General features: G+C 45.3%; 1 protein-coding gene across 1 annotated transcript; it reads right to left on the bottom strand.

Annotated features, from left to right (window-relative positions):
* Positions 1-22,677: 22,677 nt before the first annotated feature.
* LGI2 (leucine rich repeat LGI family member 2) lies at positions 22,678-61,874 on the bottom strand. The gene is made up of 7 exons (XM_064286319.1): positions 61,249-61,874; positions 57,402-57,473; positions 54,711-54,782; positions 45,457-45,528; positions 44,581-44,750; positions 35,750-35,914; positions 22,678-24,277 (listed from the first exon to the last, which is right to left on the bottom strand). Exons 1-7 carry the CDS (start codon positions 61,872-61,874, stop codon positions 23,460-23,462), a joined length of 1,995 nt encoding a protein of 664 aa, XP_064142389.1. The 3' UTR covers positions 22,678-23,459.
* Between the last annotated feature and the right edge of the window lie 5,920 nt (positions 61,875-67,794).

Below are 67,794 nucleotides of genomic sequence, written 5' to 3'. Positions count from 1 at the left end.
AAAGTCTGCCTTGAGCATTGTGCTTTTTTAAGAACTATCTATATGGGATCAAATTGACAACAGCAACTCAAAAGGTTAGACAGGAATCTTAAGGTGCAGTGAGTTTATGTTAATGGGGAAGAATAATTCGGAAGAAGGAGGATGAGAATGGTGGTATAACTTGAAGAATGTAATCAATGGCACCAAATTGTACATGTAGAAATTGTCGAATTGGTGTATGCTCTGCTGTGCATATTCTCAACAACAACAAAAAATAAATTAAATAAATAAATAAACTCCTCTCTTGCTGAGTCAGCCTGAGTCAACATCTGCTGCCTGCAGCCAGGGGCCCTGATGGGCACAGCTGTGACTTGGTTAAGGGCCTGCTCCTCAAGAGTTTCTTATTAAAATCCAATTCCTCAAAGAAAAGACACACAGCCCTTAACTTCTCAGCAGGAAATGACTGGCCTGAGATTGGGCACTTCCTGACGTAGGCCAAGTGTGGTATGATGATGACTGTCTCCATCCATTGCCAACTCTAGAGGCCACCACAGTATGGCCTTACAATGTGCACTGATCACTTTTTGAGCTCAAGTTGCTGATGAGGAAAACAATGCAAAGACAGAACCTATCCAGGAGAAAATAACAAGCAAGGGGTTGCTCAAACCTGTCTTCTGACTCCAGGTACAATATGCTTTTCAATACATCCCTCTGCCATCAGCCCAAGGAGTCCTGGTGGTGCAATGGTTAAGCATTCCACAGCTAACTGAAAGGTTGGCAATTTGAACCCACCCAGCAGCTCCATGGGAGAAAGATCTGGCAATCTGCTTCTGTAAAGACTACAGCCAAGAAAACCCTATGGGGCAGTTCTACTCTGTCACATGGGGTCGCTGTGAGCTGGAATCAACTCGACGGCACACAACAAGCACAAGACTTCAGCCCAGGAAAGTTTACACAGAATTAGACAACCTGGATTCAATCATGGTGCTAATACGTACCTGCTGCGTGACTCTAAGCAAGTCACTTAACCTGTCTGAGCTTTGGTTTCCTCCTCTACAGGGTAGACTTCACAGGCATGGGATCCTTTCAGTCACACGGGGCCCCTTGCTGAGAACGCCCCCTTCCCCACTTGACTCTAATGTTTTACTGCCACCATCTTGAAATTCTTAATAATTTTTGAACAAAAGGCCTGGCATTTTCACTTTGTATTGGGCCCCTGCAAATTAGCCAGTCCTGCTCCTCTATAAAATAGGAACAATATTTACCTCAATTGTTTGTGGTGAGAATTAAACGAGAAAATGTCTCTTATGTGCTTAGTCTTACCCATTGTTGATGAGTCGATTTCAACTCATGTGACCCCATGTGTTACAGAGTAGAACTGAGCTCTATACGGTTTTCTTGGCTATAATCTTTATGGAAGCAGATCACCAGGCCTGTCTTCCGTGGTGTTGCTAGGTGGCTTCGAACCACCAACCTTTCAGTTAGCAGCCAAGCTTGAACTGTTGGCACCACCCAGGGACCTTGTGCTTCGTCTAGGGCCTGGAAATAGTTTGTTTCCAGCAAACAACAGTTGTTTCATGTCAGCACAGGTTAATTTTCTTACAGCATCGTTTCCAGAAGGCTAAGCCGCCAACCCCTTGATAACCTCCATATACTCAGGGCCCGCTGAAGACAAATTTGACACTCACCGCAGCATCAAGCAGTTGGGAGACATTAAGAAGAAACCAAGGACTCCCAGAGGTGGGATTTTGTTTCAGTTCTTTCCAAATAGGAAGGTGCGTAGAACTTCCCCCATGACTTCTACACTACAGATAAGAATTTCCTAAAGGAGTCTAAGATTAGAAATCCAGGCCTTGTGACCGGGCAGAAAGGCCTCAGGCAGGTCAGAGCAGAAGCTCAGAGCCACTTCCCACTTCCAAAGTGCTGGCACCTGTCTGCCACACAGTAGAACTGCCCCATAGGGTTTCCTAGGCTTTAATCTTCACAGAAGCAGATCACCAGGTCATTCTCCCACAGAGCCACTGGGTGGGTTTGAACTGCTGATCTTTAGGTTAGCAGCCAAGCACTTAACTATTATAGACTAGGGCTCCTTACCTCCTGAATACTCCTTAAAATTCTCTCAGTCCCACCTCTTATTTCAGCCACAGTGACCAGTTCCATGGAAGCTTTGACCACCTCTGCACAGGAGGTAACTGAACGAGTTCTCTGGGATCTACCATGGATTTCTGTCTTCCTGCCTTGGGGATTCTCTGATGCCATTGTATGGGGTACCTCTAGCACCTAGCTGTTATGGGTTGAATTGTGCCCCCCATATATATAAAAAAAAAAAAATTATATATATATTTGTTGAAGTCCTACCCCCTGTATCTGGGATGTGACCTTATTTGGGAAAATAGGGTCTATCTCTGAAGATGTTCTCAGTTAAGCCATACCAGAGTAGGGCGGGTTTCAGTTCTAATCCTTTTTGAGTGGTGCTTTATAAAAAGGGAGGAGCCCTGGTGGTGCAGTGGTTAAGAGCTCGGCTACTAACCAAAAGTTCAGCAGTTTGAATCCACCAGCTGCTCCTCGGAAACCGTATGGGGCAGTTCTACTCTGTCTTATAGGGTTGCTATGAGTTGGAATCAACTCTACAGCAACGGGTTTTTATAAGAGGGAAGAACAGGCATGAAGAAAGGGTCATGCACAGGGGAACGCACCATGTGAAGACTGATGTCTATGAGCCTAGGAATGCCAAGAAACGTCCAGCACTATTTTGCTGAAAAAGATAAAGGATTTTCCCTTAGAGGAGAGAGAGAGAGCATAGCCCTGCTGACACCCTCAATTAGGACTCCCAGCCTTTAGAGCTGTGAGACAATAAGTTTCTGTTCTTTAAAGCCACACATTTAGTGGTATTATGTTACAGCAGTCCTAGGACACTAAGACATTTCCCAGCCCAGAAGTGGGGAAGAGTTAGCTGTGAGGCCACCCTTGACCAATGGGGCCAACAGATAAATGCTTCTTTCATGTGCTCAGCAGGCCGCTCTGAAATACATTCCAAAAGGCCACTTAGAATGTCCTAGTAGGATCAAAGAGCAGTCCCCGTAACAGTGACCAACTTGTTTCCCTCCTCCTGTCCCCACTCCTGCTCCCACGGACAACACCCCCAATCATGAACTCCTTGCAACTCAACCTTTCTTTGTCTCAGGCCGCACTTTCTAGGGAAGCAGGTTAAGACAATCCTCTTAACTCTGCTGAAATGAAACACATACATAACATAACCTAAAAAATCCATATAATGCTCCAACTGTCTGGGCCTGGGCCCCGTTTGGTGACTTCCTGGTAAGAACCTTAGAAGGAGAGTCCGAGAACCTAGTTCTAGTAATCAGCTCTGCCATTAACCTTCTCTGTAATTCAAGTCCTTTTCTCTGGGCATCTATGTACTCAAGGATAAAACGTGACATTGAACTATATACTCCCTCAGGACCATTCCAACTCTATTTTTATATGGTTTTCTAATCTGCCGACTTCTCCCAGACACTTGTTTTCTTGACCTGGCCTCAAGCTGTTAGAACTGTAATCCACATTTGAAATAATAAAATATTTACTGAGGACCATATCTGCCAGGCACTGACAAAAGAGGCAAAGTTCACTATTATGAAGTTTATACTTTGGGGGAGCAAGAGGGATCAGATAATAAACGAACAGCTAAGCCTGTAGTATGACAGATGATGACAAAAGCAATGCAGAAAAAGAAAACAGGTAAGGGTAGGAATACAGGGAGTAGAAGGTAGGGGAGGGTGGCTGAATAAATAAAATCCTTATGATTCTCATCCCAGAGAGTTATCCATCTAAGAACCACCATTTTTGAACTGAATATCTTCCATTGGAAATGCCTGGTGTTCCAGTTACTGTTGTTGCATAATGTTTTTTTGGTTGTTGCTGTTAGTTACTGTCAAGTCGGCTCCAACTCACAGTGACCTTATGTACAACAGAATGAAACATAGCTCAGCCCTGCTCCATCCTCATGGTCGTTGGTATGTTTGAGTTCGTTTTTGTGGTTATTGGGTGAATCCATCTTATTGAGGGTTTCCCTCATTTTTGCTGACCCTCTACCAAACATGATGTCCTTTTCTAGGGATTGGTCTTTCTTGATAAGGTGTCCAAAGTAAGCGAGTCAAAGTCTCACCATCCTCACTTCTAAGGAGCAGTCTAGTTGTATTTCTTCTAAGATTAATTTGTTTGTTCTTCTGGCAGTCCACAATATAATCAACATTCCTTGCCAACACCACAATTCTCATGGACCAATTCTTCTGTGTTACTTTTTCATTGTCCAGCTTTCACATGCACATGAGGCGATTGAAAAGACCATGGCTTGGGTCAGGCATGCCTCAGTCATCAAAGTGGCATCTTTGCTTTTTAACACTTGAAAGTGCTTTTTTGCAACAGATTGTCCCAGTGCAATACGTCATTTGATTTCGTGATTGCTGCTTCCATGAACGTTGTTGATCCAAATAGAATGAAATAATTGACCATTTCTTCTTTATTTATCATAATTTTGTTTATTGGTCCATTTGTGAGAATTATAGTTTTCTTCATGTAATCCATATTAAAAGCTATATAGTCTTTGGCCTTCATCAATAAGTGTATTAAGTTGTCCTCATTTCAGCAAGCAACGTTGTGTCATCTGCATATTGCAGGTTGTTACTGAGTCTTCCTTTAACCCTGTTGCTTTGTTATGATCCCAAAACATAGTGGCTTAAAACCATAATTATTCCCCTATCTCTCAGTGTGTCTGTTAGCCAGGAATTCAGGAAGTGCTCAGCTGGGTGGTTTTGGCTTAAAGGCTCTCATGCAATATAGTCAGATTGTGGCTGAAGCTGCAGTATTAGGAAGCTGCAGCAGCTGGGTGGTGCCCAGGCATATATCTCTTCTTTTCACGTAGTCTTAGGGTTTCTCCATGTGGTCTTTCTGTGTGGGCTCATTTGGTCTTCCTCAGAGCACGGCAGCCTCGGGCAATCAAACTGTTTACATGGCTGTGCAGTGCTCAAATGAGTATTTCAGCAAACGAGACAAAAGTTGTCACACCATTTGTGGTGGACACACCTGAGGGAAGCCCCCATGATTCCTGCCCCCTAGTGTCTGTGCCAGTGTATGCTCCCCTTGCCTGGAGGTTGGCAGGATCTCTGACGTGATTCTAACCAATAGAATATGGCAAGGATGATGGCTGTCACGCTCATGGTTATGTTACATTATAAGGCAAAGGTGAAAGAATTGTGCAGAGGTAATTACAGTCCCTAATCAGTTGACTAGGGGCCCTGGTAGTGCAGTAGTTAAGTGCTCAGCTGTGAACCAAATGGTCAGCAGTTCACCACCTGCTCCATGGAAGAAAGATGTCACACTTTGCTTCCTTAAAGATTACAGCCTTGGAAACCCTATGGGACAGTTCTGCTCTGTCCTATAGGGTCGCTATGAGGCAGAATTGACTCGATGGCAATGGGTTTGATTTTGGGTTTGGAATCAGTTGACTCTGAGTTAACGAAAGGTAGATGATCTTGAGTTGGCCTGACCTAATCAGGTGAGTTCGCTAAAAGAAGGCCTAGGCCTCCCTGAAGTGAGAGACTCAGCAGAAGGCACTCTCTCTCCATAGCTGGCTTTGAAGAAATAAGCTGCCATGAATTCTGGAGAAAAAAAAAAACAACCCAAACCAGCTGCCATGAAGTGGATTCCAGCCTCAAGGAAATGCATTCTGACAAAAACCTGAGGGAGCCTAGAAGTACATCCTTCCTGGTTGAGCCTCTAGATGAGAACGCAGCCTGGCTTTGATCCTTGTGAGACCCTGAGCAGAGAATCTAGCTAAGCCATGCCCAGACTTCTGACCCACGGAAATCATGAGATAATAAATGGGTGTTGGGGTAAGCCACTAAATGTGCAGGAATTTGTTATGAAGCAAAGAAAACTAATACATCTTTTTGACCCAGCCTTGGGAGTCACACAGCAGCACTCTGCTGTGTCTTATTGGTTACAAGTGAGTCCCAGCCCACCCGGATTCAAGCATAGGGGCGAGAGATACCTCTATGGTTAAATTTAGAAAATAGAGTTGGTGACACCTACAAAACTGAATTTTAATTTGTGGCTCATATTTGCAACTGCAGCTTGCTTTCTGTATCTGTATCATCTTAATATATGCTACATAAATTGGTCTTCACACTGGATTCTTTTGGGGGCCCATGTGAGCCTCTCTGAAGGATGACTGTCTGTCTCTTTGCCCAAGCCCCCAAACCCCTTGCTTTTGAGTCGATTCCGACTCATAACGACCCTATAGGACAAAGTAGAACTGCCCTATAGAGTTTCCAAGGAATGCCTGGGAGATTTGAACTGCCAACCTTTTGGTTAGCAGCTGTAGCTCTTAACCACTATGCCACCAGGGGTTCCTTTTGAGGAATCCCCAAAGTGCACTCTGCCAGTATTATGGATTGAATTGTGTTCCCCCAAAATATGTGTTGTAAATCCTAACTGCCATTCCAGTGGATGTAATTCCATTTGGGAATACGGTTTTCCTGGTTATGTAAAGAGGCCCTATCAGTGTAGGGTATATTTTCAGCCAACTACTTTTGAGATGCAAAAGAGCTAATCTGGCAGAGAAGACAGACACAGGGGGAGGACCAACACTATCTGAAAACAACAGAGGCCAACCAGGAACTCCGAGGATGGCCAGGTAGAAAAGCTGAGACAAGGATTTTCCCCTAGAGTGGACAGACAGAGATAGAGAGCTTTCCCCTAGAGTTGGCACGCTGAATTTGGACTTCTAGCCTTCTGGAAAAAAAAAAAAAAAAATTCTGAACCGTGAGAAAATAAATTTCTGTTCGTTACAGCCACACACTTGTGGTATTTCTGTTATAGCAGCACTAAGTAACTAAGACAACCAGCTATATTTTAAAACATGCCTTCCAAGTTTGAGAACTATACATCCAGGCATTGTCACAACCATGCCTTAACATTTATTTATTTTTAGAGACTTTCCTTCGCCCCACCTTTGCTGTTTCTGGTTCTATAGGTTGAGTCTGGAACAGCGTGAGCATGGTGAACCTACCGGAAGCGTGTGTCTCAGCACCTTGCTAAGTGGCCCCTGAAATAGTAGCCCTCAGCCACTTCTCAGGGGTGCCTGCACTGAGCAGCCCCATGCCTGGACCTGCACAGTTCCTGGGGCACAATGGGAAAACCAGAGTTCAGAGCCCTGAGCTCAGGCTCGAAAGCCAAAGGTGTTCTTGGCTCTCCATTCACCAGGCCACTAACTTGTGTGCCCCCAGCCAGGAAGGACCTTGGAGGACATTTAGGCCAACTAGCCATCTGGTACTCAGTTCCCTTCTACAACATCCCCACCTAGTGGCCCTGCTTGAGTGCATTTCCAATGGGGATATGAATAATTCCCAGTTGCCCCAGGGAAGGAAAGGGCAGGTTCTCTCTAGAGGAAAGAGGCCATTAATCAGCTTGAGTCTCTAAACTGCCTTCCTTGACCTCTTTAGCAGGACAATAGTCTTGACAGCCAGGCACTGTCAACAGGAAAAGATTTTCTACATTCCTTGAGTTTCATTACTGTATTATAGAGCGGCCGACTAGATCATTTCTACCAGAAGACAGAGGAGAAAGAAGCCATGGTCTGTTGCAGAGTTAAGGAAGTTCATTCCTCTATTTTGGGGGATCGTGGAAGGAAAAGGGGAGAGAGGAATGGGTAAAGTCCTTGGCACAGCTCTGGGCACTGGGCAAGTGACAAGGAAGGGTTAGATATGATTATTATTTTCTGTGTGACCTTGGGCAAGAGACATGTGCTATCTGAACCTCAGCTTCTTCACTTGTAAAAGGAGATGAAAGTACTGAATCCATCCATTGGTTATGAGAATTAAATGCAAAAATTTAAACGCGGCATTTAATACAAACAAAAAACCCATTATCATCAAGTCAGTTCTGATTCACGGAGACCTCCACGTGTTACAGGGTAGAAATGAGTTCCATGGAGTTTTCTTGCCCGTGATCTTTTTTTTTTTTTTTAATTATACTTTAGATGAAGGTTTATAGAGCAAATTAGTTTCTCATTAAACAATTAATACATATATTGTTTTGTGACACCGGTTGCCAACCGCACGACATGTCAACACTCTCCCCTTTTCAACCTTGGGCTCACTATTGCCAGCTTTCCTGTCCCCTCCCGCTTTTTCACCCTTGCCCCTGAGCTGGTATCCCATTTAGACTCATTTTGTTTGGGCTATAATCTTTACAGAAGCAGAATGCCAGGCCTTTCTTCTGTGGCACAGCTGGTTTGGTTTCGAACTGCCAATTTTTTGATTAGTAGACGAACACAAGCAATTTGCCCTACCTAGGGACCTGTAATACAAGCTAAAACAAAAACGGAAATCACTCTTCTTGGCTACACTTTGAGCATGTTGAAGACAGTGTTATAGAGTGGTTAAAGGTGGGGTAGGTTCTACAGTAGGGTTGCCAGATTTAGCAAATAAAAACACAGGATGCTCTGCTAAATTTTAATTTCAGGAAAACAATACACTTTTTTTTTTTTTTAGTATAAGTACGTCCCATGTTATCAGGAGGGACCAATCCCTGGAGAAGGACATCAAGCCTGGTAAAGTAGAAGGCCACTGAAAAAGAGGAAGACCCTCAAAGAGATGAATTGACACAGTGGCTGCAACAATGGGCTCAAGCAAAACAATGATTGTGAGGATGGCGCAGGACCAGGCAGTGTTTCGTTCTGTTGTACACAGGGCACTATGAGTCGAAGCCAACTCATCGGCACCTAACATGCTGTTGTTACAACGTGTCCCACGCAATATTTGAGACATAAACCCACTGCCGTCAAGTCCATTCTGAATCTTAGAGACCCTATAGGGCAGAGTAGAACTGCCCCATAGGGTTCCCAAGGCTGTAAATCTTTATGGGAAAGAGCCCTGGTGGTGCAATGGTTAAGGGCTTGACTGTTAACCAAGAGGTTGGTGATTCGAAGCCATCAGCCCCTCTGAGGGAGTAAAGACCTGGCGATCTGCTCTAGTAAAGATTACAGCCTAGGAAACCCTGTGGGGCAGTTCTACTCTGTCCTATAGGGCCTCTGTGAGTGGGAATCGACTCGTCGGCAGACTACAACAACAATCTTTACAGAAGCAGACCGCCACATCTTTCTCCTGCAGAGCGGCTAATGGGTTCAAACTGCTGACCTTCCAGTTAGCAGCCAAGTGATTAACCACTGTGTCACCAGGGCTCCTATTTGAGGCATACTAAAAACCATCAGTCATTGTCTATCTGAGATTAACATTTAACTGGGCATTCTGTATTTTAGCTGATAACCCTATTCTGGAGGACAACTAGTCATGTCATATCCTAGATCTCATTTGCTGTGTACACTTGATCAAGTCACCTAACTGCTCTGGCCACAGTTTCCTAGCTTTGCTACTTATTCGCTGTGTGATTTGGGGAAGCCTGCAACCTCTTTGTGCCTCTATCTTCTCACCTGTAAAACAGGGGTGTGAAAGGGCCTGCTTCACAGAACAGCCAGGAGAATAAATGAGTTAAGGCACGTAAACGCCCAGCACTCAACAAATGCCAACCATTCATTCACCCAGCATTCGGTCAGCAAACAGTAACTGAGGAACGCCTGTGGGCTCGGCAAGGTGCTGGGTGCTGGGAACAGTGGTGGCAGCCTCAGCTATGAGAGCATTGGAATACCATGACCCCACATCCCTCCTACAACTTCAATGGTTTTAGAACATTTCACTGTCAATTGAACCTCTTTAATTTTCTGACAGCTCAGCGAGCATTTGTTTGAATTTACTTACGGTTCCTATACAAACGTCCACTGTTCCCTTCATCTGGGCTATCCTGGCTATAAATCATTGTGATTCCATGCTTAGAAAAAGCTGGGGCTAGAACCTACTCATTGGAGGGTTTTACTGAATTATTTATTGTGACAGAAAATGCAAATGCCCTGGCAGTAAACATAAGGGGAACAAAGCTACCTCAGCATTATGTGGCAAACGTAAACGCAGATGGAAACTGGGGGAGAGAGTGTCATTTTTAGTAAGTAGAGCAGATACTCCCCGTTGCTGAAAATACGAAATACCGGAAAATTCTCCTGACTTTCTATGCTATGGAAAGACCTTTAAAGTTGACCTGCTTTTTCTTTCAGGACCCCAGAATGGCAGTAGAGTTCACTACAGTTGGTGCTTTTCCATGTGAAAAGCTAATAAAATAGCAAATAAAAAATACAGAAGGGAACGTGAGAGAGAACAGAGCTTTCCTGAACTACGCCAACCCCCTTCCATCCTTCCCACTGCAGCTCGATGCTGCCAAATTTCCCCCTTTCTCGTCTACTTTATGGCAAAAAGATCTTTTCCAACTGGTTAAAAACACTTTCCCCTGGTCCCTGTGGATAACTTGCAAATAGAGTTAGGAACCAGGGCTCCCCGGATTCACTCAGGGTAAAGAAACCTTACTTTGTCCTGATAGTTGATGTTGGCAGAGAAATGGCTTCTCTCCTACCCCTGATGTTTCCTTCCACATGGAGGGGGCCCCAGGAGCACAGTACTCTGGGCACCTCTCTTTGTGCCTCACTCTCCCCACCCCAGATGAGGTGGGACATCTTAATATGATGGGTGAGCTAGAAGGAGCTAAGTGCTGGGCTGCTAACTGAAAAGTTAGTGGTTCAAACCCCTCCAGCAGCTCTGTGGGAGAAAGACCTGGTGACCTGCTTCCATAAAGATTACAGCCTAGAAAACCCTATGGGGCAGCTCTGCTCTGTCACATGGGGTCGCCGTGAGTCAGGATCAACTCAACAGTACTAACAACAATAACAACCCTTTCTTATGTAATTAATTCCTATGACATAAATACATTGACGCACTAATATGATTGGTGAGTTAGGATAAGAAACTGGACATGCCAAAGTCCTCTCCTTCTGGTCTGCCTGCAGAGAAGACACGTTTCCTCTGCTCCCCACCTCCCTACACACACACTGTAAATCTATGACCAAGTATGTACCTCTGTTTCTGAAGTTCAGTGTTTGGAAATCCACTTGGGGTCGCTATGAGTTGGAAGCAACTCAACGGCACCTAACAACGACAATCTTTAAGGAAGCAGAATGCCATGTCTTTTTCCCACAGAGCCACTGGGTGGGTTCGAACCATCCGCTTTTCGATTAGCAGCTGAGCACTTAACTGTTGTGCCACCAGGGCTCCTTTTTCTCAGCAGTAACAGTGTTCTTTTGGCATTCTCTGCATTCCTCGGTGGATGCAATACTCAGATGGAGAACAGGGGCTTCTAACAGGGTTACCTCAGACTTGAGGAGCTGACAGAAGACATCTCTGAGGCACAGTCTTCAAAGCATCTTCAGCTTCTCCAGGGTCAGCCACAGCCCACAGACAGACTAGAAGACCTTATTGTCGCTAAGAAATCTTCTTAAGAGGAGTTAAGGCAATTATATTCCTCTTCCATGTTCAGTTCCTGGTCAAGACCCTGCCCAAATGCTTTCAAGAAAACTTCCTTGTTATTTATTTATTTATTTTTAGGTAAATTGAATGTTTTCCCCCTTTTGATTTCAACCCTGAAGTTTACTCACGGGGTATTTACCAACCTGGGCATAAATTATTTGTGGAAATGGCATCTCTTCTTTAAACAGCCTGTTGTGTGTGTGCGTGTATGTGTGTGTATGTACATGCAAATCGTTTGTGCTTGACTACTAAGCTAAATGCTGGCAGCTCAAACCCACCCAGTGGTGCCGCAGAGGAAAGGCCTGGCAATCTGCTTCCGTAAAGATTACAGCCAAGAAAACTCTATGGAGCAGTTCTACGCTATAACACATGAGGTCACCATGACTTGGAATTGACTTAATGGCAATAGGTTTGGTTTGGTTTCTGGTGTCTGTGTGTGTGTGTGTGTGTGTGTGTGCGCGCGTGTGTGGTGTGGGTATGGTGTGTGTGTGTGTGTGGTGGTATGTATATGCGTCTGTGTGTGCCTGGTGTGTATGTGTGTGTGTGTGTGTGGTGATACATATGTGTGTGTGCGCATGGTATGGTGTATGTGGTGGTGGTACGTGTGTGTGTGTGTGTGGTGTGTGGTGGTATGTATGTGTTGGTTCTAGAAATTCTCAAATTAATGGGTTACTTTGGCGGCAACCTTACTCCCACAGGTCAATAAAAATAGTGGCGTATTATTTATCAATTACTGCATAACAAATTACTGTAAAGCCCAGCAACTTAAAACAATAAATAATTATTATCTTACACTGTTTCTATGGACCAAGAATCCAGGGGTGGCTTAGTGGTTCAGGGTTTCTCATGAGGTTGTAGTCAAGATGTCATCCAGATCTGCAGTCTCCTGAAGGCCTGATGGGGTTAACAGACTCACTTCCAAGACGGCTCACTCTTGTGGCGCTGGTTGTTGGCAGGAGGCCTCAGTTCTTCCCATGTGGGCCTTTCACTTGGCTGCTTAAATGCTTTCCCAACATGGTGGCTGGCCTCCCTCAGAGTGAGCAACCCAAGAAGGAAGCACAACGCCTTTTATGACCCATTCTCAGAAGTCACGCACCAGCACTCCCCCACATAGTGTTCGTCAGAAGCAAGTCACTAAGTGCAGTCACTAAGTGCAGTCACTAAGTGCTGTCACTAAATGCTGTCACTAAACGCTCAAGGGGAGGAAAACCAGGCTCCATTCCTTGAAAGGAGAGCTATCAAAGAAATCGTGGTCATATTTTAAAACCACCATAGGTGACAAAGTGCATAAAGAAACAAAGGAGGAAGAACCTTAAAATCTATTGAATTTACTCTGATTATTAGCTGCCGTTGAGTCAGCCCCTGACTCATGGCAACCCCATGGACAACAGAACAAAATGCTGCCCAGTGCTGTGCCAGCCCCGTGAACAGCTGCAGATTGGACTATCGTGATCCACAGGGTTCTCACTGGCTGGTTTTCAGAAGCAGATCACCAGGCCTTTCTTCCTAGTCCATCTTAATCTGGAAGCTCTGCTGAAACCTACTCAGCATCATAGCAACACTCAAGCCTCCACTGACGGGTTGGGTGGTAGCCGCACATGAGGTGCAATGGCTGGGAATCAAACCTGGATCTCCCACATGGAAGGCGAGAATTCTACCACTGAACCACCAATGCTCCTGACTTGACGTTAGCAGGAATAATGTCATCATCTGGAGCATTTGATCTTCTTTCCCTCTACTGTCTGCCCAGGAAAACTGCTGTGGAGAAAAGAGCCAGGTAATGGATGGAGTGGTGACGTCAGGGAGACTTCCACTGAAGAGTGGAGAATGAGGAACCAGAAGAGGCTTGGGGGTCAGCTGCTGGGGGAGAATGACTGGAGAACAAATCCTTGGGGGGACTGGATTTAAGAAGCAAAGTGTGGAAGGTTATGAACTGGCTTTCCTTTTTCAGGGACACAAGAAAAGATCAACATTACTTGTAATTATAATTTCTTTTGGGGGCTATTTCATTAAGTGGTACACTGTGGTGAGACTGCGTCACACAGGTCATATTACTTGTTCAGGTTACATTCACATTCCTGGAGAATTTTCACTAAAAATGTAAAATGGCAGTAAGGCACTATTTTTAAAGCTTCTTAAATGAATATCTTAAGACTTCTGTATCCTCAATACCTAACCAAAAAAAAAAAAGCCCTTTGCCTTCCAGTTGATTTCAACTCCTAGCAATTCTATAGCACAAAGCAGAACTGTCCCATAGGGTTTCCAAGGCTGCAGCCTTTAAGGAAGCAGACGGGCGTATCTTTCTCCCGCAGAGTGGCTGGTGGGTGTGGACTGCCTGCCTTTCGGTTCGCAGCTGAGCGCTTAGCCACTGCGCCACTGGGCTCCTTCCTCAGTACCTAGCACAGTGCTTTTCATATCATGCACACTCACATATTAGCCAAAAAGAATCAAGTGAAAAAGTTCATTTGGGTTCTCACATGATTTATGAGGGAAGATGCTGTAATCGAAAGAGATAGAGGAACTGTGTAAATTGGAATAAAAGTATTTTGGAGTTGCAAGGTGTCCAGAATCCTTAGATGGGCTGGGGAAAACCAACACAGGAGAACAGGAATGAATCATAGCAGGGGTGAGTGGAGACTTGAGCGTCAGCCCAGGATGAGCATCAAGAGTGCGGCTCTCCGGAGGCTTCCTCCCTACTTTCCTGTTCTCTTCAGCCCACGCTGCACTTGAAAGCAAAGGGAGACAGCAGGACAGCCTGGGCTGGCTCCACCACCTGGAGATGCTGATCAGGGCTCTGTGTCATTCCTGGTGGCGTGTGTACATGTGTGTCTACAGGGAGGCGTGCACAGAGAGCTGGGCACCTTTCTCCCTGGCCTAGCACTTGTTTCTTGGAAGATGAAGGGAACTTAGCTGTACTTTTTCTTTGGGTTCCTAGCAAATTTCCTGGAGTAGACATCTGGAGGTGTGGCCAAGAGAGTGCTTTTCAGGGCTCACATACAGGTTTTAGAAAAGTGCTGGGAATCCTGGGGTAGCATTTACATCACTGGAAACCCTGGCGGCATACCAGTTAAGTGCTATGGCTGCTAACCAAAAGGTTGGCAGTTCGAATCCACCAGGCGCTCCTTGGAAACTCTATGGGGCAGTTCTAGTCTGTCCCATAGGGTTGCTATGAGTCGAAATCAACTCAATGGCAACTTTTTTTTTTTACATTACTGTAGTTTCTGGATGGTGCAAATGTTTAACGCATTCGGCTGCTAACCGAAAGGTTGGTGGTTTGAGTCCACCCAGAGGCTCCTTGGAAGAAAGGCCTACTGATTTACTTCCAAAAAATCAGCCACTGAAAACCATATGGAGCTCAGTTCTACTCTGACACACAAGAGGTCGCCATGAGTCAGAATCAACTCAACAGCAACTGGTTACTGGTTATTTCCCTTACTGTAGGGCTCTCTTTGGAGACCCCAGGTGGTGCAAATGGTTAAACGCTGGACTATTAACCAAAAGGTTGGTGGTTCAAACCCACTCAGAGGCTCCCCAGAAGTAAGGCCTGGCAATCTGCTTCTGCAAGGTCACAAGCTTGAAAGCCCTATAGAGCAGTCCTATTCTGCACACTGGGGTTGCCATGAGTCGACTAGATGGCGACTAACAACCACAGGACTCTCTGACTTTGATGCCTTGATTTACCGTCCGGCTGAAGGCAGGAGCAGCTCAGTCTTAGTGAGAAGTTGCCTGGAGCAGAGGCCAGAAGGTGGGGTTCATTCAAAGCCTTCAGCCTTAGCTCTGTCACTAATTTATTGGAAAAAGTCATTTGTGCCAATTAGACCCTGGTTAGTCAAGGGCTGTCCTGTCTGGGAGGCAGTTACAGAAGCCAACTGCAAGGACAGGTGATCGACGAAAGTGACACATTACTTATGCCTCCAGTTCTTCTTAGACATTTGGTCCTTAATTAGCTCTCAGTAAAATAGGGAAAATTAGTGTACTTGCCTTCCTAATGGGCACATGGTCAGGGCTGGGCAATTTACGCAGAGCCCTTTAGTTCCAAAATGAAATGCATTAAGATATTGCTTAATGAGCTTCTGACTTGCAACTTTGGGAAAATTCAATTCTTTTCTGCACTTCTTCACAAACATAAAACAGGGTTTTAATAGTAATACAATAATAAAGCCAGGACCTTCTCGCCTCTATACTGGTCAAAACGATACTTCCCCTGGTCTGAAGAGACCTTTCCTCTTTCAGAGACACAAGAAAAGAATGTACTATCTATATTCCCAGCTCATCTTCCACTGGAATGCACTATTGTTGTTAAGTGCCCTCGAGTTGGTTCCATTCATAGCAATCCTACATACAACGGAACGGAACAAAACACTGCCCGGTCCTGCGCCATCCTCATGATCTTTGCTATATTCGAGCCCATCATTGCAGCCACTGTGTCAATCCATCTTGTTAAGGGTCTTCCTCTTTTTGGATGACCTTCCACTCTACCAAGCATGATGTCCTTCTCCAGGGACTGGCGTCTCCTGATAACATGTCCAAAGTATGTGAGATGAAGTCTCGCCATCCTCTCTTCTACGAAGCATTTTGATTGTACTTCCAAGACAGATTTGTTCCTTCTTTTGGCAGTTCATGGTACAGTCAACATTCTTTGCCAACACCATAACTCAAAGGTGTCAATTCTTTAGTCTTCCTTATTCCTTGTCCAGCTTTTGCAATGCATATGAGACGATTGAAAAGCCATGGCTTGGGTCACCAGCACCTTAGTCTTTAGAGTCACATCTTTGCTTTTTAACATTTTAAAGAGGTCTTCTGCAGCAGACATGCCCAATGCAATAAATACATCGTTTGATTTCTTGACTGCTGCTTCCATGGGCGTTGATTGTGGATCCAAGCAAAGTGAAATCCATGATAACTTCAACGTTTTCTCCTATTTATCATGATGTTGCTTATTGGTTCAGCTGTGAGGATTTTTGTTTTATGTTGAGGTGTAATCCATACTGAAGGCCGTAGGCTTTGATCTTCATTAGTAAGTGCTTCAAGTCCTCTTCACTTTCAGCAAGCAATTCAGGAATGCACTGGGCCCAGCTAATTGGTTGTTTATGGCTAGTATCTATTTTGATTGGCTCACTGGATAGAATAGTATCTACGCTGACAGAATGTTCTGATAGAATGGAGTAGTATCTACTCTGATTGGCTGTATCTATTCTGACCTTTTCTGTTTGGTTCGTGCCCATGGTGGACACACTGTAAGGTGACACCCCCTCCCATGAGTGACCCCAAGTGAGTATAATCTCCCCCACCCCGAGTGAGGGCAGAACCTGTGGCGTGCTTCAAACCAACAGAATATGGCAAAGGTGATGAGATGTCACTCCTGTGAACTATTTATGGAGAAGGCCATGAGGCAAATAATAGTGGGTGGCCTCTAGGAGTTGAAAGTGGCCCCCAGTTGACAACTAGAAAGAAAACAGGGACAATAGTCACAAGAAATTAACTCCGACAACAACTGAATGAGCTGGGACATAGATCTTTCTCTACTAGGAGCCTACAGATAAGATGCAGTTTGGCCAACGCCTGATTGCAGCCTTGTGAGACCCTGAACAGAGGATCAAACTAAGCCTGCCCAGACTCAGGACCCACAGAAACTGTGACATAATGACCATTTGTTGTTTTAAGCCACTAAGTTTGTAGTAATTTGTTACACGGCAATAGAAAATTAACACAGTGCCCATGCCACGTTGTGTTGTTAGCTCCTGTCACGGCAACCCTATGCACAATGGAACAAAATGCTGCCCAGCCCTGCACCATCCCCATGATCAAATCTTTGTGTTCCCTTGAGTTTTCTTTGGCTGATTTTTGGAAGTAGATCACCAGGCCTTTCTCCCTAGTTCATTTCAATTTGGAAGCTCCCATGAAAACTGCTCAGCATCACAGCAACACACAAGCCACTACTGGCAGACGGGTGGTGGCTGTGCATGAGGTACACTGACTAGGAATCAAACCGAGGTCTCTAGCGTGGAAGGTGAGAAGTCTACCACTAAATTACCACTGGGCCCATGCCATCCAAAAAAAAAAAGAAAAAAACCAAATCTTTTGCTATCGAGTTGATTCTGATTCATAGTGACCCTATAGCACAGACTAGAATTGCCCCATAGAGTTTCCAAGGAGCAGCTGGTAGATTCAAACTGCCGGCCTTTTGGCTAGCACCTGAGCTATTAGCCACTGTGTCATACCAGTTGTTAAATATTTAGTCATCACTCCTGTTTCATTCATTGTGCAATTATTCAAATATTGCTTTAGGACATAAAATGCTATCCAAATTTTGTATTATTAACTAAGCTTCATGCAGTTATGACTTTTCCTCTTAACTAGATTCTAAGGTCATAAGTCAAGGACTCTGTTCTTATACTTTTTAAACAGCCCCACAGCATATCAAAGTACTTGGCACACAGTAGGTGTACAATCATATGTGATTTGAGTTTTCGGTCCTTCACCTATCCAAATAAACCAAATGGATCTTAGAGACAGAGATACATGCAGCACCTACTATGTGCTAGAGCCCTGGTGGAGCAGTGGTTAAAAGCTTGGCTGTTAACCAAAAGTTCAGCAGTTCAAATCTATCAGCCACTCCTTGGAAACCCTTACGGGGCAGTTCTACTCTGTCCTATAGGGTCGCTGTGAGTCAGAATCAACTCAATGGCAAGGGGTTTGGTTTTTTTGGTTTACTATGAGCCTATGTGCCAAGCACAGTTACACCCTGGACATTCAGAAAATAAGTCAAAAGTCCTGCCCTCAAGGGGTTTATGGTATAATCCACCCCTCCATGAGACCTCCTTACAACCCCATTTCCTTGCCATGTAGAATCTGAAGATAGCCAAAGACACCTAGAGTTCTTTGTCAGTCTGTCAAGGTTATGATTCTACAGAGCAGGGGGAGGTATAACTGTAACGTTCTTCTGTCTATCTGCAGTGAATTTTTAGTTTCCAAGTAGAAGAAACAGAAGGCCCTTGTGGGGGGCCATCTTCCACCAAAACAGTTACAAAGATACATGAGCAAACTCAGACCTGCGATAGCCTATCCTGGGTGTCTCTTCGACTCTATGACTCAAGTGGGCACGGCCACATTCAAACAGATCAGAGATCACAGCCATATTAGGCATGGGCTACTTTTTATTCAGAGACTCAGAGCATAAAGAATTAAGAGGCATTATCATTTGTTAACTCTATTCACCAGAAAAAGAGCTAAACATACATACAGTCTTAATATGCATCCATTGTAGCCTGCATACTGCGAAAATCTGCTTTCACATCCATATACACTACTCTTATTTTTATCTAAGTGATGCATTTAAGATACATAAAAACAGTACCAAATGGCATATTGGCCTATTTTGTCACAGTTCTTAATACATTCTGATAGTCACAGGGATTGATAGGGAATGCATAGTTTCCTACTAGAAAAAAGGGAGATTTTGATACAAGTGATGGACTGTCATAAGGATATGAGAGCCTGTGTGGATCGCAATGGCTTTATAATTCTCAATCAGCATTACAATTGGTTCTCGTCATTAATAGTTGGGATACCATTAGTTTGCCTGGTCATTTTACCCTCTACTTGCCTGGCTAAGGCAAAGGAAATCACTGTCACTTTTTCCCCCTTCTTTTTAGCTCTACCTTCCCCAAAGGGTTTCCTCCACAGCCACCTGCCTTGCTTTCCTATTCACTCCCCTTACATTGCCCCCCAACTCTACATTGTCACCTGATTCCTTGCACCAGCACCTGGACTGCTGCCTTCTGTTCCAGAGCGCTCACTGTTGAAGAGTCTTCAGCCACTACCTAATTAAAGAGCTCTCTTCTGAAGCTGCAAAGCTGCCAGTCAGTGAGGGGCTGATACCTTCATGGAAGAATCAGGAAGCCTGTTCAAGACATTTTCTTTAGGTGGCATGCAAATAGACTCCCCACCCGCAGGACTGCACTCCGCCTTCATTATAACCATGGTCAGAGAAATTTCCATCCTGAGTGCCCCTGGCAGCCAAACCTTCCCCATCCCACGCTGATTTCTTTCCTAAAGATACACAGCCTCTCACTCCACGGGGAAGAAAAAGGCAACACTGCCATTTCCAGTGCACTCCCCCAAAGGCTGATGACAGCCGGGAGCAATTCATCACCACTCGTGCACTCGGGTTGTTCACTTTTCCCTCATAAAACTCTTCTTGTTTATCTAGCAGACACTGTGAGAAGAACCAGATGTATCAACTCTAGCAACCCTGCCGTAACTCCATGGAAAGAGAAACACCCGTGCCAGCCAGAAACCCTCTTTAGAACAGTAGATAATCATCGGCAACTTCTAGAAGACTCTCAAGAGGGAGGACTCGCATGGAATAGCAGTTCCATTGTTAATTGTTAAATGGACCGATTGGTGTTTATTCAGCAATATTTTCCTTCTGGTGATGCATAGTTTATTTTTTATTTTATCTCAAGGTGCTGCTATATTCAAAATCATGATAAAAACGAAAGTCCTTCTTTGAGAGGGCACAGCGGAGTGTCATAGGAAGAGAACACCAGACTGCTGTTCAGGGGGGAAGTTCTAGGTTTGCTACTCACTACTGGATAACTGGAAACCTTGGTGGTGCAGTGGCTAAGTGCTATGGCTGCTAACCAATAGGCCAGCAGTTCATGTCCACCAGGAGCTACTTGGAAACTCTATGGGGCAGTTCTATGCTGTCCTATAGGGTCGCTATGAGTCCAGATTGACTCAACGGCAACGGGTTTGGTTTTTTACCAGTTTACTGGATAACTTTGGGCTGCCAAGTGACTTCAATTTTCTGTGTCTGTTTCCTCCTCTCTGAAATTAGGGTTCTGAAATTAGGGTAATACCTGCCCTGGCATAAACTGAAAAGCAACTTACAGATAAATGAAATGAACATGAATGTGCATTGAAAAAATATAAAGGTTTGTCCACATGCGAGGTGAACTTATTATCCACTGACCAAGAACACAGCACTGTTCAGATCTCACGGCTGTTTTCAGAGTTTTCATAAAAATCTATTCCCAACCCTGTGGAGTCTGAGGTCAAGTCCTCGCTTGAAGGCAGTGTGGCTCTGCCACATGGCTGTGTGGAGGGATTCCATCTGGGGGTCTACCCACACAGATTATAAAGAGGAGAAACAAGCAGAGAAGACGATCCCTGAAGGGTGATGGGAAGGAATGGAGAAGCAAGAGCAGCCCCCTGGCAAAGCTGATCTCCATGGGGGATTGTCCTAAATATTTCTCTTTGGTTTCTGTGTGGTGGTTGTTTGTTTGTTTTACATTATTACTGGAAGCAAGCATCTTGCAGACAACGGTTTCAAACTTCAGGGATTCTTGAGATGGAGCGGCGAGATTAACAAAGCAAACCATCTGCCACCTCGTGCCAAGAACATCTCTGCTCCTTTAGTAAGCTGGCCAGAACAAATATCTCCTCCCACAGCACAGAGACTCTGTAGTTTGCAAATCCTACTCGTGTATATATTTTTTTTTTTTAAAAAAAAGAAAACTTGGATTGCAACTGAATGGATTACTTACTCTCCCACCCTCTTCCCTATCCCATGATTCAGCACTTCCTCTTACCCACTGGACTCAACAAAACCCTTCATCGCAAGCCCAGCACCCTATGCTTCTTAGGTTTCCAGATTCTACAGGCAACGAGTATCACAGAAGCGAGTTCAGACATGTAGTCCCCACCTTCGCTCTCGGAAGGTGGGACAGTGCTGCCTTTACGTGAAACGGTGCCCCAGTCACCTCTCAACAAATGGCTGAAATCGGGAACATTATCTCAACCTGGCACAAGGGCTGGAACTCTCTAAATGTCTCCTACAGCGTTTGCCAAGGGCCAGTTTTTCCGCCCAGGCTTGTCTGAGGGGTTCCATGCTCCGGGAAAAATTGCTCGCCTGTCCTCACAGCCAGAGAATAGCAGAAGCTGTCCCACTTTCAGCTCCTGTGCGGGAATGTGGGCATTTGTAGCCCATTCAAACAAACCAAGGCAGCAAAGGAACACTGAAGAAGGAGTGACCTGTGCTCAAAAAACTAAAACAAACCACGTTTCTTCTGTTCCCTCAGTGCTTCGTTGAAAGTTTTGAGCAGTAACACTACTATGGGTGGGTGAGTTGGCTCATTAAAACCCCTGGTTTCCTGCGCTGGAAGCTCTCAGCCTGCAGTCCTGGGAAGCACCCCAAACACTGTAACATCAGTGCATCGTTCTCCTAAGTGCTGTTTATTGTCTAGGTCGGCGATGTTTAACATCAGGAAACAACAAACACATTCTTATTTGTGGCAGAACTTCTCCCTGCTTGTGACTTGGCCAACAATGGTACAAAAATAATAATACAGTACAATATGATTGTGCTACTTTCAGGGCTACCAGCGAGGTTGTTGGGTTAACTCTTTTCGAGCTCCTTCTAAAAATGTTCTCTTGATACGCTTTGCAGAGAACCAGCTGGACAGACAGAGCATCCCCCCAAGAGCCCTGCACAAAACCAGACCCCCTGACCTTCCCAATCATCTGCACCAGCGAAGTCCATTTTGAGATAGGCTACCTTGGTCCCCAGAGTGCAGAGCTGGTCTGTGGGACTCAGCGTGTCTGGATCCAAGTCTGGTCCCTTCTTAACCAGCCTAAAACCCCCAGCCTATTCAGGGTGACAGCACTGTCAGCACATGACCCGGTGAGAGTGGATGGGCCCTGAGAGTTTCCCTTTGCTAAAATACTGAGAGAGAAGGAGCACTGTAATGAGTATCCCAGGTTCTGCGGTTTGGTATCTGCAGCACCATCGGTAGAGCTGCCTTGGCAGCAGCAGTATCAGTAAATAGACCAAGCAGGACAGTTATATGGGTAAGCTGGTAGGCAGGAGGGCAGGTAGGTAGGTTGGTACACAATGACTTGAAATGTTAAACTGTCCAGAGAGCAAAAAAAAAAAAAAAAACCCCTTGAGAGCAAAGCCATGTATAAATCAAAGGGCCACCTCTAGGAGTCAAACCAATTCGAGACCTGTACAAAGTCCCCGTTTGATACCATAACATCTCACGTCAAAAATCCAACCCAATGCTCATCAACTGGAAATTCCTGTTCCACCTCTCAAAAGGAAGGGAAAAGAAGCACCATTCAGTCTTTGGCCTGGCTGCTGGGTTACCCACAAACTCAAACAGCAGGTTAAGAGAAGCAGAGGTGGTGCGGGGGACCACTGAAGGAGCATTATTGCTCTGGGCCACCATGGGGGTGGGCTCTGAACCACGAGAGGGAAAAGCTCCTTTGCCACACTCCAGAGCCTACAGCCCATGTTGTACATGTCACCAGATCATTGTCTTTGTGGCAGAGGGAGAAATTTCAAATACTAAGCTGTGAACCCACCCAGGACGAGTATCCACATGAGTCAATGAAATAGTCAAGCCTTTGCTATTAAGGAGGATTCAGGAAGGCCGGGTATTCCTTTCAGGAAACCGGGATGGCTCAAAATAGCATCGCTGAGTGTTATAAGATTTTAAACTAATCATCAGCAAATCTTCTCCGCTGACTTTGGCTTTAAGGGTTCTTAGCAAAAAGATTGCTAAAATGGAATGACAAGGGCCCAACGCTGGGTGTTTTGTTTTTTTTTTTTTTGGTTTGTTTGTTTGTTTCGATTTCATTAGAAGAGTTGTCCCAGCTTATCCAATTTTCTCCTTCCTCATTAAAAAGAGCGAGAGAGAAAAAAAAAAAAAAAAGAACATTACCTTCCTAGATGGTAAGAGCTAATGCTGAACTCTTTTTCTCAATAATTACAGGCTTTAAGATGTGTTTTAAATGGTAAAATGGACATGTCATGCAGTTAGCCAATAAATGCAATCCCTGATTAAAATGTGAGTTCTAAAAGTTTGAAAACTTCTACCTATTTCCCCCCAGACATTTTTAACTTGCAAGTTCTGAACATGGCTTTCTGCCCCCTACCCCATCCCTTGGTCTTCTCTCTCTCAAGAGCTAATTAATGCTACTTGTCTTTGAAATTCACCAATCCCACCTTCACAAACTTAAGTCAACAATGATATGTTCAAAAATCTTTGTTTTTCCTTTGAAACTGGAGGCGAAAAAGAAATCTCTCCTGTCAGTGGAGACAGCTGTGAAGGAACGCGGAGCCTGTACATAGATCTCCTTAAACTTTACAAAAAGCTGCTTCTCTTTATCCCACTGGTATATCTGGGAGAACGTGTAGTCACTCCCCAGGGCCAGGTAGTGATTATCTTTAAAGGAAAAGGGCTGCAGGGTCATGGCCCCCCGGGATGGCAGAGCCTGGACCTCCACAAACTGCTTATTATTCCACCTCATGACCCTGGAGTCCCCAATGAAGCGCGTGAGGGACAGGTAGAGGCTGCTCTGCATCCTGAAGCTCTTCACGGCCAGCACGTCCTCCATATTAGGGATATCGCTGTGGGGGACAAACTTCTTAGAGCTTTTATTCCACTGGAGGATGATGGGGACCTGGGAGCGGCTGGACAAGATCAGGTGAGATTTCCCGTCAATATCAACAAACTCTGCATCCGTGTCCCTGAACCACTCGTGCAGAGACTGGTACGAGTAGAATCCCTTACTGTTCCATTTGTAAACGGTCGACAGGCCAGCTTTGGAGCTGTCTGCGATGACAAAGAACTTCTCGTCGTCAATCTGAAACAGCTCGATGTCATTGGGCTTGGAAATTCGAGACACTTCTATGTCTTGGAATTTGACAAACTTGGTCCAGCTCTCGTCATACTTGTAAATGTGAGAGCCACCGAAGAGCTGGGCCACCACCACGAAGACCTGGTCATCGATGAGGATAGCCTTGCAGCCCACAATGGACTGACCTGTTCTCCAAAAGAGAGGGAGGGGATTAGTGCAGCCACAGGTAAAGAGGTAAGAGATGGTCACTGCACTGGGTCACTGTACCCCGCCCCTCCCAAATTTACATCCAACTGGAAACTTGGAATGGGACCTTATTTGGAAATAGAGTCTTTTCAGCTATTATTAGTTAAGGTCATACTGAATTCCACCACCCGTCTGTCATTTTGTCACACTGTGGTGGTGTGAATGTTGCTGTGATGCTGGAAGCTATACCACCGGTATTTCAAATAACAGCAGGTCACCTATGGTGGACACGTTTTTCAATAGAGCTTCCAGACTAAGACAGACTAGGAAGAAAGGCCTATAGATCTACTTCTGAAAATTAACCAATGAAAACCCTATAGATCACAGAATATTGTCCAAGACTTAGACTAGTGTACTATGGATGCATCATCAGGAAGGAATGACTGCTGAAGAAGGACATCATGTTTGGTAAAGCAGAGGGCTGCAAAAACCAGGGAAACCCTGAATGAGATGGACAGCCATAACAATGGGCCCAAACATACCAGTGATCATGAAAATGGTGCAGGACTAGGCGATATTTCGTTCTGTTACATACAACAGAATGAGGCCGAATAGTGTTAAACTTTATGACTCTAGACCATATGGCCTAGCATTCGAAACCCAGCCCTATGCCTTAGAAGCTTTCTGACCCTGGGCCAGTTAACCCCACTCCCAGTTCCTCATCTATATGATGAGATGGATGAGGCTACCTCAGCTGATCTCTTGGGCTGACTGTAAGGACTAGATGAGATCATTACGGTAAGTGTTTAGTGCAGCATGCTGCCCCATAGTAAATGGTCAATAATTAGTAGCTGTCATCATTGGAAAGGAGCCCTGGTGGCACACTGGTTAAGCACTCAACTGCTAATCCAAAGATTGGCAGATCGAACCCAACAGCTGCTCCTTAGGAGAAAGATGTGACAATCTGCTTCCATAAAGATTAGTCTTGGAAACTCTATGGGGAACTGACTCGATGCAATGGGTTTGAGTTTTTTTAATTATCCTTGGCGAACTGAGGCAGTTAACTTGATAACCACATGACCTTGCCCCTTTAGTGCTTGCCCACAACAGATGCTGCACCAAGACTTGCAGATGAGCAGTGATCTGAATGATTTAGCTCAAGCATCACAAAGCTAGGGCTCTGTGGGCAAAGGGGCACATGTTCAGTGGTGACTCTCCTCTCTGGGTCACCTCCTGCCATCCTCTCCCATGCTTCACCCAGACCCCCATCCCCACCCCAAGTCTTTCCCATTCCAGAAGACCAACCAGCAAGCAACAGAGCCACCCACATCTAAAAGACTATTGACCCTCATTCTAGATCATTTGATTATAAGTTAGTTCTTTCCTATTATCATCTAGGCAATTTAGACCAAAGTGAATTTGGTCTGTAAATTAAAAGGAAAATGACCCAATTTCTGTCCTTAGTATTAACTTTGAGAGCAGATTGTGGGTGATTTTTAGGGTGGTATTTATTTTTCTGTTTCAATGCTCTGCCCTTCTTACAGAAAGCCCTGGTTGCACAATGGTTAAGCACTTGGCTGTTAACCAAAAGATTGGCAGTTCGAACCTACTCAGTGGCTCCACGGGAGAAAAGACCTGGCAATCTGCTCCCATAAAGATTATAGCCTAGGAAACCCTATGGAGCAGTTCTACACCGTCACATGGGGTTGCTATGAGTCATAAATCTACTTGACGGTGCCTAACATCATGATCAACAGAAAAAAATATTGAAGTTGTCAAGATTTCATTTCACTTGGCTCCACTATCAATGTCCATTGAAGCACCAGTCAAGAAATCAAACAATGCATTGCATTGGGCAAGTCTACTGCAAAAGATCTCTTTGAAGCGTTAAAAAGCAAAGATGTCACTGTGAGGACTAAGGTGCACCTGACCCAAGCCATGGTGTTTTCAATCGCCTCATATGCATGTGGAAGTTGAGCAAGGAATAAGGAAGACCGAAGAACTGACACATCTGAATGATCGTATTGGCGAAGAATACTGAATATACCATGGACTGCCAAAAGAACAAACAAATCTGTCTTCGAAGAAGCACAGCCCGAATGCTCCTTAGAAGCAAGGATGGCGAGACTTCATCTCACATACTTTGGACATGTTTTCAGGAGGGACCGGTCCCTGGAGAAGGACACCATGCTTGGTAAAGTAAAGGATCAGTGAAAAAGACGAAGACCCTCAACAAGATGGACTGACACAGTGGCTGCAACAATGGGCTCAAACGTAGCAGTGAGTGTGAGGATGGTGCAGGACCAGGCGGTGTTTTTTTCTGTTGTACATAGGGTCGCTATGAGTCAGAAGTGACTGGATGGCACCTCACAACAACAACAGCCCTTCTTACAAGAGCCTGGTCCCTTTCCTTTATTTAAAACAAATTATTGACTTTTATCATTTCTGAGTATAAAAGCTTTAAATGTTCACTAAAGCAAATTTTGAAAATAACAATAGTCTAAGCCATTACCGCTTGCCTGGATTACTGCAATCACATCCTTTCTTATTGTTGTAAATATAAATAAGTCAGAAATACTTATAAAGCATTTACTATGACCAGGCACTGCTGTAAGCACTTTACATGTATTTACTCATTGAGTCCTTACGACAACCCTATGAGGCAGGTACTATTAACATCATCATCATCTCCATTTTAAACAGAGCAAAATTGAGGCACAGAGAGGTTAAGTAACTTGTACAAAGTCACACAGCTAGCATGTGGTGTAGCCTGGGATTCAAACACCACCTACTGGCTCCAGTCTCCACTCCGCTGCCAAAGTACCAAAAAACACAAAGAGGAAAATAAAAATCACTTGCGCTGCCATCGCTTAAATAACACTGTTAATATCTTGATACATTTCTTAATCTATGTACATATTCAAATGTATATTAAACAAACAAATTGGGGCTGATACTATACATATGCTTTGTATAACCTACTTTTTCACTTTAGCACTACGCTGTGAACATCTTCCCACGTCACTGCATCTCCTTCAACTTGATTTTTTAATACTACGCAGTATTCCATTGCATGGATGTGCCATATTTTGTTTAACTAATCCCCTATTGTTGTACGTTGTGGTTATTCTGGGTTTTTCATTATTGTAAGGAACATGTTTACTTGTAGAGGAATCTTTTTGAAAGTCATTGGGTGGTGTTCTTAAACGCAGGAATTGCCAAGATAAGTGTTCTACATGTTTGTAAGCCTTTGGGTTTAAATTACTCAATTGCTCTTCAAAAGGTGCACCAGTTTCTACCCTGTTGTTGCTGGTGTTAGGTGCTGTCAAGCAGACTTTCAACTCAAAGTGACCCCATGTGACATGTGGAACTGCCCTACAGGGTTTTCTTGGGTGTAATTTTCTTGCAGAAGCAGGTCACCAGGTCCTTCTCCCACAGAGCAAGGATTCCTTTCTTGGAGGTGTGCCCTGCCCAGGTAAACACTTTTAGCGTACAGAGTTGCCAGGAGCATCTTCTGGGTTTTTTTGTTTGTTTGTTGATGTAAAAGAGAGATTACAGGTTGGAACATATTGAGTATGCAAAAATCAAAAGACAACCAAAATAAACCAAAAACAAGAGATCAGAGAGGAGATATAGAGACGAATAGGAGAAGGAATGAGGTGAGCATCACCATGGGCTTCTCTCTCTCCCTGAAGACAATGGATAGCTGGAGCTGCCCCTCATGTGCCTCAGCCAACAGCGTTACCAAGAAGGAAGCAGGTGCCCCTCTGCAAAGAAGGAAGCAGGAGCCCCAGTCTTAGCAGGCATGTATTGAGAAAAATCCTGCCCAGTCCTTGCTAACTCCAAGATGACCTTGTGGCTAGCCAAGATGACAAATGAGGCTTGCATGATCCAGTGTGGGAAGAACAGCCCTTGTTAACCTCATTCTTGTTCAAGGCAAGAGGTTCCAGGAGCCATTCCCCTTTGCTTATCCATTTGTCATCTGCTCAGCACACACGTGTGCTCGTGCCTTCCTTCACACTAGGCTAAAGTCCCGGCTGTCAAGAGATGGCCACACTCCTTCCGCCATTGAGCAATCCACCTGCTTCTGTAACCACCCTGACTCCGCCTCCCTCAGGCCGTGACCTGCTGGTACCTGATGCCATTATGGAAATTACAGAGGGATTTTGATTGAAGCCAAAGAATTAGGGTCTGTGATAACCTACTGATAAACATGTGACAACCCAATTGATAAAGTTAACACTTACTGAGGATTTCCTCTGTGCCAGACACTGTGCTAAGTGTTATACACCCACTGTTGTTGTTGCTGGCTACCGTTCAATTGACCCCAACTCAAGGGCAAGCACATTCACAACAGAACAAAACCCTGCCCGGTCCTATGTCAGACTGGAAAATGCACAGAATTCCCATTTTACAGATGAAAGAGGCTCATGGAAATGAAATAACTTGATCAACATCACCAGTTCTACACCATCCCCATAATCAGTTGTGTGGATCAGACGTTTGTGGTCCATATGGTTTTCAGTGAATGATTTTCAGAAGTAGACTGCTAGGCCTTTCTTCCTAACCTGTCTTAGTCTAGAAGCTCCACTGAAATTTGTTCAGTATCCCAGCAACATGCAAGCCCCCACTGACAGACAGGTGCTGGCTGCCCACGAGGCACACTGGCCAGGAATCTGACCTGGGTCTCCTGCATGAAAGGCGAGAATTCTACCCCTAAACCTCAGTGTCCCCTATCACCCCTGTCAAATCCGTACAGTCACCCCAAGATGTCAATGCTATGGCGATGCCATTTTACAGATGAAGTGGGAATTCATGGAATTTCCATTTTACAGATGAAAGATCCCTCATGGAAATGAAATAACCTGACCAAGGTCACCAGCTAGAAAGAGCTGGTGCCAGGATTTTCTAAACAAGTCTCATGTCAAAGCTCATTACCTTAACTACTACACTACTGCATCTCATTTCTTGGGCTTGGCTGTGAGAAAAGGATTCAAGTGTGCTTCGTATCAGGGTGAGCTATCTTTCAGAAGAGTCAGACTTCAAGACTGAAGGGCTGAGGAGCCCACGGAGACAAGCAAGGTCTGACCCTGGCTCTGCTTTTGGCCACAACCACTCTGATCTCACCAACCCACCCACCACTTCCACTGCCTGCATCCAATCCAAGCCATCATGGCTTGCCTGGATTACTGCAATTGCCTCTTTGTTGTTATCATTGTTGTAAAAATATATATAACACAACATTTGTCAATTCGACATTTTTACCCATACAATTTAGCGACACCAATTACATCAACCATGTTGTTCAACTACCACCAATATCTGCTGCCAAACTTCCCATCACAATAAACAGAAACCCAAGGCCACAGCCTCTTGCTGGTGTTGTCTTGTTCTGTAAAGTTGATTCCATCTCTTGGTGCCCCCATGTATTACAGAGTACAACTGCACTCCATAGGGTTTCTTGGCTGTAATCTCTTACAGAAACAACATACTGTATGGCAGATCTACTGCAAAATACCTCTTTAATGTGTTAAAAAGCAAAGATGTCACTTTGAGGACTAAGGTGCACCTGACCCAAGCCATGGTATTTTCAAGCACCTCATATGCACGCGAAAGCTGGACAATGAATAAGACCCAAGAAGAATTGATGTCTTTGAGTTAGAGTGTTGGCAAAGAATACTGAATATACCATGGACCACCAAAAGAATGAACAAATCTGTCTTGGAAGAATTACAGCCAGAATGCTCCTTAGATGCAAGATGGTGAGACTTTGTCTCACATACATTGAACACATCAGGAGGGACCAGTCCCTGGAGAAGTATGTCCATGCTTGGTAAAGTAGAGGGTCAGTGAAAAGAGGAAGACCCTCAAGCAGATGGACTGACACAGTGGTTCCAACAGCGGGCTCAAACACAGCAATGATGGTGAGGATGGTGGAGGACTGAGCAGTGTTTTGTTCTGTTGTACATGTGCTCACTATGAGTTGAAAGTGACTTGATGGCACCTAACAACAACAAATCTCTTACAGAAGCAGATCTCTAGGCCTTTTGCAATAGCCTCTTATCTAGTCGCTCTACTTATGCCTTTGCTCTCTCCCTTCCACAGGCTCCTTCCTCTCAACTCAGCAACTGGACCTGCCCAGCGCTCTCTGCCAGGCCCCCGCTTCCCCCTGTGCAGCCCTGGGGACCTGGGCACTGAATCCACCAGGGCTTTGAAGAGCAGTTACAGCAAAAAGTCCATGTCCTCCTGGGACCTCCAAGGCCCTACATGATCAGCCCTTCTTACTTCTCTGGCCTCATCTCCTATACCTCTTCTTGTTTCCTGCATAATTCTCAAATAGGCCAGATGCCTTCCTGCCTCTGGGCTTTTGCACTGGCTGTTCCCTCAGCCTAGAATGTTCTTCCCCAGCTATCTGCATGGCTCGATCCCTCATTTCCCAAATACCATATTCAAATAACACCTTCTTGACGAGGCCTCTACTGGACACTCTAAAATTTCAATCCTTCCATCTCTAGCATTCCCAATCTCTCTTCCTTACCTTCTTTTTCCTCCTCAGCACATTGCTATCCAAAGCGTTGCGTATTTTATGTTTGTCTTTTTTACCATCTCTCTCTCCCACTATAATGTAAGCTGTTTGAGGGCAGAGGTTTTTATGTTTTGCTCACAGCTGTATCTCCAGCAGGTCCCTGAGTGGCACAAATGGTTTGTGGTCGCCTGCTAACCTAAAGGTTGGCAGTTTGAACTGACCCAGCAGTGCCATGGGAGAAAGGCCTGGTAATCTGCTTCCATAAAGATTACAACCAAGAAATCCCTGTGGAGCAGTTCTACTCTGTAACATGTGGGGTTCCCATGAGTCAGAATCAACTCGACAGCCACAGGTTTGTTGGTTTATTTTTTTTTTTTTTTAATATCTCCAGCACCTAGAATGTGCCTGGCTCAGAGTAAGCACTCAGGAAATCTTTGTGAATGAATGAATGACTTAATGAACTTGGGGAGGCCACCAGCTGCAGTATGTCAGAAGGGTAGATGGAGGGCATACTGCCCCCTCCTATTAAAGCGCACCGGGAGAGGTGGAGGCGGTGAGTGTGACATGACAGATCCTAGGCGCTGCCTCTGAGTTGACAGTGGAGTGGTCCCTGCCTGAGCCTCTGTGTCTTCATTTGTAAAAGTTATGAGGAGGAAGCTGCATTGAGAAGTTCTTGCTCTGTGCTTGGCACTCATCAAATCCTCACAACATCCACATGAGATATACCTACTCCCCATTTTACAGATGAGTAAACTGAGTCTTAAAGTCCCTGGGAGGTGCAGATGGTTAAGCACTTGGCTACTAACCAAAAGGTTGGCAGTTCAAAACCACCCAGCAGAGCCACGGAAAAAAGTCCTGGCGATCTGTTTTCTTAAAGATTACAGCCAAGAAAACCTGATGGAGCACAGTTCTACTCGGTAACACACGGGGTCGCCATGAGTCGGAAACAACTCAACCGCAGGAGGTTTTAAACCAAGCCTCAGGGGTTACTGATACCTCCTAGTACCTGGCAGACCCCGGAGAACAACCGCGTGCACTAGTCTCCATATCCCGCGTTCTTTGTAGCATGTATGCTTCTTCTCTCTGGAAAAGGGGGCTTCTGTCCTCTACGGATGGGCAGACAGTCCATAGCAACACCTCAGGGGGCTGCTTTGAGGACAAAAGTTTCACACTGTTCCCACCCCTACCATGGGAAGGAGGAGAGAAGGCAGAGAGGCCACCTATTTACCCTCATCTATCTTGCAAAAAAAAAAAAAAAAAACTTTTTTTTTTTTTGTCTCGCAAGTCAGGAGAAAAAGGGAAGCAAAAGCATACATGGATATAGAGTCCCTCTCTCACCTCCCTTTTTCTTCAGCGTGCATTGGGTTTAAGGCCCTGGGGCCTCAGCCTCCCCTGTCAGGGTCACCTGGGCACCTCTAGGCTGAATCTGCGTTTCGAGCCAGCGGTTGCTCCCAGGAATATGAGCTCAGCACTAGGAGACCAGATGGCCTGACAGCAAAACGTTGGCTCATCTGAAATGGCATGTTTGGAGCATCCAGATGTGTGTCTCAGAGAGCTCAGGGCAACGAGATTAGGCTCATTAGCAGCTCTTCTCCCCCTGGAGGGGCGGGCAGGGAACAGCTCTCTCTGTGCCCCCCTCCTGTCCCGTACCTGATGCGTAGCCACTTCGTGCCTGAGAGATTCCTAGGAGCCCCTCAGGCCTGATATTCTACCGTCACGTGCTGCTCGCTGCAGTGAAACGCTGCTCTGGCTCCCAACCTGGAGCGGCTGAAGGAAATCCTCTCCTGGAGGGATAATCAGGCCTTTGTGGTACTGTTTATAAAGTTAGCATCATTGTCAGATTTTACTTTGAGAAATGAGAAGCCTCTGAAAAGATTGTTTTGCCTTTATCCACTGTTTAAAAAAAGCCAAGCAGACAGTTCGTTTTTAGTAGCACTAAGATATTGGGATCCTGACAGCTCCATTCCTAGGTATATACCCCAAAGAAATGAAAGCAGAAACACCAACAGATCAGTGAACACCAGTGTTCACTGCAGCACTATTCACAGTAGCCAAAAGGTGGGAACAGCCTAAATGCCCATCGACAGATGAGTGGATAAACAAAACGTGGTACACACATACAATGGAATAATTACTCAGCCATCAAGAGAGATGAAGTCCTGATACATGCTACAACATGGACAAACCTTGAGAACATTGTGCTGAGCAAAATAAGTCAATCACAAAAGAACACATATTATATGATCCCATTTATATGAAATACCTAGGATAGGCAAGTATGTTATTGTTAGTTGCCGTTGCATCGATTCCAACTCATGGCGGCCCCATGTGTGCATAGTAGTACTGTGCTCCATAGGATTTTCAGAGCTGTGACCTTTCAGAAGCAGATCACCAGGCCTGCCTTCTTAGGCACCTCTGGGTAGGTCTGAACCACCAACCTTTTGGCAAGTAGTCGAGCACTTTGGCGTTTGCACCATCCAGAGACTCCTAGGCCAGTGCTGAGGGGCCCTGGTGGCGCAGTGGTTAAGAACTAGGGCTGCTAACCAACAGGTTGCCAGTTCGAATCCACCAGCAGCTCCTTGGAAACCCTATGGGGCAATTTAGTTATCCTGTAGGGTAACTAGGAGTCAGTATTGACTCAATGGTGATAGGTTTGGTTTGGTTTTTTGGCAGGGGGCAGGCTGAATAAAAAAAAAGGCTGAAGGGAGGGAAAAAGGGGAGTTACTGCTTAGGGGACAGTGAGCTTCTGTTAAGGGTGATGGAAAATTTTGGAAATGGATAATGATAATGGTTGAACAACATGATAAACACAACTAATGTCACTAAGGAGCCATGGTGGCATAGCAATTAAGAGCTCAGGCTGCTAATCAAAAAGTCAGCAGTTCAAGCCCACCAGCCACTCCTTGGAAACCCTATGGAGCAGCTCTACTCTGTCCTATAAGGTCGCTATGAGTCAGAATCAACTTGACAGCAACCGGCTTTGGCTTTTAATGTCACTGGATTATACATATGAAGAATGCTGAAAAGGCAAATACTTGTTACATATATACATACCACAAAGAAGAGGGGCACTGGGATCCCAGTCATCATTGAAAGGAGCCTTAGCTAAATCACATCTCAACGCCTGAATTAGGAATCTGTTTATTCTTATTTTGTATTTACTTAATAAAAGAAAACAGTGATCACCAGGAGCTGAGAAGGGGGCACCAGGAACAAGTTATAGAGCTACAAAGTCCATGAGAACATCTTCTGATGATGGAAATGTTCCATATCTTGTGCCGTCCAATACAACAGCAACTAGCCACATATGGATAGTTAAGCGTATTAAAATGTAATAAAGTTAAGAATTCAGTTCCGCAGTTGCACTACCCACTTGTCAAGTGCTCCACAGCCACACGTGACCACAGTGGCTACCATATTGGACAGCACACAATCGTACATTTCCGTCATCACAGAATGTTCTACAGGACTGCGCTATACAGAGGGTTCTGGATGGTAACACTTTAGCTTCACGGAAATCATTTCTAAAAGAAACACATTATTTTAGATCTTTGCTTCTGCTGACTTGATGGTGGACAAATGAACAAAGCAGAACAACAAGGAAACAATTAGTTATATCAAACTAACTTCACCTTAGGTTTTAAGAGATTGCTAGATGGGTATATTAGGGAAATCTAGTAGTCAGAAAATATTGGGAATTTAGAAATGCATCTGACCAGGTTTGTTATGGCAGCCTGTGGACAAGATGGATGAAAACAGGCTGAATACCTGGGCAGTGATGGGATTCCTAAACTACTCTCTGGGGGTCAGCTGGGAAGAGGTGTGCACCTGTGCTGCTCTGTGTTTCAAAGGACAGCTTGCAAGATGCTGTTAAAGGCTTGTTCACAGAATCCATGAGTGACATCAGGATGTGGGGCACACAGAGTACGTGGGATGACAGCAACGGGAATCCAGAGACATCCCAATGGGCTTGAAGACAGGGGAAAGCTAGGAAAAGGGGAGTTAATAAACAAAAACCAAAAAACCAAACCCGTTGCCGTCAAGTCAATTCCAACTCATAGCAACTCCACAGAACGGACTAGAACTGCCCCATAGGGTTTCCAAGGAGCGGCTGATGGATTCCAACTGCCGACCTTTTGGTTAGCAGCCGTAGCTCTTAAGCACTGTGTCACCAGGGCTCCAAACAGGAAGTCTAAAAAGGTTAGTGCTTAAGTTCAGGATGGAGATGCCGTAGCATTCAGCAGCACAAGCCACAAAACTGTGTGTGTGTGTAGGGGGAGGGGTACACACATGCACGGAGTCTCTGGGTGGTGCAAACAGTTAAGCACTTCTAACGAAAAGGTTAGAAGTTCAAGTCTACTCAGAGGCACCTCAGAAGAAAAGCCTGGCAATCTGCTTCCAAAAAATCAGCCACTGAAAACCCTACTGGAGCACAGTTCTGCTCTGACACACATGGGGTTGCCATACGTTGGAGTTAACTCGACAACAACTGGTTTAACTGGTGTGTGTGTATGTATTTTGCAAAATGTATGCTACACATACATATACGATACACATATACACACACACACACACACACACATGTTAACAAATTCGTTAACAATAAGCTGAAAGAAAATCAAAGGCAGCATTCAGCTGCTAAAGGGCGGATGCAGCCTTAGGTTGCTATGCTCAAGCCCACGGATTCTCGGTGTGACTTCTCACCACTTCTGTAAAGTGCTTCCAATCCGATGTAACCCATCACTCCCTTCCTTTTCAAAAGTGTCACCAAAAATAAACAGGATCCCCACTGAGAAAAAGTTGGAAAGATGAGGGTGGACTCCCCTGTGTTCCCCAACTCTAATGGCCAAGCTTTCCCGCGGTATGGCAGAGAACGTTTCTTCTCTCATGGGCTTTAGACGATGCTGCAGTTAGGTCAATAAATCTGATCAAAACCACAACATACCTGTAATATTGTCATAGCTCCGGAAATTCATCTCGATGTGGTCCCACTCCAGCACCATGCAGTTCTCCATGCTGGGCTGAGCGATGGCCACATACACATCGTTCTTGGAGCTGAACGTGTCCACCGAAACCGACTGGTAGGGCAAAGTCTGATGAACAACAAAATCTGGAAATGGGTGTTTAAAAACAAAGTGTCCGTGAAATCTCATGTGAGAATGACCATCTAGCACATTAACCTTCTATCCTTTTTATCATCAGATCTACAAAGGACAGGGGAGAGGGCAAGAGGGCAGAGGAGGAAAACCCAACATCACAGCATATTTTACTGTGGAAAATTCCGGAAGGCTTCTGGCTGATGTGAGATTATCAGACTGAAGGCACAATTTTGACTGCAGCTTCCTGTAGATAAGTAGCTTCACAAGTTGGATAAGGACCTCAGTGGTCTGAAGAAATATGATGAGACCTGGTTTTCAAACAGGCCAGACTACCATACAGCGGCATTCTCGAAGCTATCATGGAAATTACTGTCAAGAAGCAGTGTCACAGTCACATTATTTTGGTAAAGGCTGTATTTCTGTTGTTCGGAGCTGCCATCACGTTGGCTCCGGCCCGTGGTGACCCCACGCACGACAGAATAAAATGATGCATGGTCTTGCACCAGCCTCATGAACGGTTGTGGATTGGACTGTCAGGACCCACAGGGTTTTCACCGGCCGAGTTCCAGAAAGAGATCACCAGGCCTTCCTTCCTAGACTGTCTTTTCTGCAATCACTGCTGCAACCTGTTCAGCATCATAGCCACATACAAGCCTTCGCTGACGGGTGGGGGCTGCACATGAGGTGCACTGGCTGGGAATGGAGTTCGGGTCTCCTGCCTGGAAGGTGCAAATTCTGCCACTGAACCACTGCTGCCCTCATGTTGTATTTCTAGCCCTCTCAAAACAGCTCCTATAGCAAAGAAACCTGGTTAGTTTTGTTTGATGAGATACTTCTCAAGCTTCCCTGGCAATGAGACCCTTTGGCCACCACGATTATTCCCCCTAGGTCTGCATTACCCTTATTGGGAAACATTACCACTGTAGGTTTGGAACGAAAATTAAACTCCCCAAAGTACACAATGCAAATGTGGAAACAGAACCAAATCCTCTGCTACGGCCTCCAAGGTTTAAGAGCCAACGACGTGCAGAAGTCGAGCGAGCATGTTTGCTGGGTCCTGGACGGGAGGCAGTGGTGCCTAACGGCTGGGCCCCGTATCTGCAGTGTCTGCAGCTCAACAAACACATGCAGGTCTGCAGGGTTTTCACAGCAGCGTGTAAGCCCCTCCCAGTTTAGCACGTGTTCTACTCTTACAGCCAATGGGAAGGCAGCGCTCCTCGCTCCACGTCGCTCCCCTGAGCTCCATCAGACCCACGGCACTGAACCTTGGTTTACCAGTTGCCACTGAGTCAGCTCAGCCTTACGGCAGCCTGACGTGTATCCGAGCGGAACGGTGCTCCGTGGTTTTCAATGGCTGATTTGTTTGGAAGCTGATCCTCAGGTCTTTCTTCTGAGGCGCCTCTGCATGAACTCAGATCTCCAACCTTTTGTTTAGCAGCCGAGCACTTGAATCGTTTGTACCCACCCGCCAAAAAAAAAAAAAAAGTCACTTTTGAGTTGATTCCAACTCATGGTAACTCCAGGTGTTGCAGAGTAGAACTGTGCTCCACAGGGTTCTCGTGGCTGTGGCCTTTCAGGTATAGATATCCAGGCCTTTCTTCTAAGGTGCTTCTGGGTGGTTCGAACTGCCAACCTTTCGGTTAGTAGCCAAGTATTTAACCATTTGTGCCACCCAAGAACTCCTAAATCTTGGTGAAAACAAAAAAACCAAACCCACTGCCATTGAGTCAACTGATTCATGGCAACCCGGTGTGTCACAGAGTAGAACTGCTCCATAGGATTCTCCTAGCTGTAATCTTTACAAAAGTAGGTTTTCAGATCTTTCTTCTGCAGTGTCACTGGGTGGGTTTGAACCACCAAACTTTAGGTTATGATTGAGCACAAATCATCTGCACCACCCAGGGACCTGACAAATCTTGGAAGGAAGAACAACTGCCAAGGGACTGGGTGACCATGCCCTCAGAAGTAAGGAGAGTTGGTGTGTGGGGTAACTAGAGAAATCTAGTGAAGAACAAATCCAAAAAAAAAAAAAAAACCTATAAAGTTTAAGAAAAGTAAAATAATAAAGTTGAGGCTGTTACGTCTTCAGTCAGATGCTTCAATATGCACAGGTTTCTTGGCAGGCTAAGAAATGGGTAAGATGTGGGGTAACAGTGGACATCTGGCTAAGGAGAGTCATTCCTATGCGGACTTCCTGGCTTTCCCCATCTCTTCTCCCAATCCTCATCCGTCCTGCTTAAGTCCCCTCTCCCTCTGTAATGCCTCCCCTCACCGTTCAGTCCATGGGGCTCTTTCCTAGCTTGCTGAGCCATGAAACCGTGCACTGTTGTTTAAACCTTATTGTTCACTACGGCTGGACTCAGAATCAGGTTTGGGGAAATGGCAGGATTCTTAGAGCCTCAGGCCATCTGACAGAGCCAGAGACTGGAGTCCAGAAAGTGTGAGTGCCTGGTTATAGCCACACAACCTGTGTGTCATGGCTCCAGGGTCAAGGGCTTCCTGGGGCCGGGTCAGGGTCCTACATGTCTCTGAGCCTCCCCACACGGCAGCCATTCAAGAAATAACGGCTGATTTAAAAGTCTCATAAAAGATGTCAAATGAGAAAGAAAATGAAGGGGTCGTTCAGTAACGAGTAAAGGAGGGATGATAAAAATGAAAGGGGGGCAGGAAGGGGGTAAGGGCAGCTGAGCAAGCGTTGAGGTAGGAGGTGAGGAGCAGGGATGGAGAGAGCAGATGAGAAGCAGGGCAGGTAGCAGGAGAAGGAGGTTGGATCCCAGGGAGCAAGAGCTGTGTGGTGCACAGGAAGAACCACCATGTCTGGAGTTGGACCACCTGAAATCACATCCGCCTCTTGAGACTTTGGGTTGGTCGCTTCACCTGGCAAGGTCTCAGTTTAGTTATCAACAAAATGGGGGCAATGATGCTGACCTCTCAGGCTTGATGGCAGGGACAGATTAGGTAATGTTGGTGCAAATACCAATCTCAGGGCTTGGCACATAGTAGGTGTTTGATAAATGCAGAATTGAGGTCCAAGAAAGCACAGTGCTCCTCCTCTGTCCCAGCCACCACCAGACCTATCTCTTGCGGGAGTGTCCATTTTAATGGCACCTAAAATAAAATATAACAGCAGTGGTAGTTCAGTGGTAGTTCTCATCTTCCACATGGGAGAGCCGGGTTCTCCTCCCAGTCATGTTCCACATGGGAGAGCCAGGTTCTCTTCCTAGCCAGTGAACCTCATGCACAACCACCACCATCTGTCAGTGGAGGCTTGCATGTTGCTATGATGCTGGACAGGTTTCAGCAGAGCTTCCAGGCTAAGACAGACTGAGAAGCAAGGCCTGGCAATCTACTTCCAAAAATCAGCCCTACGAAAACCCTATGGATCACAAGAGTTCAATCCTGTTGCTCATGGGGTTACCATGAGTTGGGAACCAACTTGACAGCAGCTAACAACAAGATAAGATGTAGGAGCTGAGCTCTGCCTTCTTGCTGCGTGACCTTGGGCAAGTTATTTAGCCTCTCTGTGCCTTAGTTTCTTCAAGATATACCGTGAGTCATGCTCAAAACAGTATCTATGACATACTGAGTGCTCAATACATGATAACTTCTGAAGGTGCCCCTCCTCCCATTGTGCTACACCAAAAACCCAAACCTGTAGCCATGGAGCCAATTTTGAGTCATAGCAACCCTATAGAATAGAGTAGAACTGCCCCACAGGGTTTCTGAGGAGTGGCTGTGAATTCAAACTGCGACCTTTTTGGTTGGCAACTGAACTCTTAACCACCATACCACCAGGGTGCTTAATAAATGCTTGTTGGCTGGATGAGTATTGGTGGGTTGGCCTTTCCCCCCAGTCACCTCCTAAGACTGTAGGGGGAGGGGATGTTGGCTGAATGAAGGATGCATGCAGGCCCTCGGAGTAGAGGGTGGCAACCTGAGTCACTGAGAGCAAAGAGGCAACCCTGCACCCCGAAAGGAAGGAGGTGGCCAAGGGAAAGAGGGGACAGGTGGTTCGAGTGGTCAGGGTAGCCCCCAGCAGAGGGCAGAGCATCCCGGTGAAGAACTGGGCTTTGAGGTAAGACAGACTGGGCTTTGGGTTCTCATTCTGCCATTTTTACCTATGTGGCCTTGGGCAAGAAACTTGGGCCTTAGGCAAATGAGGATAATGCTCTCTCATAAGGTTACCGTAGAGACTAAATCTGAGAGTCCATTTAAGTGATTGGTACAGGGTCTTATCTATGGCAATCATCCAACAATTTTATACACACACACGACTGTAACACACTGCCTGTGTGAAGACTTAGTAAATGTCCCAACGGCTCCCTAGTTGCCATCGAATCTACCCCATTTGCGTCACAGTGGACTCCAGGTATGTCAGAGTAGAACTGTGCTCCATCGGGTTTCAATGGCTGATTTCCCTGACGTAGATCTCCAGGCCTTTCTTCCGAGGCACCTCTGGGTGGGCTTGAACTGCCAACGTTTTGATTAGCAGCTAAGAGTGTTAATTTTCTGCACCACCCAGGGACTCCACCCCTTTAGGGATCCCCACAAAAATGACAGCATGGCTCAGCCAAAGATCAAAAACAGGAAAATCTCAACCTCCATTCTTTCCTGCTGGCACTGGCAGAACCATGCAGAAGCCAGAAAGCGCTGCTGGCCGCACAAGGTTTGCTGGTTTTCTGTGTTCACGTGGAGATAAAGGGGCAGTCCTCACAGTGTGCTCCCTCTTCTAGGGATATAAAAGGACACCGAGAACGCAGCTGTGGTCTTTAATTACAGTCTAGACAGCTATAAACTCCTCGCCTGCGTCTCTGGTTGAGTTTGTCTAATCCATGTCTGTCAAAGGTTCCAAACACTCCCGTGATGCTCCTAACTCACTCGTCTCCCTGTTCCCACTAATCTCCCAACTGCGTCCTTAATTCTCAGAAACATTAGCATTCGCAGAAAAATGCAGGCTGTTGAGAAAATGCAGACCAAAAAGTGTAAAGGTTTTTTGTTGTTGTTGTTTGTTAATTAAAGGATCCCAGAATGAGAAATTGCTGCCAAAATAGAGAACATTTTACACATCTAACCTTTAAAGGTCCTAGTTGACTAAGACACTGGTTACATAGCATAGTATTTTCTATATGTTGACTATCTGGCATACTGAAAACAAAACAAGACAAAAACCAGTGAGTCAGAGTAGAACTGTGCTCCACAGGCTTTTCAATGGCAATTTTTTTCAGAAGTAGACTGCCAGGCCTTTCTTCCAAGGTACCTCTGGGTGGACTTGAACCTCCAACCTTTCGGTTAGCAGCCAGAGCCTTAACAGTTTGGACCACCCAGAGACACTCTGGCATAGCACAGACTGTTAAATTGTTTCAGTGACAAATCTGATTCTTAATACCCATACCCCGATTGTTATCGAGTTGATTCTGACTCATAGCAACCCTACAGGACAGAGTAGAACCACCCCATAGGGTGTCCAAGGAGTGGCTGGTGGATTCAAACTGCTGACCTTGTGGTTAGCAGCTGAGCTCTTACCCACTGCACCACCAGGGCTCTAATTCTTAAGAGACTCAAAAAAAAAAAAGAGAAGGAGATGAAAAAGAAGAAGAAAAGGGTGAAAGAAAATAATTGCTGCATATTGTCTGTGTGTATGAGGGGAGAGAACTGGAGGAATTTAAATATCGTCCCATACGCCCATCTTAGTTGATCTTTCACAAACAGCAAAAGCACATTCATTATGGAAAGATCTCAAAGAACACACAGATAGACGTGCCATCAATTTACTAGCCTGGAAGTATTAATGGCATTCTCTGGGGGAAAAAAATGCTGCCACTTCCATTCACATTGGATTAAGTTCATGATGTCAGTGGGACTCTTACAACTGAGGTCTTGCTCCCACTGGAGTCAACAGATTTTTACATAGCTATTTATAGCACACGCAGAAAATAAATTATACATGATGCCGCTCCTATTGGGAGAGAAACTGCACATTAATGCATCATTTCTCTTTGCATTTTCATCAGCCCTGAAATAGGGAAGCTAACAGGACAATTAGGATGCAAAATTCACTCCCTCTAAGGAATTTCATAAATTATCCACCTAACCTGGGGAATCGCCACTAGGTAAGAGGGATTTTGGAGGCGGTTATAAATAGACCTGAAGCTAAGGCTTACGGAAGGACTGTGAAAAACTTAAAGAGCTGAAACAGCCCTATGGTGGCTCTGTGGTATTAATTACACCGTTTGCCCAGGGACAGGACGAGACTGGTACCTTTCTCTCCCCTGGGAAGAACAGGGTGGGACATCTACCTGAAGAATTGACTCCTTTCTCAAAAATCTGAACAAAGATGAAAACAATGTACTTGGAAAGCACGTCCCTTCTCAAAGCTTTCATGAGGATATAATAACTGTACCAGGAACTCTCCAACTTGGCTTTCCATCTTCCATCAATGCTCACACATTCCCTCCTCTCAGGCCTTTAAATCAAGCACCAGAGAGGACGAAGCTGGATCTGAGCGGAAAAGAGAAACTCAAAAGCTCACAGTTGATTGACTCAGCTCTTACACGGCAGAGACTATGGATGTGGGGGCGGGTTACAACTTGACTGCGCCATTTTCTTCATGATGGAAGACCCGGGGAGTGTGAGCTCATTTATTCATGAGTATTAAAAGGACAGGAGACCCTGGGTTGTGCAGATGCTTAGTGGATGTGAGAGACTGCTAACCAAAAGGTTGGAGGTTCAAGTCCACCCAGAGGCACCTCAGAAGAAAGATCTGACAATCTACTTCCAAAACCTCAGCCATTGAAAACCCCATGGAGCACAGCTCTACTCTAACACATTTGGTGCCACCAGAAGTCGGAATCGACTCGATGGCAACTGGTTTGGTTTTTCAAAGAAATGAAATAGCAAAGACAAAATCATCATCTTATGCCGACTTTCTGAATTTTAGGAAGAAGCTTGTTAGTGAAGATAAATAAAGACAGAGAATGCCTTAGAGTGTGTGAGGGGCTTCAGGCCACACTATGGATTCTCGGTTTAGGACAGGTTTCAGGACCTGGCTGTCTCATTGCAAGCCACACTCTTCTTATAACAATTCTCTGAGGCCGGATAAGTTTTAAAGCCATACACTGAGCTCCAAGTTCAGAAATCATGCTTTCTTATATAAATCATTGCCATGTCATTCTTCTTAGAGCTTGGCAAAGTCTTCATACACTAATGCCAGGTGTGAACAGAACAGTGGAGAAGCTGCTAACTTCACCTTGGGATTTATGGGGCTCTCCAGAAAAACTGGGCAAGCAGCAGAGAGGAGCCCCAGCCAGATTTGGTCTAGCATTTAATACCAAATGGCCTTGAACACCACCTTTTAGTGCAAATGTCATTGGCCATAACCCCTGACTGATTGCACTGGCCCTACAATGCAATAAATAACCTCTTAGTGGCCTCAGCTGGTTAAAGGGCACATGCCAATTACACAGCTGAATAGGCCCCTGTTCAATAAGGAAAGACAAGGGCATCTCTGTGAGATTGCAGGTTAGGCCAGCGGGTGATCTACTTCTGAAAAATGAGCCATTGGGACTGTGCCACAGAGCACAGCTCTACTCTGATACCGCAGGGTCCCTGTGAGTCTGGGTCGGCTCGATGGCAACTGGTTTATCAGACAGGAACAGAACTTGTAACGTCCCTTTTTTACAAATAAAGACACCTAAAAATCATTTTTACTTTGTGTGGTTTTGTTGGTTTATGTGTTTGGAGAACAGCAGTAGGGACTGGCTGAAACGTGATATTTTGTTCTTGGAAATGTTTTTGTCTTTTGAGTTCCTGTGACTATTTTCTGAGTTCTTATTCCTGCTGCTTCTCCTGACATGCCTTGAGGCTTTGTAGATATCAACTCCGCCTAAATATTTTTATAAGTCTGGTATGTAGGTTTCACATTGTTGACTGATTCACGGCTTTAAATTTTCGCTTTAGAAGCTGTGGAAACTCCACCTAAGCCTTTCACCTTCTCCTATGCATGGTGATACTTGAAGCAGTTAGTAGATTAATTTTGCCTTATAACCTGAAGCGTGTATACACCGAAACCTTGAAACAGGCTCTGAAAAACAAAATTAAACTTTCTTTACGATTTTCCCTCAGGATAAGTTGCTTTTCTTTTGACAACTAGTTATTAATTTATACTGTCTACTTTGCCATTGTTTATAATTTACCTAGTTACTGCTTTTTACATGGAAATACGAAAGTGATTTATGGATTTAAGTCTGATCCCAGAAATACTTACTAGTTAAATTGTCAGTAAACATCAGTTTAGTGAGCCAAAATGATGGTGACAGCAGAGTAATTTGGGCCTCTCTGCTTCAGCTTCCTATGAAATCTAGACTGATTTGAGAATGTTCTTACATCAAACTTAAGAATTTGGACTTTGCCTTCAAGAAACAAAAATCCTTAGAGAAATTTGAATTTTGAAAAGGATAAAAATTAAAGCCAGTGCACTTATCCAAAACCACCTTCCCAATTGTTGAAATATTTTCCTTACCACCTCTATTCGTTTCTTTTAGACTATTTACATTTTCTCTACAATACTTTTGAGAGAAAACTTTCATACCTATTTTTCCCTACTCCCTGTTGACACTGTAAGAGAAAAACAAACAGGTTATTCTAAGTATTGGTCTTCAATGATACAGGTTCTAAATACCTGTAGTTGTGCATTCATAGTCAAAGCTGGTCACATCATTCAGCTTTTTTTCCTGATATTCTGGTGGACCAATACACAGGACATCAGAAACAGTGGAATTTGTCATCTTCAACCACAGATACAACCACTTGGCTTTGCAGTCACACTCGAATTTATTGCCTCTTAAATCTCTAAAGAGCAAAACAAAACACAAACAGACACACACAGAAAGAGAACTGTTTGAAAAAGTTTGGTAGTCATATGGAACTCCAGAATTATTAACATCTTGATTTAATTAATATCCAAAGAAAAGCAAATTTTTTTTTTTAATTTTGTATTCAAGGCATCCTAATTTCTTATACTTGCTACTGACTTTATGTCATGCACCTTGATGCCCATGGTTTTAGCTGGATGGAAAATGGAGAGTTCTCATTACTGACACATCTCCATCTCTCCAAAACCCCTTAAAAGTGTCACCACACCACACTGGAAAGTGGGTGAAGGGGGGTGACAGAAGAACAACTCGACACAGGTTCTCATAAACACTGAACATTACAGAAAGATAGTTCTCACAAACACAACTGAAACCGTAAGATCTCGTTAAACTATGTCCAGCAAAGAAGTGACAAACACTAGAAGATAAAGCAGATAGGTACGCTGTCTTGGGCAAGGGGAGGCTTCTGCCCAGACAGCCTAATTTACCATTGGCCTAATGCTACTAAGTATATCACAAAGCGGCAAAAGCCAACAGAATACCAACTATATGCTGTTTCCCAGCATGCACTACTCTGCTATAGAATTTCAGCTGCAGTAAAGGTGGGGGGAGGGGAAGGATTTAAAGCCATGATTAACTGGGACACAATGACAGCACACAGAAACTTTATTTTCATTACTTACAGTTCAATCAGAGAGTCTAAATCACTGAAGACATCCCTTGGGAGGGCTTTGATGTGGTTATTGGCCAAAGAACTAGAACAAGAGATTCAGTTATTATCTTCATGCCCTGTTGCTCTGACATTCCTTAAGTACAGCTAATGATTTAAAACAGAGTCCTAAGCCTCTTCATCACAATGTGGTTCAATTGCCAGCCTTGGCCATCAATACTGAGATAAAGAAATGGGTTTAGTCATACACAGATGACGGTATCAACGCTGGGCTTGCAATCTGCTTTTCGTTTTTTAAATAGCATTTATTAAGTTCTTTCTACACATCGGTTAGCCCTCAGATGGCTTCCCAGGTGACCTGGAAGATAAGCTAAGAAGTCCCTTTGATGGCTTACTAGACTGTCCATTGTCTACTTACCCTGTTTCCCCTTACCTATGGGACCACATTTTGACTGCTCAGATCCAACCATACTGGCCTCCTTGCTAGTCCTCAAACAGGCTAGGCATGTTCCCACTCAGGCCCTCTGTTATGAATGGAATTGTGTCCCTCACAAAATATGGGTTGGAATCCTAACCCCTACACCTATGGATGTAATTCCCTTTGGGGATAGGATTTTCTTTGTTACGTTCATGAAGTCACATCAGTGTAGAATGTGTCCTAAACGTAATCACTTCTGAGTTATAAAAAGAACAGATTAGACCCAGAAGTAGCACAAACTGGGGAAGACAGACACCATGTGAAGTTATCAGGGAACAGAGAAAAGCAAGGGCTATAGAAGCTGAAAGAAACAAGGACCTTCCTCCAGGGCCGAAAGAGGGAGCCTTCCCCTAGCACTGAATTTGGACTTCTAGCCTCCTAAGCTTTGAGAGAATAAATTGCTGTTCTTTAAAGTCATCCACTTGTGGTATTTCTGTTACAGCAGCACTAGAAAACTAAAACAGCCCCTGAACTTGCTGTGTGTCTGCCTGAAACGCTCTCCCCCCCCACAAACCCACACAGCTCACTCCATCACCTCCCTCAGATCTGTCCTCAACCAGGAACAGATTACCCAACAAGCAAGGTAAGCATGCGCATCAGCAAAACAGGGGCACCAGTTGTCCAAAGCAAAGACCCATAGATGACACAAGGAAAAGTGAGCACCGCCATAAGGAAATGGCAGGGCACTAAAGGAAATTGATACCAGCTCCGGTACCTGCGAATGTGCCGGCTAAAGTTCACGCAGGGTCACGAGGGCCCCTATGCACAAGGTCAAGTTATGAGGTCCCTACCACTTTGACATCTTCGTTGACATCAGTCTCCTATGGTCCCCTCCCATGGGGAAGGACAAAATATGTTAATAGGTAACAGGTCTCTAACCCATTTTAAGAACTAAGTTCACTGACTCATTTTCTTTGTTGTAGAAAATGTGAAATATTCTTTTTGTATAAAAATGTAGTATATAGTGGAAATCTTAGTACCCCACACTCACTAAAAATTTTATAATCCAGTTCATCTCATTTCGCTAAAATGGCATATGCCACTTTTGCGTTCAATCGTTAGTATTACAGTCACATTTTAAAGGAAGTTACATCATGGTCAGCTAAGACACACACACACATATTTATAGATACATGTATCTATTTAACTCACATATCCCATTCTAATGCTTGAATACCACAGATTATCAGTGTTTAGGGCTTTCACTTGCCTTAATCCGGCCCTGTCCTCAACTATCATCTCCTTCCTGAGGCCTTCCTTGCCTTCTGCCTTCCCTTCTCTGTTAGTCTTCATTGCACCACTGCCATTTGACATAATATATATTTTAATTATCTATTTATTTAAACAAGGGGATACTGCATGGTTTAAAATCAGGGAAGGTGTGCGTCAGAGTTGTATCCTTTCACCATACTTATTCAATCTGTATGCTGAGCTAATAATCCAAGCAACTGGACTATATAGAGAAGAATGCAACATCAGAGTCGGAAGAAGACTCATTAACAACCTGTGATGTGCAGATGATACACTACTTGCTGAAAGCGAAGATGACTTGAAGCACTTATTGATAAAGATCAAAGGCCACAGCCTTCAGTAGGGCTTGCACCTCAACATAAAGAAAACAAAAACCCTCACAACTTGACCAGTAAGCAATATCGTGAAAAACAGGGAAAAGACTGAAGTTCTCAAAGATTTCATTTTACTTGGATCCACAGTCAATGCCCATGGAAACAGCAGTCAAGAAATCAAACCATGCATTGCACTGGGCAAATCTGCTGCAAAAGGCCTCTTTAAAGTGTTAAAAAGCAAAGCTATCACTCTGAGGACTAAAGTGTGCCTGACCCAAGCCACAATACTTTCAATCACTTCATATGCACACAAAACCTAGACGATGAATAAGGAAGACTGAAGAAGAATTGATGCCTTTGAATCATGGTGTCGGCAAAGAATATTGAATATACCATGGACTACTATAAGAACGAAAAAAATCTGTCTTGGAAGAAGTACAGCCAGAATGCTCCTTAGAAGTGAGGATGGTTGAGATTTTGTCTCACCTACTTTGGACATGTTATCAGGAGGTATCAGTCCCTGGAGAAGAACCTCGTGCTTGGTAAAGTAGAGGGTCATTGAGAAAGAAGAAGACCCCCAGTGAGATGGAATGACACAGTGGCTGCAACAATGGGCTCAAGCATAGCAACGACTGTGAGGATGGTGCAGAACCTGACAGTGCTTCAACGCTATGGGTCAGAACTGACTCCACAGCACCTAATGACAACATTTGTTTATTGGCTGTGCACCCTCCCTGTGGACTCTGGGTGGTGCAAACAGTTAAGAGCTTGACTACTAACCCAAAGGTTAGTGGTTTGAATCAACCCAGAGGCATCTCGGAAGAAAGGCCTAGCAATGTTTCCAAAAGGTCTTGGCCATGAAGTCCCTATGGAGTGCAGTTCTACTCTGACACATACAGGATTACCATGATTTGGGATCAACTCAACTTTTTTTTTTTAACCTTCTCTATATATCAGCAACATGAAGGCAATTTGTTCGCCCACTGCCGTATCTTCAGCTCTTAAAACAGTTCCTGACACAGAATAGGGACTTAGTTTATCTTTGTTGAACGAATGAATGAAGCACCAACATGAAACTGATTGTCATGGATTTAATTATGTTCCCCCAAATGTGTGCATTAACTTGGCTAGGTCACAATTCCCGGTATTCTGGGGTCGTCCTCCATTCTGTGATTGTAATTTTATGTTAAAGAGGATGAGGGTGGGATTTCAACACCCTTATACCAGGTCACATCCCTGATCTAATATAAACAGAGTTTCCCTGGGGTGTGGCCCGCACCACCTTTTATCTCTCAAGAGATAAAAGGAAAGGGAAGTAAGCAGAGAGTTGGGAACCTCATACCACCAAGAAAGCAGCACCAGGACCAGAACCTGTCCTTTGGACCCAGGGTTCCTGTGCGGAGATAATCCCAGATCAAGGCAAGACTGATGACAAGGACCTTCCTCCAGAGCTGACAGAGAAAGAAAGCCTTGTCTTGGAGTAGATGTCCTGAATTTGGACTTACTAGACTGTGAGAGAAGAAACTGCTCTTTGTTAAAGCCATCCACTTGTGGTATTTCTGTTATAGCAGCACTAGATGACAAAGACAGTGATCAGAAAATACGTAGTCTCATCCCAAGAAGTTCTCTAATGGCCCATCCAAGTGAATTCTACTAAGCATGACTCTAAGAAAGAACTCAGAAAACTACTCTTTTACATATAGACGCTAAGCTCTAACCCTTAATGAGGACGTAATAAAATCTGAATTAACCAGAATGCTTAGGGATTGATTTCTTGGGATCAATTTCATTTTCCTATTAATGACAGCTGACCAGAAACCATTCTGCATTTTTGCTTAGTGTTGCAGATCTTTCTCAAATGTCCTAGTCCACTCCCAGGAAGTTGGCTAGAATGAACACATGCCAATCTTTCTCTGATGATTCAGGGTTTTGCAGTGCCCCGTCACCATCCTGCTGAAGGCGAGTGGCCATCCTGCAGGGCTGTTGATATGGAAGATATTGGGTGTTGAAACGACATCCATCGAGTCTGTGATTTCCCACCAGCACCCTGCTTGAGTGTGAGTCAGCCAGGAAACAGGTGCCTACTCTTTTTGGTTTTACCCATATGAGAGCAAACAGCAAATCATATAAATGATAAACATGCAGGCAGTTCAGCACCACGCTCTTTAAAATACATACGACAATGGTCTACTGGGACGTCATAAGGATCCATCCCAGAAAGGTGCGTTAAAGGCACGGGGTCCTCCTAATAGCTGGCTGGCTGTGCGTGGTGGAAAGCTCTGAGCCCACTGTTAGTGCCAATGTTCTTGCTTCAAGACTGCTGTTGCTCTCAGCTGCCCTCAAGCCTGCCCCTGACTAACAACAACCCATGCAAAACAGAAAGAAACACTGCCTGGTCTTGTGCCATCCCCATGATCAGTTGTGGATAAGACTGTTGTGATCCACAGGGTTTTCGCTGGCTGATTTTCCAAATTGCCAGGCCTTTCTTCCTAGTCCATCTTAGTCTGGAAGCTCTGCTGAAACCCACTGAACATCATAGCAACAGGCGAGCCTCCACTGACAGACGGGTGGTGGCTGTCAATGAGATGCATTGGCCGGGAATCAAACCTGGGTCTCCTGCACCGAAGGCAAGAATTCTTCCCCTCAACCACCACTTCCCTCACTGACTATGGGGAGACCCCATTTCTGAAGTGCACCGCCTCCTATCTGTTGTTGTTGTTGTGTACCGTTCAGCCTACCACAAGTAGATTAAAATGCAATTCCATATGTTATCTTACCCTTCCTTCCTAAATGATTTATTTTTACGTTTAGTTTCTAAAGGTATTGGAGAAAAGGCTGACTCTAGAATCAGAGCATACTCTGGAAGGTGCTTTTTGAAAATAAAAAGGAAGGGTATTCTCTCTGTTAACCCAGAACTAAAACGATTCCCAAAGCCAACTCTTCAGATAAAGAATACAATGGACCATAAGACATAAAATAATACTTGTGAAGACTGTGCTTCTTAGCTCAACTAGTTACACTAGATTAAATGGGCAGCTTCTGTCCGGAGGCAAGATGAGAAGATAGAAAGAGACAGGAGCTGGTTGAACGTACAAGGGAAATCCAGGGTGGAAAGGAGGAATATACAGTGACATTATAGGGATAGCAACTGCGGTCACATAACAACGTGTGTATAAATTTTTGTATGAGAAACTAACTTGAGCTGTAAACTTTCTTTTTTTTTTTCACCTAAAGCACGATTAAAAAAGGAAGGCTATTGGTTTTGATTTAATTTCTGGTCGATGGTCACTTTTTCTAGAAAGTAAAACACACAAAAAAAAATTTAGCTCATTTTTTAGCTAGAAATTTTAGTTAATTCAGATTTATTGTATTGAAGCGGTAAGAATATACAGTATGATCAAGGCCAAAAAAAAAACAAAGTGTTCAGCAGCCATTCTAAGTGCTCAGTTCAGATTTCAGAAAGCCACATTATTTAGATGGATCACCCAACCCACTCACACTCCGTGTGGAACATCTCAACTTTCCACTTCATTTTGCCTACAAATTCATGGCACTTACTTCATTTCTAGAACGACTTAACAGTTCCCTGCCCCTTGGGCTCTCGGACTACTGGAAAACAACGTCCTAGATTTTAGTTACAGATTGGCACTCTTCCTCCAATGCTTTGAAACCTGACTTATGTTTCTTTACATACAAAAGTGAGTCTGTACGTGCTAGAAAAGGTTTATAAAAGATAAAATCAGATAATAAATTTAAAACAAACAAATTCCAGATGGTGACTTCCTAAAGCACAGGAGTGAACTTTTGAGAGCTGATGGCCTCCTTCCTTGTTGTTGTTGTTAGCTGATCCTGACCCGTAGTGGCCCCATGCACAACAGAAAAAAATGCTGCCTGGTCCTATGCCATCCCCGTGATTGGTTGATGATCAGACCGTCATGATTCATAGCGTTTTGTTGACTGATTTTCAGAAGTAAATTGCCAGGCCTTTCTTCCTAGTCTTAGTCTGGAAGCTTCACTGAAACTTGTCCAGTGTCATAGCACCACGTGAGCCTCTACTGACAGGTGGGTGGTAGCTGGGAATGAGGTGCATTGCCCGGGAATCAAACCCGGAGCTCCTGTATGGAAGGTGGGAATTCTATCACTGAATCACCACTGCCCTCTTCTCTCTCCTTAGAGGTTTTAAAGAAAAAAAAAAAAAAAAGGGAGGGGAGAGGGAGAAGTTCATTCTTTAAACAATGTATTAAATGCTTTGATTACTAAATACAGGTCCAGCCTGGAGGAGTCAGCTTTAAAAGTCGCCTGACTTGCCCAGAAGTAAAGCACATATGGGAAATCCGACTCACTAAGCAACCCCATGGATAAATCAGTGAATCAGAAAGTAGTCCTGCTGGCTTAGCCCTGTGCTGGAAACCGGGGAACTGCAGAGCTAACAGAAAAGCCGCATGGGCCCTGTCCTTGGGGAGCTTCCGGTACTGCCGGAGAGATAAAGCTAATACCCACGAACAGCACCAACCTGTGCTGCCAGAGTCTGCAGCAATGTCTGGTGTGTGCAGCAGACAATGAGGGCTACAGGAGGGGTGGAAAGGTGCAGCAGGAATGGCTGCATCGGGGAGACAGAACCTCATCTGGACTCTGAGGGGAAATGAAGATCCCAGGAGACCAAGGGCAGAAGAAAGAGCATTCCAGGCAAGGGAAAGGATGCTAGGAAAAGCGCAGCAGTGGGATGAGCTGGGTGTGCACGTGGCCCCTGAAAGCCTGGTGTTCAGAGGGCATTCAGGGAAATGAGGCTGAAGAGCTGGGGAGAAGGGTCCCCTACGTCTGACTGCTGGGTGCTCATACACACCCAGACGGGCCTAGTTCTCTCCAAAACATCAACGTGCACTCTAGACCCAAGTGGAGGACTGCTCTGTTCCCTCTGTGTTTGCGTTCTCTGCATGTCACACAGAAAAGGGAGTACCTCGTACACACAGGATACACCTATATGGTTGTGTGTGCAAATACACAGGATGCACACATAGTAATGTACACACATGTACATAAATCCAGGCACCCATGGACACACACGCACACAGATGTGTAAATACACATGCACGATACTTGCACATCCTCCTACAGATGGGGATCCGTGGATAATTGGGCAAATGGAAGTCTGGCTTTAGGTTCACAATCTTCCCAGAGCCTTTGCTCAGAAACAAAGCCCTTCATTCCTGACTTCTGGGAACCAGACTTATCTGTCCACAGCTGTTCTCTCCAGATACCCACAGCTGTCTTCTTAGCAGACCCTGTCTGGCCACCCAAACTGCTGAGGCTGCTCAGCAATCCAAGATGAAAATCGAGACTTCTTAGCGGGTGGAAGGAGGGAATGATGTTGAAGATAATGATGACAATAGTAACACCAGCCATACCCTGAGCATTTACCGTGGATAATGTCCTGGATGCACTGTGAACCAGCCTGGATCCATTCTGTACAGCAATCCCACGAGGTCAGTATGTAATTGTTAGTTGCCGTCGAGTCAATTCTGACTCATGGCAACCCCAAGTGTGCAGAGTGGAACTGGTCCATAGGGTTTTCAAGACCGCGTCTTTTTAGAAGCAGATCGCCAGGACTGTCTTCTAAGGTGCATCTGGGTGGATCTGAATCGCCAACCTTTGGCCAGTAGTCAGGTGCTCAACCGATTGCACCACCCAGGAATGTATAGTCATTCCCATTTTAAAATGGGAAAACTGAGGCTCGTTAAGGCTAAGAAATATTTAGTGATGACCTTGAGATTTGAACCCAAAGCTACATGACTTCAGGCCCACATTCTTAGCCTCTACAGGAATGTAGGGATTTGGCACCTAGGCTGAATCTGAAGAAAATGAAGGTTTTTATAAGAAGAAAAGAAACCCTGGAACAGTCCTGCCAACAGGAATCTGAGTGCCTCTAAGACTGCCTCTGCCACTTCTCTTCTTCATCTTATCCTATGAGTGCTAACTCCAGGCAGAGCTTCTGCTTGTGAGCCATCTAGAATCAAGGGCTCTGTGAGCCTAACGACAGACACTTTTGCCAATATCAGGGCTCGGTGTGAATGATTATCTCGTTAGATGGCTACACCCATGCTGTATCAGTCAAGTTCACGCCCTGAAGGTACTACCATCCCTTCCCAACACCCTCAGTCAAAGCCTTCCCCAATTTCCTTTTTATTGCAAAGACACTGACTATGCAAATGAGACGTGTTATCTTATTCACACACTAAATATCTACCATGCAAATGGGAGCAAGTGCCTGGCTAACAAATCACTCCTATCAGGACATCAACTATTTTCACATTTTCATAGGCACAGCCACTAATTTTCACAGTTTTATAAATCTGCTAAGGGTATGTACTTGCCTCATTCTGATATGCCAGTTCAAATCAATTTAAATTTCTTTTCTCCAGAAAGCTATTAAAGAACCCAGAGAGCTTAGCTTATGCTGCAGGTTAATTTAACATAAAAGAAAAAGTTATTTGTACTCAAAGAAGAGGAACCATGAAAATGTCTCTATTCCACTCTGTCCTAATTTTGGCCACACATTTGGCATTCATCAATGAGTCATTTAAGCCTTGGTTCTCAAATCCATAAAATGGGGGCTCACAGATTATTGTGAAAGATAAAGAGAGGGCACACGAAGCACCCAGCCTGGCACACAGCAGGTGCACAATACATATTAGTTTCCTTCTCACCACCTCCATTAAGCAATTTAAAAAAATAAAAAAGCCAGGTGCCACCAAGTCAATTGAGACTCACGGTGACCCCATGTGTGTCAGAGTAGAACTGTGCTCCAGAAGGTTTTCAATGGCTAATTTTTCACAAGTAGATGGCCAAGCTTTTCTTCTGGGGTGCTTTGGGTGGACCTGAACCTCCAACCTTTCAGTTAACAGCAGAGCACATTAACTGTGTGCACTACCCAGGAGCTCCATCAAGTGATACAGACCCCTCACAATTCAGAGTCTCCTAATGTCACAAGGTCACATGGTCCATTAACAGTGATTCAGAATGATGGAGATGATAACGTAGCTAGGTGGACGAGCAATCACAACATCTGATGATCAACCTAAAAATAAAACCTTCTGGCCACCTGGAAATTGGTTTCCTTCTGAGAATGCTTCAGTATGAAAACAACAGTCAAGAAAGAGAAGAACACCAGAAGGCGCATCTTACTTCGCGCGTTTAAGGGCTTATAACACTTTTTATAGGACTTACAGGTGAGTCAGGTCACGGAGACCACGGAAGGCATTTCTTGAAATGGTTTCAATTTTGTTCCCTTCAATGAACCTAAGGAGAAAAGTCATATAATTAAACAGCATTTTCTCTGCTTAATATCTCTAAAAAATGACACTGGCCTGCCTTCTGAGTAACATCTAAAAGGATTCATGAATTGAAGAAATTCATCTCTACAGACCAGGTCAGCAACACCAGATTCCAAGTGGGAGCAGGGTGTGTGTGCAAGAGTGCACATGCATGAGTCCATGTTCTGTACTTCTTCCAGAAATAGCGTGGAAGTCTTCAAATTCAGAGTTGGTGTTACGGGTAAAAACCTCTTGCGGGAAGAAAAAAGCAAGCACTATACAAAGGCAAGAAACTCTCATCTCTCTGCAATACTGGACTACTTCCAGACACTTTCTCTCCTCAATCCCTCTTACGTTTCACAATGTCTGGCTATTAATACTTTGGTTAATATCAGTGTCCCTTGAGGGGAGTCCATTGTTTTACATCCCCATATTAAAGTTTTTCTGAGGAAGAGTGCTGTCACGCTTGGCTTCCAGCAAAGTTGAATTCATCATGTCCTACACAGTCTAATAGCTGAGCAATGGCTAAAAGGCAAGAATGTTCACGAGGTATCAAGCCACCAGGAAGTAGCAAGGACAACGAAGCTGAGGATGGCGCAAACTTCCTTCTCTGTGCACAGATGTCTTAGGACTTGTGCATGACACCTCGCAACAACAACACAGGGCATGGTTTCAAGTCTTCGTGATAAAGATAGGAAATAATGCACTATGATTATTCCCTAGGACCACAGAGAAATAAATTTTAGCTTACACTATCACAATATGTCAAATGCAAAAGGGTCTTCGATGAAATGGTCCGAGCAGGAGGCTTTGTGATAAGACACCATTGGTTAGAGAAACAGTTCTTGATTCTTGCCTCGAGAACTTTCTGATGCTTGTTTTTGAAAATTAGGGGGTTCAAAACATACACCAATTCAACAAGTTCTACATGTACAATCCAGTGACACTGATTACGACCAAGCCATGCAACCATTCTCACCCTCCTTTTCCGAACTGTCCCTTCACCATTAACATGAACTCACTGCCCCCAAGCTTCCTATCTTTCAAGTTGCTGTTATCAATTTGATCCATATAGATAGTTCTTTAAAAGAGTACAGTGCTCAAGGCAGACCTTTTTTTTTTTTTTTTATTGTTTGGTTTAAAAGAAGACCTTCAGAGTATATATTTGGTTTAAGGTTTAAAGATTATCTCAGGGTAATAGTTCAGGAGTTCATCCAGCCTCAATGGCTCGAGAAAGTCTGGATTCCATGAGAATTTTAAATTTTGTTCTGTATTTTTTTCCCCCTTTTGATCAGGATTCTCCTAGAGAATCTTTGATAAAAACTTTCAGTAATAGCAGCTGGGCACCATCCGGTTCTTCTGGTCTCATGGCAAAGGAGGCACTTGTTCGTGGAGACAATTAGCCACCCATTTCACTTCCTCTTCCTCTTCCTAATTCTCCTTCGCCCTCTGTTGCTGAATTAGTCTATGTTTTGTTGTGTATATTTTCAACAACAACCAAAGTAAGACAAATTATTTTTTAAAATTTCAAAAGAAAATCAGGGGGTTCATCAGTAATGAACTTCAGTATACACTGATAAGCTCACTCATATTTCTAATTTCCTTCCCAGTATTGACAGTAAAATGACCCATCCATAAAAGAAAACTGATAGCCTTCCATCTGCTACCTCCATTGGCTGTTTATGCTCTTCGATAGATTGATTCGATTCCGCATTTCAGTTGTAGCGCTCTTTCCATGTTACCTACACTTATGAGAGTATGTATTTAATATATACATTTTACGTATACTCTGGAGAAAGAACTCCTCTGGAGACATTATTCCTCAAGACATAAAATCCATGGAGAGCTTTCTTATGCCCAGGATGTGTTCAGAATTCAGACATCTACCTGTTGACCTCAGATAAGAAGCAGAGAAGAGGCTTTTAAAACCCCTTGAATACTAAGTAAGGAAATGCAATCTGATAGCAGGATTAATATTATCACAAAGTTCTGAGGGAGAAGGATAGAAGAACTTAAGAGAGGAAAAAGACATGAAAGTGACAAAAGGCAGGGATCAGAAAGAGGGCAGGGCACCTTTTTCATTGCTAGGGGAAAAAACGCACCTCGGAAAAGGGAGAAATAAATAAAAAGTTCAGACTCTCATCATTAGTTCACAGGAGATACTGCAAACGGGATACAGGGCAGCTGAATTAAAAACATGGAGTTGTGGCCCCAAATAGGGGAGGTTTTATATAAAAACAAGTAACCCTCGGAACCCTTTGGGCATATTTCTGGCTGATCAGCAAATCTGTGCCCAGTTATGACAGGTAAAAATATCCAACTCAGTTTCCAATTATGCTTACTACATAGTAAATTAAATGTCAGCAGAGAATGAATGAGTATCTTTCCTTCTTTGTTTCCTTTCCCTCTGTCTCCAACCTCCTCCTGCCCCAGCGTGTTTAAAACCCAGTCGACTTGGAACGGTCAGTGCCAAGAAGAGAATAGGGTCTTCTCCATTTTCTCCACCCCTAAACTCTCACAGAGAGGCAGCTCCAGAATAGAAAGCAATCCAGCCATTCTACTGAGATACCGAACACTCAGCAAACAGCCAAAGCACAAAACTTACAGGTATTCGAGATGGAAAAGTCCAGCGAAAGCATCATCCCGGATGACCGTGAATGAGTTAGAATTCAGCAATCTGAAAATAAAGGGCAGATTTCAGCACAGAGATGTCCAACTTGAGTCACATGGGGATGTCATTTATGTTTCTTTTGCTACTTTCTGGTGTGGGGGCCAATATGGGCTCCTCTCGAATCTGAGAATGGTCCAAATGGTACACAACATTATTCTCACAGATACCTGATGGACAAGGCGAGTGGATTCCTGGTGGTCAAATTTTTAGGTCGCTCTCATGACTCTGCCCTTTCTCCCCTGTGGGTCTTGGCAAATATGGTCTGATAACTGTTATATTTAAAACATTTTAATGTTTGGCCCAACTAAATGCTTTATGATACACAAGGAATCGTGGAATTAGGGATCTAAAAGGATCTGATCCAACTCTATTTTTAGAGAACTATGAGCTCAGAGAGGTTAAGTAATTTGACCAAAGTCACACAGCTAAAAAAAAAAACACACAAGTTTTCTACTATATTACACATTCCCCTAAGATATAATAATAATAATAAAAAGTTTAAGAAACCTTCAGAACACTCTTCATCACCACATATTTTTCTACGTGAGTGTATACAGTCACCACTTACATCTATTGGCTAAAAGAAAACCTAAAATTGCATTTCTATTATATAGGAAGTCTATTTTAACAGAACTATAATTTCTAAGAAATGTCAGGTTTAAAAATGTAGGCATATAACATTTCAAGGACAAAAATATCAACAGGAAGTTTATTTAGGATGAGTTGTGACCTATGTTTCCTTTCTTTATTTTTCTGCAGTGCCTTGCTTAGCGCAATTTTGATACTGGTTAAGAAACCACTGATTGCTCTTGAAGACTTTTCGGACATTTCTTTTCTTCAGCACACCTTAACTGATGTGGCTTGTGGACGTGGGCACTTGCCACAGTGGCTTGGGCATTGCTTGCTGAGAGGGGGTGGGATGCAGAGTAGTTATGAGTGTGGGTTTTGGGCCCTGGATTGGAATCCTGGCTCTGTGATTTGGGGCAAGTTACTTAACTTCCCTGAGTCGCAGTTTTCTCGTCTGTCAAATGCAGGAAATAAAAATACCCTCCTGTCCTGTTAGGGATGACAGGGTGATTAAATTACACATAAGAAGTCAGAGCATGTTGCCCGGCAGTTCAAGTACTCATTGAATGGGGACTACTTCATACCCTGAGTACCATGATGGCTTAACAACGCAAATTTTCCAGGCCTTTTAGGCCCTGCACGCTTTTGCTCCCTCTCTTGTACCTCTTCTACTGGCCCAAGAGGGGTCTCCTCTGGCTCAGAGCTGCCTCTTCAGGCTGGACCTCCTCACACGTGTGGAACAGAACCACCCTGGTCGCCCCCAGACCAGGAGTGAGAAGCAGAGGCACTCAGCTAAGCCCACCCTACAATAGCCAACCCACCCAATCAACCTGCAAATCTATGAGAAAAAACTACTGATGCATTTAAAAAAAAAAAAAAAATGGAGGTTTTCTTTAAAAGGGTAGTGTTTGAGGAACTTCCAGTCATAATTCAATATAATCGCCTTCCCCATTCTCAGACATGGGAACCAGGATCTACAATAAAGCCCTTGAGGAAACATTGTTCCAAACCAAAGGAGTGAAGCTGAGCAAGAGACCTTGCCACCATAGAACAAGTCAACACTAAAAGCCAGCTACCATTTACTCGTGGAGCTTGGGGACTCTAGGAAGGACTGACGTCAAAGATACAGCGGCTGCCCTCCCAAAGACTGCACCTCAGAAACCCCATCTTCCAGAGAGAACTTTCCATACTCACAGCAGCTGCAGAGAAGGCAGATGGGAAAACATTCGGTCCTTGATTTCCAAAAATGTTCCATTTACCAGGCTCCTGGGGACAAAAGAGGAACAGAAGGTGGCCTTGGTTTCTTTTAGGAAGTGCTGGGTGAGTGGGGCAGGCCACCTGGGTGTTGCAAGTGGTTAAGTGCTCAGCTACTAACTGAAAGGTTGGCAGTTCAAGTCCACCCAGAGATACCTCAGAAGAAAGGCCTGGTGATGTACGTCCGAAAAATCAACCATGGAAAACCCTACGGAGCTCAGTTCTACTCTGACACACGTGGGGTCACCATGAGTCGGAATCAACTCAATGGCAACCGGTTTGATTTGGCGGGGAGGTGGGTGGGTGGGCAATTAGCTTTTTACCTCATATCCTTCCTCTCAGTCGTGGGGCCGGACAAGATCTTAAAACAGTTGGCCAAGGTCTTCTCAAGGGTAGGAAAATGGAGAAGCGTGAAGGCACTTCCAAGGAACTGGATCAATATGAAAACTAGTCTGAATCATAGACACCTTTAACATCAGTCTTGCTCCTTCCACAGACATTCTCTCAGTCAGTTTAAATCAATCCCCTCGCTTCCTTCTCTTAACTACCGGAGGCCCTGGCTGAAAATGGGTGATTACTTCACCCCTGCCCGTGATTCTGTTTGTGTAGACATAGCTCTAATGTTGGCCAATGCAACTTCAGGGTAAGATTAAGCATTCCCCTTGGGAGCGTGGCTCTGAAAGACACTTGAGCACTTGTGATTAAATGCGCTATGAAAGCCTTGGGGACACACTCAGAGACACCTGAACTTGAACATTCAGCGGGAGGCAATGCATTTGCCAGATGGAACGGTCAACTCGGGGACAAGGGGCCTCGGCCCTATTTTTGCCACCAGGGTCCTTAGCCCTTCCAGCCAAAGCAGGACCTCAGTTTTCAAAATAATTGAGTTAACATGCAGATTAATTAAGCAGCTGTTGGCTAAGGATCTAACGAGGGGACAAGTCACTAACATTAGGAATCAAAGAGGCTCTCTGTTCCCCACCACCTCCCCAGCCACTCTCCTGACTTTCTATAAAGGGGAACCCTTTCACTCTGGGGTCCACTCCCTCCGCCTTGCCTCGGTGGGAGCCAGGAGAGTATAGTACAAAAGAAAGTGCCCAGATCACGAGCAACGTCACTGCCATCTCCGGGATTCCCTGCCTCTATAACTGAGTGCCTTGGCCTGGGACATGGGAGTCATTTTATCAGGCAGCAGTAAAGACATAGCCCACTAGCCCCTTCCACAGCCATGAGGAGAGCTGGTCATTTGGCTTGAGTGGCTGTATGAGGGCAAGTTGAAAGCACCTCTTAGCAGGTGGATAAATAATGTGAAGCCCTTTCCTGTCAGTTCCTCCAGCCCTGAAAAAGCCAACAGAATGGGTCATGGGAAAAGGGGGCAAGGAGTCTTCATGAACTCAGGGCAAGAAGTTAGGTTGCCTCCCAGCAGTCGGCCACTGGGCCAGGCACTCACATGCTCCTGACCCTCTGTGTCCTCTCTCTTCCCAGGCCACCTGGGGTGGTATCTCCACTTCCAGAGGCGCATGACTTCACCCAGGCTCTTCCCCACCTGCACCCTGGAATGGTCAGGAGAAGGCCACGATGTGAACCACTGCCCCAAACCCCAGGTGGGGCACTCTTTCCAGCTAAGTTCAGTTACTCATTTACCCTTCCCTGTACATGTCCCCTCCCCCTCAACACACTCAGCCTCTATTTCGGTGTCTCTCAAACTTTAATGTGCCCCAGGATCACCTGGGAACACAAATTCAGACTCCCAGGCTTTACAGACATTGTATCACTGTGGGCCCTGGAATGTGCATTGACGCAAGCTTGCCCAGATGGGGTGATGCAGGTGGCCCGAGGGCCACACTTTGAGAAACACTGCCACCGGGACTTGCGTGGGCCCCCAGACCCTGGATCGCAGGTTCCCTCCAGCCTTCCCAGGGTCCGAGACTCCACCCCACGTCCTGTGGCGCGCGCCCACCCAAACGAAAAGAAGGGATTGAGGAGTGGATCAGGGTCGCGCGGACCTAGCGCCAAAAACAACTCCCTGGCGGTGGTGGGCGCTGGGCGGGGCGGGGTAGGGGTAGGAGGGGTCCCACTCACAGGGAGCTGATGTCGCCCGGCACGATCCTGGGCACCCAGGATGAGCCCACGCAGATGATAGACTCCTTGGTACAGCTGCAAGTGGCGGGGCAGCGCGCCAGCCGCCTCACCTGCGCGCTCCGCGGGATCAGGCACGCGGCGCTCAGCAGCAGTAGCAGCAGCCCCAGCGCCCCGCCGCCGCCCCTCCGCAGCGCCATGCCGGGTGCCGGGTCCCCGCCCCGGTCCCCGCCGCCGCGCCACGCGCCCGGACCCTGTGCCGCTGCAGACGCGGGCGCCGCTCCCTGCTCCGCCGCCGCCGCCGCCGCTGCTGGCTAGGACGAGGGCGCCGCGGGTGTGGGAGGCCGAGCCGCAGCCGAGCAGCATGCTGGCCGCCACCCCCACTTGGCGCCCCCCCACCCGAGCCGGGGCTGCTGGGCGGTCGCCGCCGCTGCGCCCGCCGCACTCGCGCCCGCCTGACATCAGCACCCGCGCCTCCAGCCCGGCTCTGGCCAATGAATAATGCATAGCTGGCGCCCGCCCCGCGCCAGAGGGGCCGCGCCTCGCCCCCGCGCGCCCCCGGCCCGCGGCCTCCAGACACGCCCCCTGCCCCCTACAGCTTCCCCTCGCCGACCTCCGGACCTACCCCGGAGCTGGGCAGAGAGGGAAAAGTTGGGTGACCTTGGGGGGCGGGGGAGGGGAGGGAGGATGCCCCTTCGGGGGAGAGGCTGGCCGGAGGACATCCTCTGGGGACTTGACTGAGAGGTGGGTATCAGCAGCTCCAGGCCCTGCGCGGACTTGAAATAATTGTGGGGGGAGTGGGGGGGCGTCTTGGGCTTCTTTCAGCGGGGCCAAAAGGTGAGGCAGAAACAAAGTATGAGCCAGGGAAACTGACTTGATTACTCTGGGAGGGAGATTTTGTTCTGGGTGCTTTGAAGAGCACAGAATTTTGAGCAGTCACTAATTTTTAAGAGAAGTGAAAGCTGCCACTGGAGCCAAGGAGAATGGCTTTGCTTGTCTTTTGCCCTGGGGCAGTGGGGTCTGGCTCTGGTTTCCACAGCGTCATGGGGTGACTGAAGCCACCCTCATACTGAAGGAATGTGGAAAGAAAAACTGCTGTGGCAGCGCAAGCCCTGGCTGCTCTGGGGCCTGCCTAAAAAAAAAAAAAGAAAAGAAACCAAACCGTTGCCCTCCAGTCGATTCTGACTCATAGCTACTCTGTAGGACAGAGTAGAACTGCCCCATAAGGCTTCCAAGGAGCTGCTGGTGGATTTGAACTGCCAACCTTTTGGTTAGCAGCTGAGCTCTTAACCACTATACCACCAGGGTTCCCTGGGGCCTGCCTACTGCTTGCTAAAGAAAGAGCTAAAAAGCCTGAGGAAGTTTTCCCTTGCCCAGCAAGCTCGCTGCCCCATTTACCCCACCCGATTGAAACGGGAGGTGGTGCAGACGGTTTGTGCTGGACTGACACATCGGCTGCTCCGATGGACACAAGCATCACAAGGACTGTGAGGATGGCGCAGGACCAGGCAGTGTTTCATTCTGTTGTACACAGCGTCACTATGAGTCACAAGCAATTCAAAAACACCTAACAACGCTAACATAGAGATCAGCAGTTTGCAACCACCCAGTGGAGCCACAGAAGAAAGGCCTGGCAATCTGCTTCCATAAGGCCAAGAAAACCCTATGGAACAGTTCTCCTCTATAACACATGGGGTTGCCAGGAGTTGAAATTGACTCCACAGCAAAGAGTTTGGATTTTTTTTTAAATAATTGTTAATAGAGCTAGAGGGTGTGATACGTGATACATTCTAGTCAGAAGATTAAATGTAATCATCTAACCCTTTGTGGCAGTTCCTATTAATACTCCTAATTTATAGATAGGGAAACTGAGGCACAGAGAGTGGATAAATCACTGATGGTGACCTCATAAACGTCTGGACAGGGGCAGGAAGGGGAGCCTGGGCTGGGGAGTAACAGGGTCCTACTGGGCCCCTCTTCTACTCCATAGCTTGACCCTCACTACAAGTGTGAAGCTGGGGAAATCAAAGAAAAAGACCATAGCGGAACCAGTATGGTGGCTAATAACCCAAATCACTCAGCGTGGAGAATCAAGAGCACCACCATCGGGCTACACAGCAAGAAAGACCGTTTCATATGTTCAGATACACCCAGAAAAGGCACCACCCAACGCAAAAAGTTATTACAGTAGAAATCGTCAATGGAATTGCTTCCTCAGTAATCACTGTGAGCACTTGCCATGAACATGAGGAAAATATGGGGCTGGCCACTGTGGGAGGGGTCAAAGAGTTGGGAGGGCACAAGGAATAGGAGCTACGCTCAGGGAGCTGGAAGTCTAGCTGAATGGACAGCCCTAAAGAAATAACTTCCACAAGGCTACATGGTAGTCACAGACTGACGGAAAGGGGTTCAGGGTTTGAAGGCCAGCTTGTTGTGGGCAACTTCATGGAGGGGGTGAAACTAGAGCTGGATGTCCATTGCAGATCACCCTTTATCCGGCACCAGTTTAGCATCGGTGCTAAACTGTCTACACTGACCATCATTTAATTCTGGTATCTACCCTGAGAAGTGGGGCTCCCCTTTTTACTGGTCAGAAGACTGACCTTAGAGGTGTTTGTCTCTTGCTCAGAGTTGCATAGGAATAGCCGGGAGGATCATACTGCAGACTGGGTGCTATGGTTTAACCCTCAGGCCTGTGTTGCCACATGGGCCACAATGCTGCACTCAGACCACAGACCATAGTCAGGGGAAGGGTGCCAGTCACACGGACCCACAATCATGGATGGGTGTGCTATGTGCCTAAGAAACATCAGGCTTAAGAGGGATGGGCTATTGCTTTACAGAAAAGAGAGGGCTACACCTTTTGAAGGTAGCTACCTTCTTGCTGCAAAAAAACCTCTTTAAAGTGTTAAAAAGCAAAGATGTCACTTTGAGGAATAAAGTGCACCTGACCCAATCTATGGTATTTTCAGTTGCCTCATACACATGCGAAAACTGTACAATGAATAGGGAAGACCAAAGAAGACTTGATGCCTTTGAATTATGATGTTGGTGAAGAATATTGAATATACCATGGACTGCCAGAAGAATGAACAGATTTGTCTTGGAACAAGCACAGCCAGAATGCTCCTTGGAAGTGAGGATGGTGAGACTTCGTCTCACGTACTTTGGACCTGGAGAAGGACATCATGCTTGGTAAAGTAGAGGGTCAGCAAAAAAGAGGAAGACCCTCAGTGAGATGGACTGACACAGTGGCTGCAACAATGGCTCAAACAGCAGTGACCGCGAGGAAGGTGCAGGACCAGGCAGTGTTTCCTTCTGTTGTATGTAGGATCACTATGAGTTGGCACTGACTTGATGGCACCCAACAACAACAACACCTTCTGCTAACCCAGGAAAAGAAAACCTGGGTCTCAGCTGCACTGGAGTTGAGTGATGGGCAAGAGCGGGGTGGGTGCACTGTCTGGCCTAGGAACTAGACTGGTGTAGGTTTGCATCCCAGCCCTGCCACTTAAACCCGTTGCTGTCAAGTCAACTGTGACTCATGGCAACCCCATACGTGTCAGAGTGGAATTGTGCTCCATAGGGTTTTCAGTGGCTGAGTTTTCAGAAGTAGATTGCCAGGCCTTTCTTCCAAGGTGCCTCTGGGTGGATTTGAACCTCCAACTTTTTGGTTAGCAGTCAAGCGCTTAACCACTTGTACCAAGCAGGGACTCCACCTTGCCACTTAAACCAAACCCAACCCAACCCATTGCCACCGAGTCAGGTCCAACATTTTGCCTCCCAGGAGGCACGTGGCAATTCCTAGAGACATTTTTGGTTGTCACACTGGGATGGTGCTACTGGAATCTAGTGGGTGGAGGGCAGGGGTGCTGATAAATATCCTACAACACACAGCAAAGAATGTCACCAGTGCCAAGGTTGAGAAACCCTGGTCTAGTGTCTTAGAAAGGCAGCTGTGAGGGATTCCAGAGATTCACATTCTACGCCTGGCTCCACCACTTGTAAGTAAACTTCAGTCATGTGACTTCCCACTTCCAGCCTCTATTTTCTCATCCATAAAATGGGAGTAATGAGCCTCTCCTCTCATTTCCCTAAATAAATGTGACATATCATCATTGTTACTCCTCTTACCCTCCCCCAGCTTCGCCTAGCTCCGTCCTCTCCAACCTGAAGAACTAGAAAGTTCCGGACAGGAAGGGTACAGAGAGAAGACTTGGGCAGCAAGGCTGGCAGGGCTGGTATTTGTTTCTGCTCTGTTAGAGACACTAAGTAAGTGAGTGCTTGTAAATTATAAAGCGCAGTTTATAAATTAAGATATAAAAATGGAAATGCAGATTACTTTGGTTTGGTTCCAAGATCTTCAGCAGTTAAAAAAAAACCCAACTTAATAGACAATCAGCGAGACACAATCTGTTTCCAGGAAATAGCTAGAGTTTTAGAAAATGTAAAATTCCTTGTTCAGATGTACACTTACTCAAGCAGTGACTCCATGAAACACATTCCTACAGACGATGAAATGGGACAGACTGGCAGGCTGGCCTTATGGAAGGTCTCAGACGGGTTCTACCCTGTATTATTGCATGTACTGTTGTTGTTAGCGGCTGTTGAGTTGACTTCAGCCCATGGTGACCTGTGTACAACAGAAAGAAGCATTTCCCGGTCCTGTGCCATCTTCATAACCATTGGTATGCTCAAGTTCATTGTTGCAGCCACTAGGTATTTCGAGTGCCTTCTAAGCCAGAGAGCTCATTTTACAGCACTATATTGGACAACACTCTGTTGTGATACATTGTGTTTTCATTGGCTGATTTTTCAGAAGCAGACATCCAGGCCTTTCTTCCTAGTCTCTTAGTCTGCAGGCTCTTCTGAAACCTCTCCACCAAGGGTGATCTGGGTGGTATTTGTAATACCAGTGACATAGTTTCCAGCATCATAGCAACAGGTAAGCCACCACAATATGAAAACTAACAGATGGGTGGTGGATATATATGTATATATACTAATCACAATCGGAAAAAAATTATGCCTCCCAGGTTTTGGCTTCAGCCAGGGGGTGGATAGACATGCCATTTACTGAGATGAGAAAGCCTGGAAGAGGGGAAGGTTTGACTGGGACAGAAACAAGACTTTGGCCTTGATAATGTTGAGTTTGAGATGTCCATGAGGCAGCCACGTGTAGGTGCTGAGTTGGCAGCTAGGTAACCAGTGGGGATGGTAAGGAGATGGCAGAATGGATGGGAAATTGTCAGATCATAGTTGACACACTGACTCTCAATGGAACGTTGGTTAACTGAATGAATGAATGAATGGCGTGTTGGAAATACAGACATTACCAATAAAATATCTCTCACACACAATCAGCAATAACAAAAATCTTACAGAGAAGTGTGAATCTAAGAATACCACAATGTTGGAGTCTATTTTTAGACCCCCAAAATCTCCAAATCCTAAATCAAATTGGAAATCTTGTAAGAATCTCAAATACTTCATTATGCTTCTGATCTCCCTTCCCAATTTTCTAATCCAGCTCCAACTCCAAATCCCCCACCCCCCCATCCCCCATCCCTGGCCTGGTCTTATCACCACATTTCTGAGCTTTGGAAACCCTTTGCTAATGTCTAATGCTGGCTCTGATGCTTGCTGTAACAACTGAAGAAAAATTATTCATCCAAACCTCAAATGGCACTTGGTTTGAATGGCTACAAACTGGAGTCCCCGGGTAAAAGAAAGGTCTGGTCTTCCCCCCGCCCACCACCACCCGACCCATGGAAGAGTTTGCCAATCCCTCTTTGACCACATCACCCCAATTATGTGTCTCTGGTAGTTGGCGGCTGATCAAGTACAGATGCCATTTATGGCTTCCATTATTTCCTTTCTTTCTAAAGCCAGCCGGTATCACAAGTCTGAAACTCATTCTGAACCTTCTCTTCATTGGCCTCTTCAGTTCAACCATGTTCTTAAAGAGCTGTTTGTGGATCTCTCACTTGTTTTGGAAACCAGCCAAACGTCCCTCCGTGTCCTTGCAGCAGTTTCTGGTGATCTTTGCCACCAGTGTAGTGGATCCCTGTGGACTTTTTGTTACCCAGCATCAGCTCCCCCTTGTTGTGACATCAAAACTTGGTTCTGCTTTAGGGGGAAATGGCTCCTCCTCAACGTTCAATCCAAGAGCTCACTTGATGGATACCTCCATCTCGCATTGCACATGTGATCTAAACTAAGCTAATCAGACCGTCCCTCTCTCCCAGCCACTGTGATTGGTTTAGAGGTAAACACATGACCCAACTGAAGCAACCGGGACTAACAAAAGTCCTTGGCATGGCTTCTGCCTGAAATACTAGGAAGCAGTCTTGCATTTCCACTGGCACGGGAATTGTGGTGATGTGAGCACGATAATTTACATATTCTAAGAAAGGCTGCTGCTGCA

Source organism: Loxodonta africana, chromosome 5 (assembly GCF_030014295.1).
Source record: "Loxodonta africana isolate mLoxAfr1 chromosome 5, mLoxAfr1.hap2, whole genome shotgun sequence".
In the NCBI taxonomy this organism is placed as follows: Eukaryota; Metazoa; Chordata; class Mammalia; order Proboscidea; family Elephantidae; genus Loxodonta; species Loxodonta africana.
Note: the sequence above shows the minus strand (reverse complement) of the source record. Positions and strands in the feature narration are given on the sequence as shown.

Bases quoted from the DNA above. Each gene is read 5' to 3' on its own strand.
- LGI2 (XM_064286319.1), bottom strand. From the start codon at position 61,874: ATGCATTATTCATTGGCCAGAGCCGGGCTGGAGGCGCGGGTGCTGATG. The intron at 57,474-61,248 runs GTGGGCGCGCGC...CTTTATTTTCAG, and splicing joins AATCCCTTCTTTTCGTTTGG to ATTGCTGAATTCTAACTCAT. The intron at 54,783-57,401 runs GTAAGTTTTGTG...TTTTCTCCTTAG, and splicing joins CTTTTCCATCTCGAATACCT to GTTCATTGAAGGGAACAAAA.